This window comes from Leucopleurus acutus (assembly GCF_964270905.1).
Source record: "Leucopleurus acutus genome assembly, chromosome: 9".
Taxonomy (NCBI): Eukaryota; Metazoa; Chordata; class Mammalia; order Artiodactyla; family Delphinidae; genus Leucopleurus; species Leucopleurus acutus.
Genome location: NC_139144.1, coordinates 6,996,676 through 7,068,764, shown reverse-complemented (window position 1 = coordinate 7,068,764; position 72,089 = coordinate 6,996,676).

The window sequence follows — 72,089 nt, the reverse complement described above, 5'->3', positions numbered from 1 at the left end:
CACACACAGTTACATTTTTTTTCTTGTGATGAGAACTTTTAAGATCTACTTTCTTAGCCACTTAAATAGACAATACAGTATTGTTAGCTATAGTCACCAAAGTGTACATTACTACCCATCACTTTTTATCTCATAACTGGAAGTTTGTACCTTCAGACCACTTTCACTCATTTTGCCCAATCCCCAATCCCTGCCTCTGGCAGCCAAGAATCTGTTGTCTGTATCAACAAGCTCAAGCTCCTGGGGTTTTGTTTTGTGTTTTAGATTCCACATGCAAGTGAGATCATACAGTACTTGTTTTTCTCTGTCTGACTTATTTTACTTAGCATAATGCCCTCAAGGTCCATTCTTGCTGTCTGTAAATGGCAGGATCTTCTTCTATGTCTGCATAGTATTCCATTATTCCATGGAGATAAAAAAATCTAGACCAAATTAGCTCTTGAATTCATTTAGTCAGATATATATTAGATAGATGGATAAATACATAGATAGATAGACAGATAGATAGATAGATGCTAGATAGGTAGATAGATATCACATTTTATTTATCATTTTATCCATTGATGAATACTTAGGTACTTAGGTTGTTTCCACATCTTGGCTACTGTAAGTAATGCTGCAATGAGCATGGGGGCGCAGATATCTTTCTGAGACAGTGAGTTAATTTCCTCTGGTTAAATACCCAGGAGTGGAATTGCTCAATCATATGGTAGTTCTATTTTTAATTTTTTGAGGAATGTCCATACTGTTTTTCACAGTGGCTGCACCAGTCTTACATTCCCACCAATGGTGCACAAGGGTTCACTTTTCATCAAGTCCTCACCAGTACTTATTATTTCTTGTCTTTTCTACAATAGCATTTTAACAGATGTGAGGTGATATCTCATTGTGGCTTTGATTTGAATTTCCCTGATGATTAGTGATGGCTGGCACCTTCCCATGTACCTGTTGGCCATCCATATGTCTTCTTCAGAAAAATTTCTGTTCAATTCCTCTGTCTATTTTTAAAATCAGATTGTCATTGCCATTGTTTTTTTTCTATTAAGTTGTATGAGTATTTATACATTTTGCATATTAGCCCCTTATCTGATATAAAATTTCCAAGTATTTTCTTCCATTCCATATATTGCTTTTTCATTCTGTTCATGATTTGATGATTTCCTTTACTGTAAAGAAGGTTTTTTGTTTGTTCATTTGTTTTAGTTCAATGTAATTCCACTCATTTGTAGCTTTTTCTTATGTTGCCAGATCTAAAAATTCATCACCAAGATCCATGTGAAGGTTCTAACCATCTATGTTTTCTTTTATGAAATGAGAATGTTTGGGATAGCCTATTTTCAACAATGAACAAGACACATAATCAAATGGAACATGGCTACCTGCCATACAGACCATAACAGCTTGAGCAAACGAGCTCTTGAATTCATCTAGTTAGTTGGCATTGGTCTAGACATGCCTAGAAATCAAAACCCAACACTTGGCTGTTAGAAACCCAGAGAACCTGTGACCATGTCTGGCTTCTCACCAGGGTCTTATCTAAAACAGTCCAAGGAAAGCCAAAACAACCACTTGAGATGCATATATAACAATTATGACAAATGTTTTTAAGTATTTACTCTGTGCCAGGGTTTATTTTACGTACTTTGTTGCTCTTCTGTTTCCATGCCAATGATAAGACATTTATTTCTTAGGCTACCTTCTTAGCATCTTGGTATAGATGGATGTTCTCAAGATGGATTTCAACTTCTTTAGTAATAACTAGTACTGTTCTGTTCATAGCACTTGCTAAATGCCATTTGTATGTTTGAATAGTATGCCAGAAAAATTGGTAAACAAATAGAGACTTTTTTTTTCATGAAAGTTAACTCCATAATGCAACATAATGACCTTTTTTTTTCCTTACCCAGAATCTTATGTTTTACTTTTTCACATTTCCAGAATCCTTGAGTAATGAGTTACAGAAAATTTCTTTTTTTAATTAGAAGCATCATAAGCCATCCTGTGATAAGCATTATCACATACCATTAAACTCATTTCTAGAGCATCTTCCTGGGTAAAGCAGACTTTACAAATTGGAATATACTCTATGGCTTCACTGATAAAAAATTTGTTCAAAGAAAAGAAAATGTTAGGAAATATACCTAAATATATAAAACATATCTCTGTCAATAAAAGAAAGCAATTTATATAAAATTTCCCATTATTTGAGGCAGTTTCTAAAATAGGTTCAAGAAAGCATAAACATCCATCTTGCAAAAGTCCAATGTCTTTGAGTCACTTCTGATGGAAGCGTCACCGACTTGAAATGTTTTAGATAAAGACTGTTGCTCCCTGGTGGAATTCTAGTCACCAAATCAGGATGAGGTGTCTTTAGGAGAGATGCCTTACCCTCTAATATGCTCCAAGTTACCCTACACTTTAACTGGTGTGCTTTGCTTCAGTGTGGTGCCAAGCCTCCATATTCCCTCAACGACCTTTGCCTACAGGGATCGTAAAGGCCTCACTACTTATTAATTCCAACTGCTGTAGTTCAACTCATATACTAGAGGCTACTTCATTTAAAAGACTTGAGCTTATTAATTGTGGAATGTAGGTACTGAGTATTATGTCAAGTTTTTCTTGATTCTTGAACTTTGGACATTCAAGAATGGCAATTTAAAAATCAATATGGGTTTAGGGATATTAACCAAATTAACGCACTTCTGTTCACACCCTGCCTTTAATGAGTCTTTTTTTATTTTCAACAAGACTGAGCATTATAGTTATTTATGCCTCAATTAGTCAGATAAAGCCAATTGCTTTTGTTCTATTAGACTGTGTGTTCGATTCAAATTGCATGTCTAATATATCATGCACCTGGAGTTGAGTTACAGAATAAAAGGCAGCCACATTTCCTATTCTACAGTTTCCTGAAATCCTATTTACTTTTAAACTTTACTGTTTTTCTCAAGATATACTCCTAACATCAATATTCTGTGGAAAGCCACAGATTTTGTTTTATTTCAGAGTCTTTTGCTACTTCCTGAAGTGATTGTGATAAACAGTAAAGCATGTGAAATGTCTGCTAAGTGGTTAGTATAAGCACACAACTGCTACCTCTCCACTGCAGTGGGACAACGTAAGGTTCAAGGAGATTTTGCTCCTGACTTTCAAATGTTTATAATATTTAAAGACCCTATTTTTTCAATATAGGGTTAAAGGTGTAACTATTTAATTTCATCCAGAATTTATAAAGAGCCAAGGATTTAATCAATTGAGATTGATTTGATCTCCAACACCATGCAGTAATAACTTCTATGAAATGTTAATTAAAAATAAGAAAATGTAACATTTATTATTTACAGTTCAAATATTCTTTAGACAGCTGATTGGAAAAAAGTCCTTATTTCTATATTTTTCATCTTGAAGTAAAACAAATGCAAAATTTTCAAGACATTGTCTTAATGTGTCGGTCATGTTACAGTTCTGACAAAGACACAAGACAGACAGCTTAGGGGAAATTGGACCCTACTTGATTTAAGTCATCACTTTACTAATTGAGTCAAGGGTCTAATATACAGGACAATACTGTACAGTTAATCTTCCCTCTTTACTCAATTATTAATCAGAAATAGATTTCCCTTTCCTGATATTAAACCTCTAAGAGCAAAAGTGTTGTACTGGATAAAATTGAAACACTATTTTGACACATTTTAAATGTGGTAAATCTCACATCATGATGCCTAGTCTTTTTTTTTTTTTTGCGGTACGCGGGCCTCTCACTATTGTGGCCTTTCCAGTTGCGGAGCACAGACTCCGGACGCACAGGCTTAGTGGCCATGGCTCACGGGCCCAGCTGCTCCACAGCATGTAGGATCTTCCCGGACCGGGGCACGAACCCGTGTCCCCTGCATCGGCAGGCAGACTTTCAACAACTGCGCCACCAGAGAAGCCCCTAGTCTTATTCTTAGCTAATTTTTAAGTGGCTTTTATCGTGATCATATGAACACATGCAAGCACACACACATGCACACATATGTGCTCTTACACACACAGACACTCACATAAAAAGTCTGCAACCATAGATTTCAGCCCTTGCTATTTCTGGATGCAGTATTCCCTTTTGCAGGAAACTTCTTTATTTTTATTTAACCCATCTGGGTTTTTCTGTTATTATCACTAGAGGAGTTTGACAACAGAGTTAAGCACCTGAGAATTTTTTCTCTTCTTTTGGTTTGAAAATAGGTATTATCCTCTGAAGTTGTAACAAAATTGAATGAGAGGGCTGAAATTCAGTTTTACAACTCATCCATATATTAGAATTATGCAGGGGAGCTTTTAAACCATCCTAATTGGGAGGTACTTTGAGAGATGTTGATTGCATAGGTGTGGGGTGGTATGTTGTCTGATATTTCCAGAGAAACACATAGAGAAAGAGACTTATTCTAAGAAAGTGGATTGCACAATAATGAAGGCTGGCAAGTTCAAAACCAGTGGTGTGGGCGGCAGGCTGGGGATCCAGGAAAGACGAGATGCGGCTGAAGTCTGAAGGCTGTCTTCTTCAGAATTTCTTCTTGGTTTGGTAGGCTGTTTTTTATTCTACTCAGACCTTCAGCTGATTGTATGAGGCACACACACATTATGGAATCTGTTTATTCAAAATTCACCAATTTAAATGTCAATCTCCTCCAAAAACACTCTCCAAACTGACACATAAAATGAACAATCACAAGTCCACCCCTTTTCAACTTGTCATCTCTATGAATCTCCTTAAACAATACTTAATTTCCAAATGGAGATGATAAAAAGATCATGACACAACTATTCAGCATATAAGCAAAAACACAATAAACTTTTCCCCAGGAAAGGATTCATTTAGTCTTCTTGACCTTCATAACCTAAATACTAAGATGTAAGTTAATATTACTTAAATGCTATGACATTATGATACAGAGTCAATATGTCTTATGTTACAAAGAAGATAAGAGGGGGAAGGAAACAAAGACTATAAATATGTGTGTGTATATGTATATATAAAGGAGTGAATACTCATGACAATTATAGTCCTTGTCTTTATAACTGGTCTTATGATTGTAGCTAGTATTCATAACTACCTTCTCAAATACCCCTTCCGAATTTCCTTTGCCTTTACCTCAGCAAGCACCTCAGCCAGTTGTGCTTTTTGTGCCTGGTGAGTTACCCTAACTTAATTCCTGTAGAGTCTGGGCCATTAGTAGTCCTGCTTGGCTTGGTTTGTTATAGATTTCCATTGACTTTAATCACAGGGCATGGTGATACAGAGATACTCTTAAGAAATCTCCTGTATTCCAGACATACTGTTCTTGACCTCCACTGGGCTGGAGTAGCAGCCCAGTTTCCCCTTGGGAGTCAGGATCAGCCATTCCTGTCAGCCCAGTAACTCCTCCTTTGCCTGTTGATGTAGAGACATGAGACATTCAAAATGACCAGATGGCCGTCTTAACTTTCAGCTCAATAGACTCATTGTGTCTCCTGGTGGAAACATTCCTCCCTTTGGAATTAAATCTAGGACATCAGAGTGTAATATGACAGGTATAGAAAACAAAAATGTTGCTAGTAAGTCATTAGAGGTAATAATGAATGGTACCACTCCCTCTTACACCCCTTGATCTTGGACCAGTGAATTCTGGCTATGGAAGAAACAGCACCATACATATTGGACAATGGTTCAGAACATGCACAATCTCCTGGAGAATCTGCCTTAGCCCTGCAAGTTATTGTCATCTAGATAGCACTGTAACTGAGTCTCCAAGAACTTATTCCACTATTCCATCAAGCCAGCTGCTTCAGGATGGCAGAGAATATGATAAGACCAGTGAATTCCATGAGAATGAGTCCCTTGTTATGTCATGGGCTTCTTAATCAGAATAAATACTGTATGGAATGTCATGATGGTGAATAAGGCATTCTGTGAGTGTCTGGATGTACTGCTTGGAGGGTAGTCTTGGAAGAAGCATTTTGTGCAGAAAAGGCAAATTTGTATCCAGAGTAATTGTCTATTTGAGTAAAAACAAAATGTTGCTGTTCCATGGTGGGAGTAGTCCAGTGTAATCAATCTGCCACCAAGTGGCTGGTGGATCACCTTGAGGAATGGTGCCTGTGTTAGGGGAAAAAAAAAAAAAAAACTAATGTGTCCCTACTGTGTTTCTCTTTATTCTCTCACTATACCACACTCACAACAATTCTGAGACTTCTTGTCACCAAATGAGTGGGATTCTTTTCCCCCACACCAAGCCATTCTCTCTATGACACCATCTGGGTGTCTCAGAATTGGACTCAGTTCTGATACTATGTACCTGGAGAAAGCATCAGACCCCACAGTTTAAGGGCTCAAGTCCCACAAGCCCAACTTCAGATGCCAGTCACAAGTAGTAGGTCCCAGGCTCTACAACTCTGTCCGACTTGGCTACAAACTGGAGGTTCCCATGACCTTTTTCTCCATGGATTCAATTATTTGCTAGAGTGGCTCACAGAACTCTGGTAAATACTTACAGTTACTAGTTTATGAAAGGCTATGATAAAGGATACAGATGAACAGCCAGATGAAGAGACACATAGGGTGAGATCTGAGAGGGTCTTCGATCACCAGGAGCTTCTGTCCCTGTGGAGCTGGCTTCTATCACCCTTCTGGAGTGAACATAGAAAGTCTCTGAACTCCACACTATCAGGGTTTTGATGGAGGTTCCCTCACGTGGGCATGATCAACTGTTAACTCCCATTCCAGCCTCTCTCCCCTCTCTAGAGAAGTGTGTATGTGGTGCTTCTAATTATGGCTTCTAATTATGGCTTAATCTTTCTGGTGACCAGCCCCCATCCAGAAGCCATCCAGGAACACACCCAGAGTCACCTCATTAGAGCACAAGATTCTCCCAGTACTCTTATCACTTAGGAATTTAAAAGGGGTTTAGGAGCTCTGTGCCAGGAACCAAGGGTAGAGACTAACATATATTAATATATTATCTATTATCTCATGGTGCCGTATAGGAGACCCAGTCTTGGTCTCAGCTGCCGGCTGATTGGCTGTTCACCAGTGGCCATAACGAGATCAGCCTGGGTGAGTAGAAGTCCATGTGGCTGAGCCCATCTAACTTCCATCCCTGCCACCATGGCCACTGGGTTCATGTCCTTGGGTAATGGCAGGGTGACCGGGGAAAGAGGCTTACTGGTAATAGGTTATCCTAACCACTCATGCTCCACTCATTACTAAAATCCTCCTTTGCTGAGGCCACCCTTTGGTGAGCATCGACATGGGACACAAATGTCTTCACATTTTCCCCATTCAGAGAGGTCTGTCCATATACCTCTTTCCCAAATTTTCATGTCACCAATCTTCCAATCACATTCCTTCTACATTTCTGACTCTTCAGCCAAACCATTGCCCACCACCCTTGAAATGGTATATAATCACAAATCTGGTAATTTGTCCTTCCAAGCAAAATAAATAGCCAGGTGCAGTCCTTGATGTTCTGTCCACTGAGAGGAATTCCACTCACCACTGTCCTTCAGGGATGTCCCAGAGAGGGGCTGAGTGCTGCAGTTGTCCATCTGTGAACTAAGTCCCAGTCTTCTGTTCCTCTGCCAGCTCATCATAAGGAACTCCCCATGGGGCCAGAGATGCAGAATGGAAGAGAAGGCAGTGTAGCAGGGAGTGGTGACCATGTGCATTTGGGCCACTTCCGCATGTGCCTTACCTGTGCTTTCAGAGTCTGCTCGTGTCTGATCTCATTTATATACCACTTCCATTTGGTGATGGATGGCTGCTGTGGGCACCCAATATTATGGCTTGGTGGGTCAGATAACACCCAGTTTATGATCGGTAGCTCAGGTCACATGGTAATGCAGTGGCCCATGAGTGAGCATCAGTCTTTACTAAGGCCCAGTAGTAGGTCCAGATCTGTGTCTCAAAAGGTCATTTATCTCCAGAGGATGCAACACTTTGCTTCAAAATTCTAAGGGCCTTCACTGTGATTTACCTGTACTGTAAGTCCCCTACATACAAACCCTCAAGTTGGGAACTTCCAAAGATGTGAACGTATTTACATGTCCAATCACCTAAGTTAGTTCAAGTGTATGGTGTACATTGTCACGTGTGTGCATCCTCTACAAGTGGTTGTGCTTTTGTGCACTTTACTCTACAGGACTGTGTAGAGTATAGTAGTATAGTATCTTTATTTCAAGCCCAGGACCTCTGGAAGCAAGTGTAAAAGCAGCAGTGGTAGCTGGTACTACTGTACTTTTCAAGGTACTGTACTATAAGATTAAAAATGTTTTATTTTTTGTGTTTGCTTGTTTTAATGTATTATTTGTATGAAAAGTATTATAAACCTATAAAATAATAGCACTATATAGTCAATTGTGTTAGTTGGGTACCTAGGCTAACTTTGTTGAACTTACAAACAAATTGGCCTTATGAACATGCTCTTGGAACGGAAATTGTTCATATGTAGAGGATTTTCTGTAGGGGCTGCCAAAGGATTCAAGCATGTCCCCCTCTCTAGGTGACACTTCAAGCACCATTGGATCTGCTGGATCAAATGGCACAAGTAGAAGAGCAACTTGCACAGTAATCAGGACCTGTTGCAGAGCCTGATGTTCTGTTGCTCTGAGCCCCACTCAGCTAGCAGCTTTCCAGGTCACTCAGTAAATGGAGTAACACACAAAAATGAGGAATCTGTTGCCTCCAAAATCCAAACTAGCATGCTATATTGATATCCTCACATCACTGGACCCCTAGAAATTTTACTGAGGTAAAAGCACCCTGAATTTTATTCAGATTTACTTTACATCCTCTGACATGCAAATATCTTTCCAGTAAGTCTGGAGTAGTTGTTACTCCTTGCTCCCCACATTCAATCTGCATAATGACATCAGTGTAATGAACCAGTGTGATGTCTCATAAAAGGGAAATGTGATCAAGATCCCTGTGAACTGAATTATAACATAGGGCTAGAGCATTAATGTACCTCTGAGGTAGAACAGTGAGGATGTGTTGCTGGCCTTGCCACTGAAGGCAAATGGCTTCTGGTGGTCTTCATTAGCAGGGATGGAGGAAAAAAACATTTCCCAGATCAATAGCTGAGATCCAGGTACCAGAGGATGTGTTAATTGCTCAAGCAAAAGAACCATACCTGGTATTAAGGATGCAATTGTAGTTACCACTCAATTAAGTTTATGATAATCGATTGTCATTCTCCAAGATTGACTTGTCCTCTGCATAAACCAAAAAGAGTTGAATGCAGGTGTGGTAGAAATCACCACCCATGCATTTTTCCAGTCCTTGAGGGTGGAACTAACCTCTGCAATCCCTCAAGTAATGCAGTATTGCTTTTCGTTTACCATTTTCCTAGGTAGAAACAGTCCTAGTAGTTTCAAATGGACCTTTCCCACAGAAACAACCCTTGCTGTACATGTCAGGGAAACAATGTGAGATTTCTGCCAGCTGCTGAGTATTTCTATTCCAATTATTCATCTGTAACTAGAGAAATATCCACAGGATGAGTATGGGGAGCCAGCGGGTCCACTGTAAGATAGCCCTACACCAAAACTAGATTGATTACCTGACACCCATAAGTCCCACAGTGACATCTTGGGTTTTCTGAAATTAGTGTCCATTCAAAGCTGGTGTCCAGTAGTTCTCCAAAGTTCTGATTACTTCCTTTTTCTCAATTCACAGTTACCCTGGTAAAAGGCCATAGGTCCCTTTGCGGAAGGCTGGGAGAATGACCAACAGTATAAACTTTTGGCAGCATATGAGGGTTCTTCCTTGAGGAGACCCATTCTCTCATCATTAAAAGGTTCTGGGTCTGTAAACTGGTTCAAGTTTGGGAAATGATTGAGGGATTGTAACTCTTTGGCAGGTTAGGCTTTTGCTCACTTGACCTAGAACTTTTCTGCTTACACCGATGAAGTAAGAATTTAGTAGGCTTCCCATATATTTCACTTCTAGGAACACTATGCTCAATTAGCCAACTCCCTAGGTCTGTGGGAGTCAAACTATCCTGATTGCTGCTTGACTCCACTGTCCGTGGCAGTAACCATGTCCACCTTGTCTTTGGTGGTCAAGGACCACCACCACCACTTGAACCCTGGGATCCAATCACTCCCACTGCGTTTAGGGTTCCCAATTCAGTGTCCAAAGTTCCCACTGTGAGATCTGGACCACAGAGAACAGCAATCACAGAGTAGTAAATTAAGTCGTTCCTCCTCATGGATCGTATTTTGTACCTCACTTTTAGAGTCCTGCTGAAAATTTAGTGAAAATATAAGTCTAGAAGCAAAGAGAAGTGGTGGGCATGGATTCTGAGAAGAAGCAACATTACCTTGCAAGGCAATTGCTACACTGTAGCTTCCATTATAGTTTCCTCTAGCAGTGGAGGGTGAATTTCCTCAGACAAGCGTGGAGACTCTGCTTCTATTGGCAAAGGAGACCTATCAGGCCTTAGCGCCCACTTCCTCAGGGTCTCCCCTGGCGCCCCCGTTCCAAATTCAGGATCACATTACTTCACAGTCAATGCTGTAACTTTAATAGTAGACACTCTGACATGGTAGGAATTCAATATGCCTTGTAAGTCCTCCACTCAGGATGAGATGCTGGATTTTGTTGTCAACAGTCTCAGCCCTAAGGCTACAGAAGACAAAGGTCTCTTTCAGGGCAGACATGGACAATTTTGGATCATCTGTGGAGTGCTTGAGATGGGAATTTGAACCACTGAGATCATCTTTTTCTTTCCCTCCTTTCTCCAGTATCACGAGGTACAACCAGCCAATCTTTCTTTCTTTTTTTTTAGGATGTAGAGCAAATTAACTCGCATTTAATGCTAGAGTAAATTGAATGTAAATTGGAACAAACTTTTTTTAACATCTTTATTGGAGTATAATTGCTTTACAGTAGTGTGTCAGTTTCTGATTATAACAAAGTGAATCAGCTATAGGTACACATATATCCCCATTTTTTTAGATTCCATATATATGTATTAGCATATGGTATATGCTTTTTCTCTTTCTGACTTACTTCACTCTGTATGAGACTCTAGGTCCATCCACCTCACTACAAATAACTCAATTTCATTACTTTTTACAGCTGAGTAATATTCCATTTTATATATGTGCCACATCATCTTTATTCATTCATCTGTCGATGGACACATAGGTTGCTTCCATGTCCCGGCTATTGCTGCAATGAACATTGTGGTACATAACTACTTTTGAATTATGGTTTTCTTAGGATATATGTGCATTACTGGGATTGCTGGGTCATATGGAAATTCTATTTTCAATTTCTTAAGGAACCTCCATACTGTTCTCCAAAGTGGCTGTATCAATTTACATTCCCACCAACAGTGTAAGAGTGTTCCCTTTTCTCCACACTTGCTCCAGCATTTATTGTTTGTAGATTTTTTGATGATGGTCATTCTGAATGGTTTGAGGTGATACCTCATTGTAGTTTTGATTTGGATTTCTCTAATGATTAGTGATGTTGAGCAGCTTTTCATGTGTTTGTTGGCAATCTGTACCTCTTCTTTGGAAAGATGTCTATTTAGAACTTCTACCCATTTTTGGATTGGGTTTTTTTTATTTTTTATACTGAGCTGCATGTAAATTTTGGAGATTAATCCTTTGTCAGTTGCTTCCTTTGCAAATATTTCTCCCATTCTGAGTGTTGTCTTTTCATCTTTTTATGGTTTCCTTTGCTCTGCAAAAGCTTTGAAGTTTCATTAAGTTCTATTTTTTTATTTTTGTTTTTATTTCCACTTCCCCAGGTAGTGGATCAAAAAGGATCTTGCTGTAGTTTATGTCATGGAGTGTACACCCTATGTTTTCTTTGAAGAGTTTTCTAGTATCTGGCCTTACATTTAGATCTTTAATCATTTTGAGTTTATTTTTGTGTATTGTGTTAAGCAGTGTTCTAATTTCATTGTTTTATATGTAGCTGTCCAGTTTTCCCAGCACCACTTATTGAAGAGGCTGTCTTTTCTCCATTGTATATTCTTGCCTCCTTTATCAAAGATGAGGTGACCATATGTCCGTGGGTTTATCTCTGGGATTTCTATCCTGTTCCATTGATCTATCTTTCTGTTTTTGTGCCAGTACCATACTGTTTTGATTACTGTAGCTTTGTAGTATAGTCTGAAGTCAAGGAGCCTGATTCCTCCAGCTCCATTTTTCTTTCTCAAGATTGCTTTAGCTATTCAGGGTCTTTTGTGTTTCCATACAAATTGTGAAATATTTTGTTCTAGTTCTGTGAAAAATGCCATTGGTAGTTTGATAGGGATTGAATTGAATCTGTAGTTTGCTTTAGGCAGTATAGTCATTTTGACATGTTGATTCTTCCAGTCCAAGAACATGGTATATCTCTCCATCTTTTTGTATCATCTTTAATTTATTTCATCAGTGTCTTATAATTTTCTGTATACGGGTCTTTTGTCTCCTTATGTAGGTTTATTCCTAGATACTTATTCTTTTTCTTGCAATGGTAAATGGGAATGTTTTCTTAATTTCAGTTTCAGATTTTTCATCATTAGTGTATAGGAATGCAAGAGATTTATGTGCATTAATTTTGTATCCTACTACTTTACCCAATTCATTGATTAGCTCTGGTAGTTTTCTGGTAGCATCTTTAGGATTCTCCATGTATAGTGTCATGTCATCTGCAAACAGTGCCTAGAGAAGTTCCTTTAGCATTTGTTGTAAAGCTGGTTTGGTAGTGCTTAATTCTCTTAGCTTTTGCTTGTCTGTAAAGGTTTTAATTTCTCCATCAAATCTGAATGAGATCCTTGCTGAATAGAGTAATCTTGGTTGTAGGTTTTTCCCTTTCATCACTTTAAATGTGTCCTGCCACTCCCTTCTGGCTTTCAGAGTTTCTGCTGAAAGATCAGCTGTTAACCTTATGGGGATTCCCTTGTGTGTTGTTTTTCCCTTGCTGCTTTTCATATTTTTTCATTGTATTTAATTTTTGATAGTTTGATTAATATGTGTCTTGGCATGTTTCTCCTTGGATTTATCCTGTACGGGACTCTCTGTGCTTCTGGGACTTGATAGACTGTATTCTTTCCCATATTAGGGAAGTTTTCAACTATAATCTCTTCAAACATTTTTCTCAGTCCCTTTCTTTTTCTCTTCTTCTTCTGGGACCCCTATCATTCGAATGTTCATGTGTTTAATGTTGTCCCAGAGTTCTCTCAGACTGTTCTCAATTCTTTTCATTCTTTTTCCTTTATTCTGCTCTGAAGTAATTATTTACACTGTTTTATCTTCGAGATCACTTATCCATTCTTCTGCTTCAGTTTTTCTGCTATTGATTCCTCCTAGATAATTTTTAATTTCATTTATTGTTGTTCATCATTGTTTGTTTGCTCTTTAATTCTTCTAGGTCCTTGATAAATGTTTCTTATATTTTCTCCATTCTATTTCCAAGATTTTGGATCATCTTTACTATCATTACTCTGAATTATTTTTCAGGTAGACTGCCTATTTCTCCTTCATTTGTTTGGTCTGGTTGGTTTTTACCTTTGTTCTTCATCTGCTGTGTGTTTCTCTGTCTTATTTTGCTTAACTTACTGTGTTTAGGGTCTCCTTCTTTCAGCCTGCAGGTTCGTAGTTCCCGTTGTTTTTGGTGTCTGTCCCCAATGGCTAAGGTTGGTTCAGTGAGTTGTATAGGATTCCTGGTGGAGAGGACTGGTGCCTGTGTTCTAGTGGATGAGGCTGGATCTTGTCTTTCTGTTGGGCAGGACCACGTCCGGTGGCGTGTTTTCTGTTGACTGGACCTTATTATGATTTTAACCGGTCTCTCTGCTAATGGGTGGGGTTTTGTTCCTGTCTTGCTAGTTGTTTGACATAACGTGTCCAGCACTGCAGCTTGCTGGTTGTCGAGTGGAGCTGGGTCTTAACATTGAGATGGAGATCTCTGGGAGAGCTTTTGCCATTTGATATTACATGGACCTGGGAAGTCTCTGGTGGACCAACGTCCTGAACTCGGCTCTCCCACCTCAGATGCACAGACCTGACACCCAGCCAGAACACCTAGACCCTGTCAGCCACATGGCTCAGAAGAAAAGGGAGAAGAAAAGAAATAAAGGAAGAAAGAAAGAAAAAATAAAAGAAAATTATTATAACAAAAATTACAAATATTATTAAAATTTTAAAAAATTAAAATGTTTGTAAAAATAAATAAAGAAATAAGAGATCAACCAAACAAATCCACCAATGATAACAAGCACTAAAAACTATACTAAAAAAATAAATAAATAATTAAAAACGGAAAGGCAGAACCCTGGGACAAATGGTAAAAGCAAAGCTATACACACAAAATCACACAAAGTCCACCGCCTCAATTTTTGGATGATTTGTTGTCTGTTCAGGTATTCCAGAGATGCAGGGTACATCAAGTTGATTGTGGAGATTTAATCCGCTACTCCTGAGGCTGCAGGGAGAGATTTCCCTTTCTCTTCTTTGTTCGCGCAGCTTCCGGGGCTCAGCTTTGGATTTGGCCCCGCCTCTGCGTGTATGTCGCTGGAGAGCATCTGGTCTTTGCTCAGACAGAACGGGGTTAAAGCAGCAGCTGATTCAAGGGCTCTGGCTCACTCAGGCTGGGGTGAGGGAGGGGTAAGGATGTGGGACAAGCCTGCGGTGGCTGTGGCCAGCACAGGTGTTGCACCAGCCTGAGGTGTGCCAGGCATTCTCCCAGGGAATTTGTCCCTGGATTACAGGACCCTGGCAGTGGCGGGCCACACAGGCTCCTGGGAGGGGAGGTGTGGATAGTGACCTGTGCTCACACACAGGTTTCTTGGTGGCTGTAGAAGCAGCCTTAGCATTTCATGCCAGTCTCTGGTGTCTGTGCTGATAGCTGTGGCTTGCGCCCATCTCTGTAGCCCTTTTAGGCAGTGCTCTGAATCCCCTCTCCTTGGGCACCCCAGAATAATGGTCTCTTGCCTCTTAGGCAGGTCTAGAATTTTTCCTGGACTCCCTCCCAGCTAGCTGTGGTGCACTAGCCCCCTTCAGGCTGTGTTCACACAGCCAACCTCAGTCCTCTCCCTGGGATCTGAACTCTGAAGCCAGAGCCTCAGCTTCCCGCCCCCACCTGTCCCACTGGGTGAGCAGACAATCCTCTCGGGCTGGTGAGTGCTGGTCAGCACCCATCCTCTGTGTGGGAATCTCTCTGCTTTGTCCTCTGCACTTCTGTTGCTGCACTCTCCTCCATGGCTCCAATGCTTCCCCCGCCCACCAGCTGCCCTCTCCCCAGCCAATCTTATTGTACTCATTGATTTGACAAAATTGTTTGAAAACATCATATACATCATCACACAGATCCTTGCCTTCTATTAGTGTTTGATCAGGAGTATCCATTGGTGATAATTTGTGTATCTCTATTTTCAGATGATATCACGGACTATCAGCCTTCTCTTTACTGTTGCAAATAGAGTCATTAGGGTCTTTAAATCTAATTAATTTTTTTAATCTAATCAATTTTGAGAGCTAATTGCTGGAACTTCAAAACCTATTCAGAAAATTCACCCTTATGAATCTTTTGCTCCAGAACTACTCTTGGTACCAAAATCTGTATCACTCAGGGTTCTCCAGAGAGGCAAAGCAGTAGGATGTATATACACATATAGACAGAGTTTTATTATAAGGAATTTTCTTACATGGTTATGGAAGATAGCAAGTCCATATCTGTAGTGTGGGCCCTGGCAGCTTGCAGAGCAAAGCAGAGCCAGTGGTGCAGCTGGAATCCCAGGAGAGCTTATCTTGTGGAACTGAAGTCTAAAGGCATTTGGGTGACTTATAAAGAGTATAAATTTATTTCTAACTGTTTTGGAGGCTGGAGGTTCAAGATCAGGTTTTCAGCATGATTGGGTGAAGGCCCTATTTCAAGTCACAGACTGCCTACATCTCACTGTCCTCAAATACAGAAGGGGCCAGCTCTCAGGGTTTCTTTTACAAGGGCACTAATCCCATTCATGAAAGCTCTTCCCTCAACACCTAATCACTTGCAGAGCCACCACCTCCCAATAATATCACCTGGGGGGTTACGATTTCAACATATGAATTTGGGAGGGACACAGATATTCAGACCATAACATTTTGTTATGATAACTAGAACAAAGCTAAACTTTAAAAAACCTCTATATTAATATTTAGAGAAAAAAACAAAAAGAACCCTCCCAAAATAATTAAATTCTGACAGATAAATGAATGCATATTTGAAAAGATTGAAAGGGAAGAGGACACAATCAACACAACCAAAGCAACCAAACCACACTTGCTTGTTTTCCTTTAAAAGGATGCTGGATGTGCATAGAAAGTATTGGATATAAGTAGAAACCTCATCACTGTACTGTTACCTAAATATGAACTTGTTTTCCTCTCTGTGTAGCTCACGACCAGGAGGGAGGCGCTAGGATCTGCATTCCTATTACTACTACCCTAATTGAGCTCCATTCAGAGCTCCCTGAATCATAACAGCATTTCCTCCTCCTGGACTTCCCTCCTTATCCTTGTTCATGAAGACTGGGGTCAGTGACTTCCTCTCCAGCACCCATTCTAAGCCTCCTCTCTCTTTATGGAAACATGAACTTGGAAGACAGAGGGAAGCATGAGAGGTGGAAAGGTACTGATTCCAAGAGGAGACAAATTCCTCAACCAAGAATCTCCTGAGGAATGCAGGTGTACATATGAATGAAGATATGTATAGGAGCCTGACAGGGTGTGGGGGTGGGAGGCATGAGTCCTTGGCTGCAATTCCTTCCAGAAATGCATCAGCAGTGACCAAGTCTGGTGTGGGGTAGGCAGCTTCCCTAAGAGGTCTGCTGGGCTAGCCTTGTAAATTGCCGGTGGTCAGACCTGGAAGATAACAGGTAGCCTTTTCCTGGAGCCAACTCCGCAGTCACCAAGGTGCTGTCCAAGAACCCTGGGCCTCATCCTTCTCTCCCTTTCTTCCCCCTTCATCCTCTCCCCCTAACTGACCATTACAAATGATCAGTGTTTCCCTCCTAAATATGTCCTGACTCCGCCCGGGTCTGGGCTGCTATCACTCACCTGGATTCCTGTGGGAGCCATCAGTGGCTCTGGCTGCGAGGCTCCCTGAGGTCTGTCCTTCACTTCCAAACAGCGGTGTCTCCTGCTGGGACTGGCCCTGAGCTCTCACTCCCCTCAGGATCAAGTCAAAAACTCTCCTCCTGGTTTTAAGGAACTCCTTCTGTACCTCCCCTTTCTCTAACTTACTTTCCAAGCAGCCCTGAACACCCCTCACCTGCATGGTAGCCACGCATCTTGAAAGAAACACATTTACTCTCATTTCTGGGACTTCAGAACACAGCTCTCTCTGCCTGGAAACACCCATCTCTCCTTCTTCAGCCAGCCCACCCTCCAAGGTTCACACCCACTCTGTCCCACTCACTCAGTACCATCCACTTCAAAGGTCATTCTAGATGTATTTCCTTTGAAGTTTTAGAACAGTGCTACCTAACCATGCCAGGGTTTGATGTTCTTTAAGGAGTGTGTTGCCATCTCTTAATTGTCTATTCATTTGTCTATAGTTCTCACTGTCATGATGCTCTGGGGGTGTGTGTTGTGTGTGTGCTGTCTCGCTCTGTCACCCCCAGCACAGTGTCTGGATGTGGTTGTGTTTAAGAAATAGTTATTGAATGGATGAAATTAACAATTGCTAATTGAGCTTTAGCTTTCAAAAATTCATGTAAGTATGAACTGGAAAGGAAATGTAGTTAATAAAATAAAAATACAATGTATAGCATGTCAAGGTATAGTGCTTATGAAAAAGAAAGTTTGTGAATTGTAGTTCCCATGTAATTCAAAGTGTTTACCAAGAGTGTAGATGAATGCTTGAATTCCTTAGATAAAAATGCAAGTCGTTGTGTTGAAGTTTGAAGAATTTTAGAAAGTAACTCAAGTAAAAAATAGAGTTTATTATTTTTCTTCCCCCACTCTCTTGAACAGAATTGAAAATTGATGTGTCCCTCAGAGATAAAAAGAAAGGTTGCTATCAGGCTCAATACCTCCCAGGGAACAGAGATACCTTTATTTCAGAAAAAGAAAATCTTAAAACTTGCCTTTTCTAGTCACTAGGCAGTGCACTAAAAATGTTTAGTTATCAGAATGTGAGAAAGCAGAATATATGTATATAGATTGGAACTTTCAAGTGACAGGAGAGCAGAGAGACATGCCACCGAGAAGGATCTATAGGTTTCCAAGGCACAATCAGTGAAAATAAATGGAAAACAGACCCAGCAGCCACAGCCCAAATCAAGCAGCAACCGTACATTTTACCTGCAGGGAAACTCTGGAGGGCAGGGTTAAGCTCAGGAAAGAGTGATGTGATACTTTTCCAGCAACAAATCTCACAGAGAGCTCTATAATTTTCCTAATCCCAAATAACATAAAACTTTCTACCAATAGTAAGTTAAAATATTTTACAATTTAGTGCATTAACCAGATTCATAGTTTCCTTTCACAGGGCTGCTTCACAAGCTGGTAAATAAATATACTGTTTCCAGATCCAGGAATCTGTCATAGACTTGGGAAATTATTAGTGAGAAGAAGTTGAAGAAATGCTGTAGCAGGGTGGCTTAATGGCTGTGGAGCCTTAGGTACGCGAAGTGTTCAAATCTTCCGGACCCCTCATTCCTCACAATTGAAATTTTGGTTTTTGGGAAAGAAAAGACTTCTAAAGTGGCTTCTGGGATTCTTAATGCCTAACGGCACTACCATTGAAATTATATTTAAAGGGGTTTGGAAATCACACTTTTCGAGACTTTTGTTTATATTTTCACAAGACCTCAGAGTTGGAAGTGTCAGTGAAGGTCATCTGGTCCAAACGCCCACCCTACGTTTGAATTCAACCAACATCATCTCTGACAATTGCCGGCGGGGCAGAAAATTTGTGCTTACCGTCACCCCCCTTGCAAAGAAGCTATGATTTCTCAGGGAGGCAGTTCTCAACCTCTTGTACCCATCAAAGTATCTGTGCAGCATAGTCAACGTACAGAGACCCTGATTCCACCCCAAACCTGATGAATACCCAGAGCATACCTGAGAGAGCAGCCCAGTCTATTTCTTCAGATTGCACATCAAAGGTTGTGAACCACTGTGCATCATAACAGGAATATTCCAGTAAACTAGCCAGTACACAAGTGTGGTTGTACTTTTGTCTGTTTTAAGAAGGCTAAAGCTACTTCCACAACATAAGGTCTTAGACACTTAGCTATCACTAATGGTCCTAGAAGGACCCAGATCTGCACTTCTGACACTTCTGGTCTTTCCAGTCCTGTTCTCACCCACAGGCAGGAATTAAAAGGGTTTCATTCACTATGAAAATTTGAAATGTTGAATTATTTTTCAGTAAAGACTTCAGGAATAAGGCAGGTTTTGGACTTGAAATAAGCTTATCGGTTCACAGTCAATTCTTTTCTTTTCTTTTTTTTTAAAGAACAAAAATTGTTTTACTTAAATTTCAGGATGCACTGACATTAATCAATCAGATTACGATGAGTTGATTGTTTTCTCCGATGACCACAGGGAACCATACTGGTACTTCTTGGCTATAATCCAGAAGTCACCTTTACTCTCAGCTCTTTCAAATCTTTCAAAAGGTAAGAGCGTGATTCTTACCTGTTTTCCAGGACAACCAGTATATTCCACAATGTTTCCAGACAAGTGATCAGCTAAAGAGCAGAGTCAATTCTTAATGAGGGTCAAGAATGTGTCCAGCAATGTGTAAGTTACTGTGGACACAGAAGGAACAAGAATGGGAGCCTCCCTGCCTCCATGGGGGCTACATCCTGGTGAGGACAGGCAGTCAATGTGCAGTTAAACACATAAACAAGTACAGTACGTTTAGTAGTGACAACCGCTATAAGGAGATGAACTGGTGTGGTGTGATAGAGAGTAAAAAGAGTAAGGTCATAGGACTTTATTAGCTGGAGTGCTCAGAAAGGTCTCTGAGTCATAGATAATAAGAAGGACTCAATGTTTTGTGGGAAGACTGTACAGAAGGAGCAGGAAACAGAAAGAACGGAGTAGTTGAGAAGAGCATGAAAGAGGGAGAGTGCAGGGGATGAGGTCAGGGTGGGGCACAGCCCAGGTCCAGTGCCTATAGGCCATTCTAAGGGCAAAGGGGATTCCCTGACAGCTCAGTGTATATAACTCAGTTCCTGGGTGGGGAGGGAATTGCAGTAGGGGAAACAGTAGAAGTAGAAAAACCACTTAAGTGACTGTTCAGTAGTTCACATGGGAAGTAAAGATGGTTTAGGTCGGTCTCTGTGGAAGTAGAAACAGAAATAACCACAGGTCTTATTGATGAAGACAGTGAAGCAGAAGTTGTTACACAAACTTCAAAGCCCAGTTGCCTTGAGGTCACTAGTATCTGGTGCATGTTTCCTGTACTTACCCATTTGTCATTTCACTGCCCCATGTGTTTATAAACTATTAAAATTAAATTTCTGACATGTATGCTTTATCACATGTTTGTTATACCCTATTCTTATTTACCTAACTCAACATGTATATTGAGCACTATTAGATTTAATAAATTATAATTCTATAAATAATAACTAAATGTAATTAAATTTATGAAATTTACACAATCTTAAGAAAATTCCCTCATTTATGTCATTATTGAGTAAATGGAGTAATTTATTAATATCGTTTAGAGCTTAGGAATAGAAAACACTTACGTGTGCATCAAAGTGGTAACAGTAAACTGTTATTTAACATAAATTTGCTTTGAAATCCAAATTAGCTACTCAACTGAATTATAAATGTAAAATTAATTAGAGAAGTTTCAAAGTTGGACCAGGTGGTTCTAATGGGGCACTTCAATCATCCAGACTTAGATTATCAAAACACTTCACTGTGACATGAAGTGGAGACAACCTTTTTTGCCCTGTGCAAATAACTGTGTCTACGAAAATGAAATTTTGATCACTACGGGAAAAGCAAGGGGAGCGATTAGGAGAAGCAAGTGTGTGGTCATCTACATGTAACAGTGACCTTACCAGAGTGCCAATATTATGTTTACCTCATTATGCTTTTCACTACACACTTAATTCAATCTTACTATAAAACATGTAAAAGCTCTAAAAATGAAAGAAAAATATATTATCCATATTCTTACCACTAAAAGAAAATATCTTTAAATATTTTGACATACTGCTTTCCAAAATTTTATTTTGCCTGGATTATTTTTCTTTCTTCTTTTTCTTAGTAATGGTGGGGGGAGGTTACACCATTTTATCATATTATGTATGAAGTTATATCTGGTTTGTTTTTACTGTCCTTTGTTTTGCTTAGCTATGATAATATAAGAATTTTCATGGTATTAAATGTCTTTGAAAGTTTTATTTGTATATATTCTGAAATATTCTAGCTTACATAAGTATAATAAATTACTTAACAAGAATATTTCTAATGTTGGAAGTCTGTGCTGTTTATACAAACACACACACACATACAGACACACACATACACATACATATTCATGCACTTATAAATACATATGTATATGTGAGGGTTTTTTTTGTTTTGGATTATTTATTTAATTCATTAAAAAGAAGAATAAACATTCATTCAATGTCATAAATAATTCTGATGACAATTTTTATATGGCATTCCAAAAGTAAGTTCAACACTAGAGAAAGTGAAAAACATTCAGGTAATTCTCACTTCTCAGAATATAATATGACATAGATAAAATTTGATGTAATAAAGTCAATGGCCTTCAGGAGTCCTGTAGATCTTTTACAGTTCACACATATACTTCTCAGAAAATATAATATGATGGTAGGAGAAAGACCTAAGTTATGTTTTTCAAAAAAGAAAATCATAAATATACATCTCCTCTCCCCATCAAATGGAACTATTATCTAATCAAGGAAAATATGGGAGCATACAAAAAATGAAAGATCATATGTGAATTACATTTATCATTTGAGTCAAAACAATTAGTTGAGAAAATCCTTGTGAATTGTCAGGGCCCTCTCTGCACATGACTTACCACTGTATAACTAAGTCGCTTTTTCCTAATGTTCAATGTCATCTCAGGGCATCTTTCCAGGATCAGCCTTCTAAAGTTCTTGGATTATTTAGTTCCCTGTATTAGGTCCTTTCCTTCTGGATTCTCCATGGTGTGCATTCTATCTTGCTTCAGTCTCACTCTCACTTGTTTGAAACTTTCCTCTATCCTGTAGCTCTCCTTTTGGGTGAGGTCTCCACACTCTTACCCCAACCCAGATCAACATCTTATGCCTCACTAATCTTGAAGGGGAGTTTTGGGGAGGAGGACAGATATAATGTACTCATTAAATATAAAAATTTCTAAAGAGTTTCACTTCCAGCATGGCAACATGAGGAGTTTCAAAGACCTGGTCCCCAGAGAAACTGTTGAAAATTATAGGAAAAACATCTCTGGAAATGATTCTAATGGTATATAGCAAAAGAAGAAAAAAATTTTTTCAAGAAAATATACTAGAAATCAGTAAAAACACTCTGTGGTATTTGTTCTCTCTCTCCTCCCAGCTCAGTGTGATAAAACTCCACTCTGGATGGATACAACACAAAACAATCCATGTTGGAAAGTTACAGTATCTTCCCAGCAGGGACAGCATGCCAGAATCCTCCTACGGCTCCCAGGTACCTGTTGCAGCATTTAAGTTCTGGGTGAGAAGCTGGGGCTGAGTGAGATGAAGCATCCTTCTTCTCCATAGCCCTGACTCATATGATGGGGATACTATTAGAGTACTCTGCCCTGAGGGTACTGGGGACATGATTATTCATATCCCAGCTCATAAAGTAGGGGTTGAATGTTGGGAGGCAAGCCAGAAAGACCTGAGGCTACTGCCCTGCCTGCTCCTCTAATCACAGAGATTCCCAAGCAGGGGTGTCACATAAAAACATCCACTGTCCCCACCCCCAGCCTCAGCTGGGCTTATATTTTGTACAGGGGGAGAAACAAGCTATGAAGTAGAAAGATCCAAAGTTCTTGCCAAAGGAATTAACCTCATCTGCAGCAAAATGTGAGGAAATTCAAGCTTAAGGACACACTCAAGATCAATGGAGGCTAAGATGAGGATAAATTAAGAGGAGACTGGTAGATTTGTTAGAGAGGTAAACTAAATCATAGGCCACAAGTTTACCAGAAAAGACCTCGGAAACAGACAACTAATAACCTTCTGGGATCTTAACAAATCTCAAACACTGATGGAAAAATTCATCCCTGTAAGGAAATCTATTTTAATAGGATCAGTCTGAGGAACAATTTATGCCACAAGACATTGTTAAGAACAATAAAGCAATCAAACATTAATTAATGAAGAGTGTTCAGGGAAAAAGACAGTTAGTGAGAGGCTGCCCAAACTGCATCCCAGGTTGACTGTGCCCATGGCCGAAGCTGTACCCATGAGTAAAAGCATCAGAAGATTCACACAGTGGGGGCGGGGGGAAGAACAGACATCAACAAAATAATTCAGCTACTTGCTAAACAAATAAACAACAAATAATAATAACAAGCCCTGAAGGGGGATAGTATCCAGAGTTGCTATAATGTATTACCTAAAATGTCCAGTTTCCAACAAAAACTTATGGGACATGCAAAGAAATAGAAAAGCCTGACTTATCCACAGATGAAAAAGCAGGCAACAGAAACTGCCTGTGAGAGCAACCAGATGGCAGGTTTAACAGAAAAATACTTCAAAATAACCATTAGAGATATGTTGTCCAACCCAAGTTCATGTGCCCAATGCACAGTGAGGCCAAATAAACTGAATTATTGGAGTTTGGAGCAGAGGAAGGTTTATCGCAAAGCCAAGCAAGAAGAATGGGAAGTTTATGCTCAAAAGACCCAAACTGCCCAGTGATTTTCAGGGAAGAGTTTTTAAAGGCAAAATTTGGTGTGAGGCCTGCAGGGTGTGTGACTTTCTTCTGATTGGAAGGTGGTGAGGTAACAGGAAGGAGTTTCAGGAATCTTGTGCTCAGCCTGAAGTTACCATCCTCCTCCTGGGTGAGGGCTGTAGTTCTTATAAAAGAACTCAAAGATATTGTTATGTATATCCCTTGAGGGGGAACTTGGACTCTGATTTATTGTTGCACTATTGTTTCTTGACTGTTTTTCTTTTGTTTCTGCATTCCCTCACTTCCCTGATTAGTAACTGCTTGAGTCTGCCCTTTGGAACTCAGGGAAGGTCTAGGAGGCTGAAACCTTTTCTCTACAAACAACAAATGGGGGACATGAAAATGCTTTTGTACTCAAGAGTTCTCCACAAGGTTCTGCTCAGTTTCAGATATATTCAAAGAACTAAAGAAAACCATGCTTAAGAAAGTGAATAAAGTTATGATGAGGACTGTGTTTCATAAAGTATGAGTATCAGTAAAGAGATAAAAAGTATAAACAAGAAACAAATAGAAATTATGGATTGAAAATTATAATTATTAAATGAAAAATTCACTAGAGAGGTTCAGTAGCATATTTGAATTGGCAGAAGAAAGAATTAGTGAACTTAGAGGTTATGCAATCTAAAGAATGAAGAAAAAATATTAATGAACAGAACCTCAAAGAAAATAGGATGCCTTGAGTGCACCACCATATGCATAATGTGCCTGTCAGAAGAGAGGAGAGAGAGAAAGTAGCAGAAAAATATTAGAACATATAAGAGCTTAAAAACTTTCCAAATTTGGTGAAAAACATGAAACTACATATGCCAGTTCAATAGACTCTAAGTGAGATAAATTCAAAGAGATGCACTTACAGACACATCATATATAAATGCTAAAAGCCAACAACAAAGAGAAAATCTTGAAAGACATAAAAGAAAAATAACTCATCACTTACAAAGGATCCCCAGTAAGATTAACAACCATACTCATCATCAGAAACAACAAAGATCAAAAGGCAGTGGGGTAATATATTTAAATTTTTAAAGAACAAAAAAATGCCAACTCAGAATCCCAGAGCCATCAGAGCTATCTTTTAAATATAAAATCAAAGTAAGCCTGCTCCCAGATAAGAAAAGTTGAGACACTTCTAGTGAGCGACACACCTTACAAGATGTACTAAGTGGAGTTCTTCAGGATCAAAGTAAAAGACTCTTGACAGCAATATGAATCCACATAAAAAGCAAAGAAGAGCAGTAAAGTTAATTATGGAATTATACAAGACAGCAGAAATGCATATTTCTTCTCTGTTCTTCCCTTATGTGATTATAGAAGCAATTATATAAAACAACATGAATATAATTTTATTTTTCAGCCTATAACATTTAAAACATAACATATTTGCCAATAACAGCATAAAGGAGTCGGGTGGGAGCAAAGCTTTTTGGACAATGTATTCCAGATGGTAACTGGAATCCACAGAAACAAGTGAGGAGAACCAGAAAGGTTGAATGAGAATAATATTCCAAAACTATAAATACATAAGTGTTCTCTCTTCTTTTCTCAGCTTCTTTAAAAGACATATAATTATATAAAGTAATAATTATAACAGGTATATTTGGGTTAGTAACATATATGATAGTGACAAAAAGGAGAAAAGGTGAGTAGAGTTATATAAGAATAATGTCTACATTTCACTGGAAATAAGACAGTATAAATTTGAAGAAGATTTGGATATATTAAGTTGTATGTGGTAAATCCTAAAGGAACTACTAAGGAAATAACTGAAAAATCTGTATATAGTAGGAAATATCATTAAATAAATTCAAATGTTACACTAGAAAATATTCACTTAATGCAAAATCATGCAGTAAATAAAGAATAGAGAAACAAAAAAGGCATGAGACATATAGAAAACAAAAAGTAAAATGGTAGATATATGTCCAATTACCAATTATATCAATACAAAAATTAAATGTGAATGAATTAACCCAAATAAAAGGCAGAGTCTGTCAGATGTGATACAAAAACTAACAAACAAATAATCCAAATATATGTTCTTTACAGAGATTCCTTCTTGTTCCAAAGATATAAAGAGATTGAAAGTAAAAGGATGGAAAAAATATATTATGCAAACAGCAGCCATAAGAAAGTTGGAGTATCTTAAAATATCAGGACATGATAGACAATAAAACAAAAAAGAAAAAGAGATTGACAAGTCAACAAAAATAGTTGGAGATTTTGATACCTCGCTTTCATTCCCAATAGTGTATCTACAGCTGAGCAGAACTTCAACAAGGTTACACTATAAACCAAGAAGATTTGACCTCTCTACTGAACACTCTACCCAACAACTGCAGAATATATTGTCTAATCAAATGTTCATGATATTTTTTTTCTCTTTCTGAATTACTTATGTATGGAATCTAATAAATAAATAAATAAATAAATAAATAAATAATGGTTCTGAAGAACCTAGGGCAGGACAGGAATAAAGACACAGACATAGAGAATGGACTTTAGGACAGCGGGAGGGATAAGCTGGGACAAAGAGAGAGTGTGGCATGGACATATATACACTATCAAATGTAAAATGGATAGCTAGTAGGAAGCAGCCACATAGCACAGGGAGATCAGCTTGGTGCTTTGTGACCACCTAGAGGTGTGATATAGGGAGGGTGGGAGGGAGACGTAAAAGGGAGGAGATATGGGGATATATGTATATGTATAGCTAATTCACTTTGTTATAAAGCAGAAACTAACACACCATTGTAAAGCAATTATACTCCTATAAAGATGTTTAAAAAATGTTCATGACAGACTATTTCTAGGGCATTAAACAAGCAAACAAATAAATGCAAAAGAATTGTAATAATACAAATATGTTCTCTGATCACAAATAAAATTAGCAATCATTAATAGAAAGAAATTTGGGAAACTCACAAAAAAAATGGAAGATAAAGAGCACAGTTCTAAATAACCAAGGGACTAAAGAAGAAATCACAGGGAAATTAGAAACATTAAAATGTGTGAAAATGAAGATACAATGCACCAGAACCTCTGGAATGGAAGTAGCTAAAGCAGTACTTAGAGGGATATGTATAGCTGCAAAAATCCTACAGTGAAAAAGAAGCAAGATTTTAAGCAGTAACCTAACCTTGTACCTTAAGACTCTGGAGAAAGACAAGTAAACTAAACATATAGCAAGCTGAAGGAGAAAATAGCAAAGATTAGAGTGGGAAGTAATAAAATAGAAAACAGAAAAATATTAGAGAAATTCAACAAAACGAAAAACTGGTTCTTTGAAAAGATCAATTAACTGACAACTCTTTAGTCTGATTAAAGATTTAAATTGCCAGAGAAAGAGAGAGAAAGAAAAAGGAGAGAAAGAGAAGACAACATACTAGCAGTGGAAATGGAAGTGAGAACATAACTGCTGACCTTACAGAAATAAAAATGATTACAAAGGAATACTATGAATAATTGCTAATCTGTTATATGACTTAGATGAAATGAGAAAATTCCTAGAAAGGTACAAATTACAAAACTAACTCAATAATAAATAGAAAATGTGAACAGGCCTAGAACAAAAAATGTAGTTAGATTAGGAACCAAAAAACTATAAAGAAAAGTGTTTCTACAGTTATCATATGTTACCATTGTAATTGTAAAAGTAGAATACTTATATTTCCTGATGATTTATATATTTTATGTTATCAGAACAGTTTATAAAACATAGCAAATGTGGATATCTAATGTATAAACTAAAAAAATTACTACATTTAATGTCAAAAAATAAAGAAAAGAAAATAATAGAAAAGGCCAGGTTTAAATGGCTTCACTAGTAAATCCTACCCCACATTTTAAGAGGGATAAATACCAATTCTTCACAAACACTTCCAATAAATGGAAGAAAAGGGAACTCCCAATTCATTCTATGAAATCAATATTACCCTGATACTAAAATCAAACAAAGATATTGCAAGAAAATAACCCTACCTACCGATATCTCTTATGAATACAGATACAAAAACCCTTGACAAATTTTAACCAAAAAAACTCTATAATATATTAAAAGGATTGTAGACCATGGTCATGTGAGACATGCAAGTTTGTTTTAAAATCCAAAATCAATTAATTTAATATCCCATATCAAAAGAATAAAAACCCAAAACCACATGATCTGAAACTCTCTATTTTTAATGTGGTTGGTTTTAAAATGTAGAGTGGGCCCATCCCTTTGAGATGAATAATCAAATGTTAAGAGGTTAGTAGGAGCACAATATCTGGGCTTGAATACTAATGCTAGTATATACAGCTGTGGACCTACCAATCTCCCTCCAAATGAGAGGCAAAGTGGTCTGGCAGTTTTCTGGAAAACAGTGCATCTCTATTATTTGAGTGACTTCTCTTTATTTTGTATTACCTTTATATTTTAAAATTTATTTTTTCTCTTAAAATATGAAAGCTGCCCCCCTCACCTAATGAATCACGAGTATCACCTTTGTTAAATGTTGACATGTTTTGGGCTAATTAATGTTCCTTGTATTTATCAATTCCAGACAACCTTTCAAAGCTCATGACATAAGTTCACAATTTATATTGCAGATTTCATCCAATGAGTATATTGCTCATTTATAAAATACAGATTTTACTTTTTGCAAAATCATTTAGCATGATGCCTTTTTCTCTGAACAAGGCTTTAGCATGTCTTATATGCAATATGTACAAGCAAATGTTTTCACACCAACTACTAGTTAAATATATATATATTTTTTAGGTATATGTTCTTTCTCTTTCTTATTTTCTGAACTAGAGCTTCAAGAAATATGACATAGTAGTTGGGGGTTTTTACACGTGGGTTAGAAGCAGGTTATGGGTCATTACAGGTGGATGCCATTGTCATGTCCATGTTTCCTGGATGGTTTTAGACTTGCAGAATTGTCCACTTAAATTGTGTTAAATGAGCTGTAGTGTCATGCTCAGGTATAGAACCTTATGGGACTTTCTGGGACTTTTTCTGAAACATTTGGGGGATGAGATGAAGGTCATGTGGGCAATAGTAACAGATAAATTGACTTGACTGTAACCCTGATTTTATAGGGATAGAGAGCATATCAATAACCAGTGACCAGTGGGCCTTAAACAGAGTTAGAATCCGGAGTGGATTATTATAGATAGGGGTTTAAACAGGAAAGAACAAGTAGGAGACCAGAACACAGGGCTACATTTGAAGTTTAGATAGCAAAAATTTATGAAGCTTATACACCAAAAATGGAAGAATCAGCCTGTCAGAGTTTTTGTTGCCTGGACTTTAGAGCCACACTTCCTGGGCTGGTACCTTGGTCCTGCCACCTGCAACAACATGCTTTGAATGAGTTGTCTGACCTCTCCCTGACTTAGTCTTCTCATACCTTAAATCTGAGTAATGACTGTACATAATTTAAAGGGCCACTACAAGTGAATTCATATAAAGCTCTTTAGAGGAAGTCTGAAAAATGGCGAGGACTCAATTAAATGTACTCATTTTTATTTTTATAGTTTTTAATGTTGACCATTGCACACTAAAAAAGGAGAAAAAGCTTCAGAAACTGTTACAGACTTTCAGGTTAATGGTCAGATACGCACAAATATTGGGTTGGCCAAAAAGTTGGTTTGGTGTTTTCCGTAAGATGGACCTAGTAGCCCTTAATTGTCTTTAACTTCATTTGAAACAATTTTGTTAGATTACATTATGACAGCTGTCATATCATCATGCACTTAAAAAAAACTTATCAAAATTGGTGAATTTTTGTGTAGCCATTTAAATATTGAAGATGGAAGAAAAAAGCAACATTTTTGACATATTATGCTTTATTATTTCAAGAAAGGTAAAAGCACAACTGAAATGCAAAAAAGATTTGTGCAGTGTATGGAGAAGGTGCTGTGACTGATCAAACGTGACAAAAGTGGTTTGCAAAGTTTTGTGCTGGAGATTTCTTGCTGGACAATGCTCCACAGTGGCATAGACTAGTTGAAGTTGATAGCGATCAAATTGAGATATTACTTGAGAACAATCAATGTTATACCACACAGGAGATAGCCGACATACTCAAAATATCCAAATCAAGCGTTGAAAATCATTTTCACCAGCTTGGTTATGTGAATCAATTTGATGTTTGAGCTCCACATAAGTTAAGCGAAAAAAATATTCTTGACCATATTTCCAAGTGCGATTCTCTACTTAAACGTAATGAAAACGTTCAATTTTTAAAACAAATTGTGATGGGCTATGAAAAGTGGATGCTGTACAATAATGTGGAATGGAAGTTTGTAGGGCACACAAAATGAACCACCACCAACCACACCAAAGGCTGGTCATCATACAAAGAAGGTGATACTGTGTAGATGGTGGGATTGGAAGGGAGTCCTCTATTATGAGCTACTTCTGGAAAACCAAACAATTAATTCCAACAAGTGCTGCTCCCAATTAGACCAACGGAAAGCAGCACTTGAAGAAAAGCATCCGGAATTAATCAACAGAAAACGCATAATCTCCCAACAGGATAACACAAGACCTCATGTTTCTTTGATGGCTAGGCAAAACTGTTACAGTTTGGCTGGGAAGTTCTGATTCATCCACTGTAATTCACCAGACATTGCACCTTTGGATTTGCATTTACTGTGGTCTTTACAAAATTCTCTTAATGGAAAAAATTTCAATTCCCTGGAAGACTGTAAAAGGTGCCTGGAAAAGTTCTTTGCTCAAAATGATAAAAAGTTTTGGGAAGATGGAATTATGAAGTTGCCTGAAAAATGGCAGAAGGTAGTGGAACAAAATGGTGAATACATTGTTCAATAAAGTTATTGGTCAAAGTGAAATATGTGTCTTTTATTTTTACTTAAAAACTGAAGTCACTTTTTGGCCAACACAATACAAAACTTCCCAATACTCATTAAAAGATAAAAATTGGTAGTAGTGCTGGATATAAAAGGAGGAGGACAACAGGGCACATCAGAGTTTAGAGAGAGATTTTCAAATAAGCATCCATATCAATAAGGGGGGTGGGGTTCAGAAGAGCCTGTCAGGACTGCAAGCCGCTGGCTGTAAAATCTCAATACTCAGGGTATATGAAGCCTTCATGTAGATGGAAACAGATGCTGACACCCATTTGCTTCCCACAACAGGATGGAAGGGATACAGTCACCAGAAATACTCCAAGTCTGTATAAAGGAGGACCAGGGAACACAAGCAGAGTTGAGAGAGTGCAATAAAAATGAAAGCATGGATGGAATACAAGGTTGAAGGAATGAAAGGAAGTTAAAAATCAATAATGGGCATAAAATAAAAGTAAACTCAGCACTTCTGAAATTTGGAAGACAAACTAAAGACACCTTCCAAAGATGAAGAAAGAAGGAGCAAAGCTGTTACGACAATAAAATAGAAGATGGAAATTCTGAAAAAGAGAATTACAGACAACAGTGAGACAACTAATAATGGATAAAAACAACACCCAAAGGGATGCTAGAAGAATAGAACTCAGAGGAGGTACTTATTCCTGGAGATTACAAATAAATGCTCTTGCCTAAAATTCCGAAGGCTAATTAAGCTAACTTATTGGAAATAATATAAATATTAATACGGTAATTTAGTATGGGTGTGAAAGTAAAACAGATAAACAGAAATAAATCAATAATTAATCTTCCCCCCGAGGTTGAAACACTTCTGTTACCATGAAAGGAAATTCTTACCAGCAAGACACAAATAAGATTCTTTCATTTTTTTCACAGGTCACCACATCTGTCTCACTCTGTCTCAGTTCAAATTGTTTTCTGTGGTGCTCTGTTTGTTGATTTGCTTTTGGCATTCTATCATACTATTGACACATATGGAATATGCATGCACATGATGCCTTTTCTTTGTAATTTGTCTGCCTCATTTTTTATAACTGATTATTAGACCCAAATGCAATATTCTTTGCCATCAATATTATTTACCTTGATACATTTTTATAGACTGCCTTAGTCAAATTCTCTGATCCATCTAGATGTCACAGAGCTCAATAAAATTCAGCCAAACTACAGAAATACAAAAAGGACACCTGAAATAGTTATGGTGACTTTATACATGGCTAAAGAGAATTGCGTGGAACTGGGTATTAAATGTTTCACAGTTGTTTAGTTATATATGTAAAAGATTAAGGCAAAGATGTTGTACAAAACACATAAAACAGTGGTCCAGAAATCCATGAGGAGCCTGTGATTTTATTCTTTAGAATGTAGTTAACACTGAAACTAAAGCATTAATATGTAATTGCTCAAGACAAATGTATTTAACACAAACACACACATGCAAACACACTAATATCACACAAAGTAATATAAAAATTAAAATAATTGAGCTGTGTTTACTGTGCTTATCATCATTGAAATGGTATAGTATAATAAAGGGCTTTTCCCCTAATTTCCTTTAGCACAGGGCTGTCATGTGCCATGGATGCCAAAATCCATACAAGTCCATCTTCTTTAATAGAGAGAATAGTCTTAGATTCCCATTCTATTAAAGTAATACATTTATTTCCAAGGTTATTAACCAGAATTGTACCTCATAGACAAAAGCTGTTCTATTTCTCTTTCAGAGGGGTACTTAGTAGGGCTCTCTGAAAAGGAACCAGACTCATCATCTGGTTTGAAATTGCTTAGGCTTAAAGAAAGCTATCTTTGATCACTTTAATCACATAATTTATGCTTAACATTTTAGTAGTTGCTATGGAGACTTCAGAATTGGTTTCATACATTAAATATAGTGTTCTTTTACTTGTATCTCATTTTCATCTTAAAAACCTACCATCTATCACTTCCCCACAAGTACCTTGAGTGATGATAGCTTTCAGGTGACTTACCTGACATCTTTTAAATACAGTCCACAGTTTGGGCCTACCAAAACTGATTTCACATAAAATATGTTTTCTAAATTACTATTGTAAGGGTTTATATTTTTATTTCATTGTTAAATTAGTAGGTTATTTACAACATTCTCCAAAGTGAAGCATTATTATTGATCACATATCCAATGATTTACTATGCAAATTGATAAAGGAGAAAGATCACCATGCTTAGAGAAAGATGACTTATCTTGTGACTTCTTTCCACTAATTACAAGTAGATGTGCTTTTTGCTATCTCTGAACAACATATTATTACTGATAACATGAGAGTAACACTCATTGCTTCAAACTCACAAGCATTCTGAGCATCACAAACTCAGTTCAGGAAAGCACTCGCTTAAACGGAAATAAATATGTAAATGTTTCTATTACATGCTTTCCCTAGATGGAGTTAAACAGAAGATTGTGTGAATATTTATTTAAAAAGAAAAAGAAAAAAAAAAACCACAAGCTCAGTGAGAACGCTCTGGGACTCCTGCACTGTGAGCTCTCTGCAGCCTGGTTCACACTGACCTGTGATGTCAACTCACAGGATCAGAACTTCTTCTTCTGCATAAGATGATTTTATTTTATCCCAGCATGCTTTTAACTTTAAGCACTAACACATGGATATCTCTTGCTGAGTTTTAAAATGCTTTATATTTATGCTGAACAAAAATGCACAGTAAGAGGTTTTCATATGGAGCATATACCCTCTAAATTAAAAAAAAAAAGAAAAAAAAAAAGGTGGCACAGACATTTGAAAACCAAAAAGATTTGACATTAATGCTGAAGAAAAGTAGTAGCATACTTCACAAACTAATTTTAATTATGATTTTACTTTCTTCTTAGAATTAAACTGGTCATCTTATTTGTAGTTTAAAAGACGTGAGTTATGTCTTTTTGAGTAAGATTTTTCTGAAGAAATGATTATTTGTCTTGATTATACTCCCTGTTCTTTCCAGATACATTGTTCCCAATTTTAAAAAGTGGAAATTTGTCTTAAATAACTCAAACATTGTAAGCCTTGCTTGATAAGTCATAGACATGCATTATATTGCGTAGAGTTTGTAGTTAACTATACGGTATTGTAAACTTTAAATTTTTCTAAGAGTATAGGTCTTATGTTAAATGTTCTTATCACAAAAAAATTAATAATAACAAAGAGGTCATGAGAAGACATTTGGAGGTGATGAATATGTTTATGGCATAGATTGTGGTGATGGTTTTCCCAATGTATAATTATCTCCAAACTCATCACGTTGTATATATTAAATATGTACAAATATGTTTATGTCAATTATACATCAAAAACATGTTTTGTTTTGTTTTTTACATCTATATTGGAGTATAATTGCTTTACAATGGTGTGTTAGTTTCTGCTTTATAACAAAGTGAATCAGCTATACATTATATATGTTCCCATATCTCCTTTCTCTTGCATCTCCCTCCTTCCCACCCATCCAGGAGGTCACAAATCACCGAGCTGATCTCCGTGGGCTATGCAGCTGCTTCCCACTAGCTATCTATGTTACGTTTGGTAGAGTATATATGTCCATGCCACTCTCTCACTTTGTCACATCTTACCCTTCCCCCTCCCATATCCTCAAGTCCATTCTCTAGTAGGTCTGTGTCTTTATTCCCATCTTACCCCTAGGTTCTTCATGACATTTTTTTTCTTAGATTCCATATATATGTGTTAGCATACGGTATTTGTCTTTCTCTTTCTGACTTACTTCACTCTGTATGACAGACTCTAGGTCCATCCACCTCACTACAAATAACTCAATTTCGTTTCTTTTTATGGTTGAGTAATATTCCATTGTATATATGTGCCACATCTTCTTTATCCATTCATCCGATGATGGACACTTAGGTTATTTCCATCTCCTGGCTATTGTAAATAGAGCTGTAATGAATATTTTGGGAAATGACTCTTTTTGAATTATGGTTTTCTCAGGGTATATGCACAGTAGTGGGATTGCTGGGTCATATGGTACTTCTAGGTAGTTTTTTAAGGAACCGCCATACTGTTCTCCATAGTGGCTGTACCAATTCACATTCCCACCAGCAGTGCAAGAGTGTTCCTTTTTCTCCACACCCTCTCCAGCATTTATTGTTTCTAGATTCTTTGATGATGGCCATTCTGACCAATGTGAGATGATATCTCATTGTAGTTTTGATTTGCATTTCTCTAATCATTAAAGATGTTGAGCATTCTTTCATGTGTTTGTTGGCAATCTGTATATCATCTTTGGAGAAATGTCTATTTAGGTCTTCTGAACATGTTTGGATTCGGTTGTTTGTTTTTTTGATATTGAGCTGCATGAGCTGCTTGTAAATTTTGGAGATTAATCCTTTGTCAGTTACTTCATTAGCAAATATTTTCTCCCATTCTGAGGGTTGTCTTTTGGTCTTGTTTATGGTTTCTTTTGCTGTTCAAAAGCTTTTAAGTTTCATTACATCCCATCTGTTTATTTTTGTTTTTATTTCCATTTCTCTAGGAGGTGGGTCAAAAAGGATCTTGCTGTGATTTATGTCATAGAGTGTTCTGTCTATGTTTTCCTCTAAGAGTTTGATAGTTTCTGGCCTTACATTTAGGTCTTTAATCCATTTTGAGTTTATTTTTGTGTATGGTGTTAGGGAGTGTTCTAATTTCCTACTTCTACATGTACCTGTCCAGTTTTCCCAGCAACACTTATTGAAGAGGCTATCTTTTCTCCACTGTATGTTCTTGCCTCCTTTATCAAAGATAAGGTGACCATATGTGTGTTGATTTATCTCTGGGTTTTCTATCCTGTTCCATTGATCTATATTTCTGTTTTTGTGCCAGTACCATACTGTCTTGATTACTGTAGCTTTGTAGTATTGTCTAAAGTCAGGGAGCCTTATTCCTCCAGCTCCATATTTCCTTCTCAAGATTGCTTTGGGTATTTAGGGTCTTTCATGTTTCCATACCAATTGTGAAATTTTTTGTCCTAGTTCTATGAAAAATGCCAGTGGTAGTTTGATAGGGATTGCATTGAATCTGTAGATTGCTTTGGGTAGTAGAGTCACTTTCACAATGTTGATGTCTCCAATCCAAGAACATGGTATATCTCTCTATCTATTTGTATCATCTTTAATTTCTTTCATCAGTGTCTTATAATTTTCTGCATAAAAGTCTTTTGTCTCCTTAGGTAGGTTTATTCCTAGATATTTTATTCTTTTTGTTGCAATGGTAAATGGGAGTGTTTTCTTAATTTTACTTTCAGATTTTTATCATTACTGTAGAGCAATGCCAGAGATTTCTGTGCATTAATTTTGTATCCTGCTACTTTACCAAATTCATTGATTAGCTCTAGTAGTTTTCTGGTAGCATCCTTAGGATTCTCTATGTATAGTTACATGTCATCTGTAAACAGTGACAGCTTTACTTCTTCTTTTCCAATTTGGATTTTTTTCATTTCTTTTTCTTCTCTGATTGTTCTGGCTAAAACTTCCAAAACTATGTTGAATAATAGTTGTGAGAGTGGGCAACCTTGTCTTGTTTCTCATCTTAGTGGAAATAGTTTCAGTTTTTCACCATTGAGGATGATGTTGGCTGTGGGTTTGTCATATATGGCCTTTATTATTTTGAGGAAATTTCCCTCTATGCCTACTTTCTGCAGGCTTTTTATCCTAAATGGGTGTTGAATTTTGTCGAAAGTCTTATCTGCATCGTTTGAGATGATCATATAGTTTTTCTCCTTCAATTGGCTAATATGGTGTATCACATTGATTGATTTGTGTATATTGAAGTATCCTTGCATTCCTGGAATAAACCCCCCTTGATCATGGTGTATGATCCTTCTGGTGTGCTGTTGGATTCGGCTTGCTAGTATTTTGTTGAGGATTTTTGCATCTGTGTTCATCAGTGATATTGGCCTGTAGTTTTCTTTCTTTGTGACATCTTTGTCTGGTTTTGTTATCAGGGTGATGGTGGCCTCATAGAATGAATTTGGGAGTGTTCCTCCCTCTACTATATTTTGGAAAAGTATGAGAAGGATAGGTGTTAGTTCTTCTCTAAATGTTTGATAGAATTTGCCTGTGAAGCCATCTGGTCCTGGGCTTTTGTTTGCTGGAAGATTTTTAATCACAGTTTCAATTTCAGTGCTTGTGATTGCTCTGTTCATACTTTCTATTTCTTCCTGATTCAGTCTCGGCAGATTGTGCATTTCTAAGAGTTTGTCCATTTTCTCCAGGTTGTCCATTTTATTGGCATAGAGTTGCTTGTAGTAATCTCACATGATCCTTTGTATTTCTGTGGTGTCAGTTGTTACTTCTCCTTTTTCATTTCTAATTCTATTGAGTTGAGTTCTCTCCTTTTTTTCCTTGATGAATCTGGCTAATGGTTTATCTATCTTGTTTACTTTCTCAAAGAACAATCTTTTAGTTTTATTGATATTTGCTATCATCTCCTTCATTTTTTTTCATATTTTTCTCATCTGATCTTTATGATTTCTTTCCTTCTGCTAACATTGGTTTTTTTTTTTTTTTTGTCTTCTTCTTTCTCTAATTGCTTTAGGTGCAACATTAGGTTGTTTATTTGAGATGTTTTCTGTTTCTTAAGGTAGGATTGCATTGCTATATACTTCCCTCTTAGAACTGCTTTTGCTGCATCCCATAAGTTTTGGGTCATCGTGTTTTCATTGTCATTTGTTTCTATGTGTTTTTGATTTCCTGTTTCATTTCTTCATTTCATTTCATTTCTTTTTTCTTTATGCCGCTCTCCAGTAGTTATTTCCACTATTTTAACTTCCTGGTCAGTTATCCATTCTTCTGCCTCAGTTATTCTGCTATTGATATTGGTATTAAGTAATGTATTGTTTAGCCTCCATATGTTTGTATTTTTTACAGATATTTTCCTGTAATTGATATCTAGTCTCATAGCATTGTGGTCAGAAAGATACTTGATATGATTTTAATTTTCTTAAATTTACCAAGGCTTGATTTGTGACCCTAGATATGATCTATCCTTGAGGATGTTCCATCAGCACCTGAGAAGAATATGTATTCTATTGTTTTTGGATGGAATGCCCTATAAATATCAGATAAGTCCATCTTGTTTAATGTATCATTTAAAGCTTGTGTTTCCTTACTTGCTTTCATTTTGGATGATCTGTCCATTGGAGAAAGTGGGATGTTAAAGCCCGCTACTATGATTGTGTTACTGTCAATTTCCCCTTTAATGGCAAATTCCCCTTTATTTGCCTTATGTATTGAGGTCCTCCTATGTTGGGTCCATAAATATTTACAATTATTATATCTTCTTCTTGGATCAATCCCTTGATCTTTATGTAGTGTCCTTGTTTGTCTCTTGTAATAGTCTTTATTTTAAAGTCTATTTTGTCTGATATGAGAATTGCTACTCCAGCTTTCTTTTGATTTCCATTTGCATGGAATATCTTTTTCCATCCCCTCACTTTCAGTCTGTATGTGTCCCTAGGTTGAAGTGGGTCTCTTGTAGACAGCATATATACGGGTCTTGTTTTTTTTTTTTTTTTTTTTTTTTGTGGTACACGGGCCTCTCACTGTTGTGGCCTCTCCCATTGCAGAGCACAGGCTCCGGATGTGCAGGCTCAGCAGCCATGGCTCATGGGCCCAGCTGCTCCGCGGCATGTGGGATCTTCCCAGACTGGGGAACGAACCCGTATCCCCTGAATTGGCAGGTGGACTCTCAACCACTGTGCCACCAGGGAAGCCCCAGATCTTGTTTTTGTATCCATTCAGTGAGTTTGTGTCTTTTGGTGGGAACATTTAATCCATTTACATTTAAGGTAATTATCAATATGTATGTTCCTATTCCCATTTTCTTAATTGTTTTGGGTTTGTTATTTTAGGTCTTTTCTTTATCTTGTGTTTCCTGCCTAGAGAAGTTCCTTTAGCATTTGTTGTAAAGCTGGTTTGGTGGTGCTGAACTCTCTTAGCTTTTGTTTGTCTGTATGGTTTTTAATTTCTTTATCAAATCAGAATGAGATCCTTGCTGGGTAGAGTAATCTTGGTTGTAGATTTTTCTCCTTCATCACTTTAAGTATGTCCTGCCAGTCCCTTTTGGCTTGAAGAGTTTCTGCTGAAAGATCAGCTGTTAACCTTATGGGGATTCCCTTGTGTGTTATTTGTTGCTTTTCCCTTGCTGCTTTTAATATGTTTTCTTTGTATTTAATTTTTGATAGTTTGATTAATATGTCTCTTGTCATGTTTCTCCTTGGATTTATACTGTATGGTACTCTGTGCTTCCTGAACTTGATTAACTATTTCTTTTCCCATATTAGGGAATTTTATAACTTTTATCACTTCAAATATTTTCTCAGTCCCTTTCTTTTTCTCTTCTTTTTCTGGGAACTCTATAATTCGAATGTTGGTATGTTTAATGTTGTCCCAGACGTCTCTGAGACTGTCCTCAGTTCTTTTCATTCTTTTTTCTTTATGCCGCTCTCCAGTAGTTATTTCCACTATTTTAACTTCCTGGTCAGTTATCCATTCTTCTGCCTCAGTTATTCTGCTATTGATCCCTTCTAGAGAATTTTTAATTTCATTTATTATGTTTTTCATCATTTTTTGTTTGCTCTTTAGTTCTTCTCAGTCCTTGTTAAACATTTCTTGTATTTTCTCTATTCTATTTCCAAGATTTTGGATCATCTTTACTATCATTATTCTGAATTCTTTTTCAGGTAGCTTGCCTATTTCCTCTCCATTTATTAGGTCCGGTGGGATTTTACCTTGCTGCTTCATCTCCTGTGTGTTTTTCTGTCTTCTCATTTTGCTTATCTTACTGTGTTTGGGATCTCCTATTTGCAGGCTGCTGTTTCATAGTTCCCGTTGTTTTTGGTGTCTGTCCCCAGTGGCTAAGTTTGGTACAGTGGGTTGTGTAGGCTTCTTGGTGGAGGGGACTAGTGCCTGTGTTCTTGTGGATGAGGCTGGATCTTGTTTTTCTGGTGGGCAGGTCCACGTCTGGTGGTGTGTTTTGGGGTGTCTGTGGCCTTATTATGATTTTAGGCAGCCTCTCTGCTAATGGCTGGGATTGTGTTCCTGTCTTGCTCGTTGTTTGACATAGGGTGTCCAGCACTGTAGCTTGCTGGTCCTTGAGTGAAGCTGGGTCTTGGCATTGAGATGGAGACCTCTGGGAAATTTTCGCTGTTTGATATTACATGGAGTTGGGAGGTCTCTTGTGGACCAGTGTCCTGAAGTTGGCTGTCCCAACTCAGAGGCACAGCACTGACTCCTGTCTGGATCACCAGGAACCCTTCATCCAGACAGCTCAGAATAAAAGGGAGAAAAAATAGAAAAAAGAAAGAAAGTAAGAAAGAAGATAAAATAAAATAAAATAAAATAATTAAAATGAAAAATAAATAATAATTATTATGAAAAAAGTTTTGAAACGTGAAAAAAAAGGATGCACAGAACACTAGGACAAATGGTGAAAGCAAAGCTATACAGACAAAGTCAGACACAGAAGCATTCACATACACACTCATAAAAAGAGAAAAAAGGTAAAAAACAAATCTTTCTCTCAAAGTCCACCTCCTCAATTTGGGATGATTCGTTGTCTATTCAGGTATTCCACAGATGCAGGTACATCAAGTTGATTGTGGAGATTTAATCCGCTGCTCCTGAAGCTGCTGGAAGAGATTTCCCTTTCTCTTCTTTGTTCGCACAGCTCCCAGGGCTCAGCTTTGGATTTGGCCCCGCCTCTGCATATAGGTCGCAGGAGGGCGTCTGTTCTTTGCTCAGACAGGATGGGGTTAAAGGAGCCGCTGATTCAGTAGCTCTGGCTCACTCAGACCAGGGGGAGGGAGGGGTGCAGGTGTGGGCAAGCCTGTGGGGCAAAAGCCAGCGTGATTTTGCACCAGCCTGAGGCGCACCGTGTGTTCTCCCGGGGAAGTTGTACCTGAATCACAGGACCCTGGCAGTGGCACGCTGCACGGGCTCCTGGGAGGGGAGGTGTGGATAGTGACCTGTGCTTGCACACAGGCATCCTGGTAGCTGCAGCAGCAGCCTTAGCATCCCATGCCCCTCTCTGTGGTCCACGCTGATAGCCACAGCTCATGCCCATCTCTGGAGCTCCTTTAAGTAGTGCTCTGAATACCCTCTCCTCGCCCACCCTGAAACCAAGAGGGAAGAAAAAGTCTCTTGCCTCTTCGGCAGGTCCTGGACTCCCTCCCGGATAGCCGTGGTGCACTCACCCCTTCAGGTTGTGTTCATGCAGCCAAGCTTAGTCCTCTCCCTGTGCTCCGACTGAAGCCTGAGCCTCAGCTCCCAGCCCTGCCCACCCCGGTGGGTGAGCAGACAAGCCTCTCAGGCTGGTGAGTGCTGGTCGGTCCCGATCCTCTGTACGGGGATCTCTCCCCTTTACCCTCTGTATCCCTATGGCTGTGCTCTCCTCCGCAGCTCTGAAGCTTCCTCCCTCCACCACCCGCAGTCTCCGCCCATGAAGGGGCTTCCTAGCGTGTGGAAACCTTTCCTCCTTCACGGCTACTCCCACTGGTACAGGTCCCGTCCCTATTCTTTTGTCTCTGCTTTTTCTTTTTTATTTTGTCCTCCCCAGGTACGTGGGGAGTTACTTGTCTTTGGGGAGGTCTGAGTTCTTCTTCCAGTGTTCAGTAGGTGTTCTGTAGGAGCTGTTCCACGTGTAGATGTATTTCTGATGTATTTGTGAGGAGGAAGGTGATCTCTGCGTCTTACTCTTCTGCCATCTTGAAGCTCCTGTCCCGTTTCTTTTTGAAGCATGTTTATTTGAAGGGAAATTTGGGATAAGTAGGAATGTTTGCCCAGAGGAAATAATCTGGATTACTGAGAAAAGTTAGGGCTAGAATAATATATTTAAGAGACTCAGTATGTAGGCAATAGCTAAAGCCCTAGATTATTAACTGCCTAGAAATGGTGCTTATGTTAAAATGTAAGATATCCAAGGAAGACACTTGGTAAAATACCAACATTCATGAAAGAGAGAACAGGAGACTCATGGCTGTGCAACTTTGCTAAGAGTTAGAGTTGGGAGTACTAGGTGGGTGAGATAGTTGTTGAAATCTAACTCAAGCTTCATTTTTACTGAATGAGGCCATCAACAAAAAAATACAAAAGGAAAAATTTTGAAGGAGAATAAATAAATATGATATAACTAATAATATGATGGTGAAGAATTTTTTATCTGAGAGAATATCATTTTTTTCTTCTGACAGAAACGCTCTCATGGGTGTTTTCTCTGATGCTCAGGACAACAGTAGCAAGTCTCCCTCAGGCCAGTGTTGTCATGAAGTTTTGAACAGTCTCCAAGGAGACCCGGCTTTGAACAAACATCATATAGCTCTTCATTAAAACATCAAGAAGCATGAGATAACATAATCAAATTTCAAACAATGGCAATAACACCATAACCGTTCTGTATTATTTGTTAATATATTAGCATAGGGACTTCCCTCATGATCCAGTGGTTAAGACTTTGCCTTCCAATGCAGGGGATGAGGGTTTAATCCCTGGTCAGGGAGCTGAGATCCCACATGCCTCAAAGCCAAAAAACCAAAACATAAAACAGAAGCAATATTGTAGCAAATTCAATAAAGACTTAAAATATGGTCCACATCAAAAAAAAAAAAACCTTAAAAATATATATATTAGCATAAAATGTTGGAGGTTCAGTTCAATGTCTCTCAAAGAATGCAAGGCCTAAACAGAATGCAAGGGCCTGATATTGTTGGATTCAAAAGTAAATAGAAAGTTGATTAAGGAAAAAGACCAGAATTTGAACTACCACCTAAATGACTATCAGTTTGCCATTTTTTTTCTTTTCTGGCAGCCCCAGAACTAATCTCAAATAGCTAAACATTAGAAGTCGAGCTTCCAAAGAAGCCTGTAGTTCTGTCTCAGAGAAAAAAATGAGATGTTCTAGTGTCCAGAGATAGAGGGAAAATACCCTGTTGTGTTTGTCTTTTACTCTTCTCTTTCAGACTCTGTCCCTGAACATTTCTATGGCAGCAGCAGCAGTGTAAACACACAGACCTCAAAATTCTCATGGAGCTGAACTTTCCTCTCAAATCAGAAAAGCTATGGTCCCAAAATGATGGGAAAACCCCATTGCTACTTTTTCTCTCTCTGTGTCCTTTATCCACTTGTTTCTAGTTGCAGAAACAGTAACAACAATACTCATCAGACAGTAATTAAAGCACCAGCTTTCTGGACAGAGACTTGAAAAGTGGAAGCATATGGAACTATAAAGCACTGAGGAGATGACCCAGGAGGAGCTCAGGAAAACAACCACATAAAGTCACCTGTGAGCTCCTGGGCTGACCCACAAGATACTCGTGTGTATATATGATCCTATTCAGAAGAATTTGAGACCCAAAATAAAAGACAGCACCCAAGGTGCAGACTGGACATAGAATGGCAAGACAGATCAAAATAACACAAAGAGTTTGAAAACTGAAATGACATTGGGACAGCAGATCACAGAATGCAGTTTGGAACTTACAACCTGAACCTAGATAAGTTGACAACCTGCTGAAAAAAAAAAACAATATTCTCCATAGGACTTAAGCAATATATATATATATAATATAGTATTGAAATATCCAAGATGCAATCCAAAATTATTCCATATATGAAGAAAAAGGATTATGTCTACTTACAGAGGAAAATGCATTCAAGATATGTCAATGATAAGATGACAGATATGAAAATTGCCTGACAAAGCAGCTCTTGTAGAAATGTTCAAACAAGTAATTGCAAATCATTCTGAAACAAATGGAAAAAAAGGATGGTTTCAGCAAAACAAATAAAATATAGAGAGATGAACCAAATAGAAAATTTAGAACTGAAAACATAATAATGAAGAAGGAGAAGGAGGAGGAGAAGAAGGAGGAGTAAAAAGAAGAAACGGGTGAATTACTGACTGAATGGGCCTGACTGCAGAATAGAGATGAGAAGAAAAAGTCAGTGAAACTGAAGATAGATAAATAGAAATGAAACAATATGAAAAACACAGAGAAAAAAACTTTAAAAGATGAATAGTACTTTAAAGAATTGTGGGTCAATAACAAAATTTCTAGCTTACATCTCAGGAGTGGTGGGTCTAAAGCTGTGACTAGCACACTCTTCTCATGCTGAGCTGCTGCACTTGTCTATTTACCATGAAAGCTAGGCAAAACAGGACAAAGAAATACCAAGTGGGTGCTAGATATATCCTCCACTACCCCCAGTGTCTAGCAAAGTCAGAAAAATATTAATTCACAAAGAATAGGTTTAGTTTGCAGGCTTACTTTTCAAATATGTCAGCTTGGCAATGCAATAGTTAGGAGATTATTTTAGAGCAGGTCTCATTATGTAAAATTTTCCCTGAATAGAGTAAGGCTATAAAATGTTTTATTGCCTGCAATGAAACCATCAAATGACTATTGTCTTTTCATAATGGCCATCTTTTCCTTTCCCTAAAACTGCATGGGTAAATACACAAGAGAACTAAACTGTGCTGCAAATTTAAGAGTGAAAATGAAAAAGAATAAAGCCTGAAGGCAGAAAACAATTAGAGGCAGAGTGAGGATGGGGTGGTGAGAGAGAAGACCTTCATGAACATTACAAGGGAGCAGTGTGAACATGGTGAGTGTCCAATGGGGATTTTTTTCCTCTATGTTCTTTCGTGTTTTAAAAAATTCTATACAATGTCCCACACACATAAAACCTCATCTCAGACTTCCATGAAATTTCCTATGGGTAGATTTATTCAGATAGTGTTATAGAGACTTTGTCCTACTTGATATAACACAGAGTGAAGACAGAAACTGCTCTATAGCCCAGAAAGACACCTGTGAGTCCTGAGACCCTTTCATTCCATTCTCAAAGTCAAAGATATTTCCATAATAATAATAAGATGCCATTTGCTTTTTCACACCCATTCTTTCATGAGAATATAGTAGAGATTTCCAGAGGCTCTATGACATGCTATATCACAGCTGATTCAATTCATAAGCAGATATCAGACTTCAGCTAATTGAATATAAGCTGGACACTAAAGAGATTCACAAAACTGTTAAGCAACACCACTCTTTTCACTAATTTCTCTGTTTTGGAAACTATAGTAATGTTTTCACAAAAATGTTATTTTTGTTAATGTGAAATGGATTACTAATGTTATTTATACAGAAATTGTTAAGTAAGACATTATAAAATATCTCAGTACTGATTTCTAATTTACCATTTGAAATTTCAAATATACCATTTGAAATGATACAACTCACGTCAACACACTTTGGGGTCCACAATAATTTTAAGACTGTAAAAACATCCTGAGACAGAGAAATTTGAGAATCACTGAAATTCAGGAAGAAACCTCATTGCCAGCTTTGCAGTGGAGACAGATATGTGGATTGACACCATCTTAACTAAAGCCGGTAACCACTGAGGAAGAGCAGATTTGAGAGAAGGGGAAGGGTTTTGTGGTACTTGTTTTTTCATGAGCCTGAGTTCAGGAAACCACCTGAGCTGGTGAAATGGGTTTAGGGCACATCAACAAAGAGCAGACAATTAAAGCTAAGGTGACCCATACACAGGGTGAAGGGCAGACACCATAGGATACCAAGAACTAAACTTCCCCAACATCATCATGTCTTGGAGGTGAGAGGAGAGAGCAATTTGTGAAGATGTGGCCAGAAATTCCATAATAAGGCATTTATTTATTAATAATCATCTTACATTATTCAGTTCTACTTCACTTCATACCAAATAATATTCAGTCACTAATATTACCTATAGATGTTCTTTACATTGATACAGCAACAATTTCTCACCACGTTACATTAAACATTGTGTCTGTGTGTGTACAACTTAAATTTGGCAAATGTTTTCTACATTTTAATGCATTGTTTCTCTTCACTTTTCTTTCACAAGTTTCAGAACCACACAACTTCAAGGTTGGCATATTAAATGGATCAACATTTCAATTTTTTAATATTTATTTTTATTTATTTGTTTATGTGGTTGTGCTGGGTCTTTGTTGCAGCCAGTGGATTCCTTAGTTGCAGCTTATGGTCTCCTTAGTTGTGGCATGCGAACTCCTATTTGCAGCATGGATGTGGGATCTAGTTCCCTGACCACTGATCGAACCTGGGCCCCCTGCTTTAGGAGCTCAGAGTCTTAACCACTGTGCAACCAGGGAAGTCCCAACATTTCTATTTTGAATGAAATGATTCCCTGTATTATTGATTTCAGAATTTATGAAAATAGAGTGTCAGCAGGCAGCTCTCAAAATTGCATCAGTTAAATTGCAATTGTGTGTCCCCAAACAACTAACACAGGAACCTTAACCTCCACCAATAGAACAGAAACAACAGAGATATTCGGGGAAAAGAAAAAAATGAAGTTTTTTTTAAGAACACTTGCACTGAATTCTCAAGGGTCCCTTGCCTCATGTGCCCTCCTGTACAATATCTAGGTGTTTATTTGCATTCCTCCTTGATTCCTCCTCTGTACACTGCCTGATATGTTAAGTTAATTAAGTGAAAATTATTGACCAGTACTTACAGTCTGTATATAAGAATGGAGGAATAGAAATGTGTTAATGTAAAGCGTTTGTGTTTGTTTTGCTTCTATTAAATAGAAAGTTGAAAAATTGCATATGGAAACAACCTGACAAAAACAGGAGAACTTCCAGTTTAAAGAACCTTTTGTTCATTAGTTTCCCTTCATGCTTTGTGTTCATCACTCAAGATGCTTTCCTCTGGGTGTGTTTACGAAGTGGCAAGATTACTCTTCTTTATGTACTTAAGAGGAGATTTCTTATATCACGACATGTAACTTTTTCCCTGTAGATGGATTATAAAAAGCTACTAAATAGTGTTTCATGATGATAAATCTCCTCAGCTGGAGGAAGTCTTCATCACAAAAGGAATATCCAAGAAATGTGATGCCCTCTAGTACTTTACAAGGCAAAATGCATGACAGGTAATGCCTCAGTGGAGGGTTATTCTAGACTTTGGAGTAATGGTGTGGTTTCCTTTCTGAGTTAATACGTGACCTAGGGCAAAATAAGGACATAAAAGGAAATAGTGGATAGAAAAATTCAGTGACTTGATCTTCTCCCAGAAATACTGACAAACGCATCACACACATTTTATTTTTTAGTTGAACGAATCAACAGATGGCTAGAGTGCCAAAAATACAAGATATTCATAATGAATTATTTCCATGTATGCACTTCTAAGCTAGTGTATGACAAATTCAGCTACTCAATAATAGCCTTGACATTGGTGTACACATTAAAGTATGGATTATAATACTTTTGTCTTTTTTAAAGACAGAATAAAGTAAATAAATAGTGTTCTCACATCTAGAGTGTAAAGAGACATAGTAATATTTGTGGGACCTACATGATAATCTAGTTTAAATTTGGTACTGGGCTTTCTGATTCATTAATATTGAGGAACACATCTTCACAAATGACTCTAATTTGAGAGAGAGAATAGAAAAGGACAATGCTCTGTAGAACTTTACAGAGAACAACTACTCTTTTCTGGGAATGCCTTCACAGTACTGAATAACTAGTATATGAGAGTCACTAGGTAGAAGCTGTGCAATAGCATTTTAATTACTTTACATATTTGTGATTTTTATATTCTGTTTTATTTAAGACTTGGTTCTGAACATACTCTGAGAGCCTTACATTTATTTTTAAATATTACTTTAATGACTGTAGAATATCAATTATATAGATATATCTAAATGTGGTTTCCCACCCATTTGGAACATTTAGCCTAATGAAAATGAAACAAGTCATGTTCTAAAAGAATCATTTCTTTATCAATATTTGTCTTCATCTCTTATTATGTTCTTAGCAAAAAGAATTAAGTAAAAGGATAAAAATATATTAAAGATCTTGAAATATTTGTTCAGGTTGCTTTCCAGAAGGTTTGTACCAGATTAACCCTTTTACCTGATTTAAGGCACAGCATGTGGTCAATTTCAGTACCATTACAAGCGCATTTGAAACAATATTCTGAAGTTTTGGAAGTTCTAGCTAAGATCAGTTAGGTCAATTATTTATCTTGCTCAAATTTTCTATATTAGTATTGATTGTATTTTAGGTCATTCTATCAGTTATTGATAAAGGTATTAAAATATCCCACAATAATTGTGAATATGTATTTTCCCTATTTATTCTGTTAATTTTTGCTTCATTTAAGGCTGTTTTATTATACACCTAAAGATTTATAATTGTAACCAATTTCTGGTTATATTGACCATATAATCATTTTGAAAATTCCTGTTTAAAGCTAGAAATGCTCTTTGCTTTAAGGTTGCCTGGGGTATGGCTCTACAAGTCTGTTCTGTTTAGTGTTTGCATGTTTTCCTTTTTCAACTTTTAAATTCCAACCTTTCTGTTTTCTTGTATTTAAGGTGTTTCTCCTATTAGAAGTATATATTTTTATTTGATCCAGTGAAACAACCTGTCTTTTAATTAGAATGTTTAAGCCATTAATATTTAATGCAATTACTGATGAACATAAGTCTATGATATTATTTTTAAATATTTTTAAACTTTTTCTATTTTTTATCCCCTTTTAATTTGTTTTTTTTTTTTTTTTTTTGTAAGTGGGGGACGTTTGAATAGGCTACATTAGCTACACTAATAAGCACAATCACCTTAATTCAACTATAGGTGGAGAAGACTTGAAGCTGGCATTCAGTCCCCATAAAGGTCAGTCTACTTTCCATTCACTTTTCTACTTAGAATATAAGCCTGGGTATTTACTGAGGTTCTGTTCCTTGATAGGATCTGAACCTCAGTTTTTGTGCTCCCTGTTAACTGAATCTTATAAAACTCTACTAAGTTTCTGAGCTTCAGACAATATCTTCAGTGTAGGCAGTTGCTTCAAAGAGAAAAAGAGACTCCAAATGTTGGTTTCAACTATGTCTTCTAATCTTTCCCAGATTTGAGCCTTTAATTCTTCACTTGTCTTAGAAACTCCAAACAAATGTTTTCTTGGAAATCAGTTTATCCAACTTTGCTAGTTGTTTTCAGGAGGAGGGCCTGTACAAAACAATCCATTCTGCTATTGCCAAAAGCAGAGCTCTGATTTGAATCAACTCTCAACTTATAGATATGTGTTGAGCAATGGTGTTCATTCAATGTCTAGTTTATTATTGGGCTGAGTTCCAAACTTTCACTTTTCACAATTAGTTTGTTTTTCTCTAATAAATAAAGTAATAAATATTGATTAGTTACAGGCCAAGGCATAAAGTACTTTTAATTTATAGCATTCTTGAGACACAGTATCAGTAATGTTCTCATTAATCATTTAAATCCACCTCTTTTTCTTACGTGGAATTACAGCATACTTTTTTGTGATAATGAAAGCTTTTAGTCACTTTGGAAATGTTTGTAGATCCTGATTTCCTTTCTCTTACCTAGCTTCTCCTAAGGATGGTGTGTTGGTTGTTCAACATGGCTTCCATTACCTTGTGTCAGCTGGAAGGAAGGAGTCCTCAGGTCTATACTACCCAGTGTTCCACAGTGTTCTTGTGTCCTTCTTGGTATTGGCTGCAGCATCAATATCATCCCTACTGGGTGATCACTGAGATGTCAGTTTGTGACTCCACTCAAGGGAATGTGTTGTCACCCATCATGGGATCTGAGATTTCTGTCATCTGCCCTAGTTCCAAAGCTTCTGTTTCCTGGTTCCAGATTTCACTCAGTCCATCTGTGCTTGCAATACCACTGTGGCATTTCAGACAGGTTCTCAAAGGAGAACCCAAGACTCTGGATTTCTTGAAGAGAAATACAAAGACTTTTAATCCACCTCCCCACTATCTAGCTCAACTATGAACCTCTTCTCTTTTCCAGTGCTACTCTTCCTTACCTCTGAGACAGTAGCACCCTACCAATGCCTATCTCTTCCAGGGGTTCAGATTGGGAGCTGGGCAAATCCTCTCCTTGGTCTTCCCCTTCAGCCTAATTAACACATTGCCCCATTACAAGACTTGGACCCAAAGAAGGGAGTTCAGGACATTTTACTTGACCACATGATTCCCTTGAGTTCTTGCTACTCCAAGTGTGTTCCATGGACTAGAGCCCCTGCAACATAGGTATATTAGTGAGAAATGCAGAATCTAGAATCTCAATTCAGAGCTACTGAATCAGAAACTGAATTTTAAAAAGATTCTAGGTGAACCTACATATCTGAAAATTGAGAAGGACTGTGTCAGTTATATCCTAAAAACTCTCCAAACTTGGATATTGTAACTATAGTGGCCAATGTGTCAGGTCTGTTTTTATACCTTAAAATAAGCTTTCTGAGTTTATTATTTTGTTACAGATTTAACAATCCTATTCATGTATCAGAACCTAAGGAGTGACGCCCCTCTCTTCATTTGCTGTGAGATTTGTATCAGGCATAATCCAATCAGAGAAACAGAAGCAGGAGGAAATATTCACTGAGAGATTTATCACAAAGAACTGGCTAGGCAAATGTAAAATCTGTAAGACAGGTTGTCAGGAAGAAGAGGCTGGAACACACAGGCCAACAATGCTGTCCCAAGGCAGAATTTCTTCTCCCAGAGAAGCATTAGTCCTGCTTTTAAGGCCTTTCAACAGGTTAAATCAGGCTCATCCAGATTATCTAGGGTAATCTCCCTTACTTAATGTCAACTGATTATGGACTATAATATTCAATCACATCTACAAAATACTTCACAGCAAATTCTGGATTAGCGATTGGTTGAATTATTCGTAACTATAGCCTATTCACATTCACGTGTCAAAAGACCATCAGAGGATGTTATGTCTCTGAGGCAAATGGATGCCTCTGGAAGAATGTGAGTGGGGACAGAGGCCGGCAATAGGAAATATAAAGATGATAATACCTTAACACTGAAATCAATGCATTGCCCTTGAGAAAAGTATCAAGATAGAAAAAAAGAATTCCATGTAAGAGAGTAGACAGAAAGGTTAACAAAGATCAAAGACAGGATCTATTCACTTAAATATTCAAGGTTCTCTGCTGAATAACCAAAGTTGTTAAGTTCAGACTGTGAAGGATGATGTAAATTCTCCTTTTCTGGTTCATGGAGGTTGTTTCTCTGTTGAAGATTGTCTGCTTTCTCTGAACTTTCATGTTGCCAGGAAGTGATGCCTGGTGATTATGTCCATGTGCCTGTCATCACACACCTCGTAGGTAATCTGACATCATTCCTTATATATTCAGAGAGTGGTGTGTGTGTGTGTGTGTGTGTGTGTGTGTGTGTGTGTGTGTGTAAGATGGGGGTGGAAATAAGGGAGACTAGCTGTGTTTAAGAACCTGAAGAACTGAAGTTTGCATCCACCAGTCTTTAGGCATCAAGTACCCAGTAAATATTTGTGATGGCTTTTATGTGGGTGTTACCGATGTTTAGTTCACTGCTTTAATCAGTTTCATCCCTCTTTCATAATCAAAATTTTCTTCTATGCACACTCACATATATCCAAGTTCATAAGCATCAATTTCCCCAGAACATTTTAATAAGTTAATATTAATATTTAATGATACTCTTTCAATGTCTTATAATCAGTAATAAAACCTGTATAATAGAAGATAGTAGTGCTAATCCCACTGAAAATAGGGGGCATATACCCATGAAAAAAGCCAAAACAACATGTATGTAAAAATATAATATGATAAAAATGTACATATACAACATACACATTTAAATACACAAATTATATGGCATATATACATAAAATTAAAGCAATATACATGTAAAAGTGTAGTATAAGAAAAAATTAAATACACAACATGGGGAACATTTCTCAGGGTTGGCAAATATTATACTTAGGGATATTTACAGAGCTTTCTGTTATTTCTGAGGGTTGGCAAATTTTATAGGTTAGGGATATTTAGGGATGCCTACCTGAATGTATGAAAGAGTACCCACATTTATGGGGTTGCTTCCAAGTACAATATCTCATATTATGGCCTTATAGCACACTTCAATTTAATTGAATTTAGCAGGAACTAAGCTTCAGTGAGATGGAGAGATTTAACCAACTGTAAGTGAAGGAGAAGACCAGATTCCAACCCAGGTCCACGGCTGCTGGTTCTCAGAATCCTACCTATTCCCATTATCGACCATTTCTCCTTTCTCCCCAGTAGCTTTGCTGCCAGAGAGTAAATATCATGAGGATGGATCAAACCAGCTACGTAGAAATAGCAAATGACCTCTTAAACTTCTTGAACATTCTTTGAAATGTATGAATTTTTCACTGTCCTCCATTATACTTTCATGATATAATAAGATATAAGATTTTAATCGGCATCAAAAATCCATAAGGCTCTGCATGACACCAGAACACCACCTCCCAGCCTGATTACTATACTGCAGTCTGACTTGTAGGGGCTCATCCTCTATTGCTTTCCCTGGAAAGAGAGAGAAAAAGATAGTGTAGTTAAGAACAACATAACTGAAGAGCTGGACGCACAGGAGGCAGAATATCTGTTGGCCAGGATTTCAGCTTCTTCCCTCCCTCCTTTCAGGCCAGGATGAATTCAATCAGGAATCATGTAAGAATGAGTGTGAACTTAGCCCCAGATCCAAAAAGCACCTGCAGGAGGATGTAATGGAATATTAGCTATGGGCAGTGAGATTGTTTTAAGGACAGTCCATCAGGATCTGGGCTTACATATATAAAAAATTAAAATTATCCTGAATCCTTAAAATGAGAAATAAAGATGTAAAATGTTAAGAACATCTTTCTGGCACTGTGTTTCAGAGTCTGAACGTTGAGAGTCTGGGCATAAGAGATCCGTGGAGAAACGTGTTGTGATATTAGGTGAGGAGGGAGGGCAGTGTGGACTCCCTAAGAGGAGATGGTTCCCTTCCATCAGGACCCATCTCTTCTTTATCCTCACCACAGAAACACGCCAGGGCATTTCCAAGACTCTCTTGCTGGAAGCAGTTGCATCTTTAGGAACAAAGATAAATCCCCCTTCCATGCCGGCACCTTCTCTTCTTTTGTTCTGTTTCCCTTTTGACCCCTCTAGGATGCATTTGTTAAACACTTTGGATGCTTTGGCTTTGAGTTCCTGAGTAGTTCCACCTGTTTGGAGAAGCACACCCACAATACCTCCTACCCCTGCCCCAACCTACTTTGATAGTTACCTGAGAGATAAATAAGCATGTATTCCGTTGGAGCCACTGTATCCTGTGGTCTGTTTTGTTTCCGCAAAGTAGCCTCCCCAGGTAATACAAAGAAGAATCCCAAAGGAGAGGAAAGTTTTAAAAAGTAGAGAGAAAATAATACACAGGATTAAAAGTAGTAACACAATTGCTATTTATTGAGCACCTCATGAGACCCAGGAAAGTTTACACATACAACCCTGTATCCCCAAATCAAGAGCTGCCAGAAGTAGCTTCTATTTTGCCCATTTTATCAATAAGAACACTGAGACTGAAAATTAACTTGCTTTATGAGATAAGGAAATTTGCTGGATGTGATTCAACTTCAAGTATGACTTCAAAAATGCATGTTTTTCCCATGTTCCATTCCCAGATCTTCCATAAATACTTGTGCAATTAGGAAGACAAAGTTTCACTCAGCTTTTTCCCCCAAAGAGAATCTACACTTTGTTTGTTCTGAAAAATAGGTCATTCAGAAAGAAACTTAACAGAGGTTAAAGAGGATATATCATGCTCAAGAAAGTGACTCTTATCTCTTTGATGGTTTTAATTGTTTAATAGTGTTATTTTTTCTGGTTTATATTATAGAAATACCAAAGTCTCTTTTCATCTGAGAGAAAAACACAGGTCTTAAAGCAAAGCTTTAGAGGCATGTACTAGCTCACTAGGTTTTTATTAGAGCACTTTATTTGCAAATGTAAGAGCTTTGTGCTTGCAACAGATCTTTATGGACAGTAAATAGGTTTTCTCTTGAAGATCACAGCACCATATCATTTCAGAGGTCATGTGACCCAGCCCCTCTATTTCAGATAGTGACAGAAAGACCCAGAAGGGGAAAGGAACTTACCCGATGGCTTGAACATCCACTTTCCTCGTGTTCCTTAAAAACTTCTTCCTTTGCTGCACCTGACTCTCGGATGGGCTTCCAATGTCATGGTCTTCAGAAAACAGGAGACAGGCCAAATTGAGCTTCACAGCATAAATGGCTTTTCTAATAGAAATGTATTTTCTAAAACAAATTTTTATTTTAATTCTTTTGGTTGAAAAGCAAACAATCCTCACCTTCCTAGAAAGACTTTTTAAATTCTCCCCCTAAGTGAGGCTGTTCAAATTTATCATCACTTTTCTCAGGAAACTGGAAGGTATCTTTTGATGTCAGTGACAGAGACAGAAAGAAACAGAGAGACAGAGAGAGAGAGACAGAAAGGCAGACAGACAGAGAAAGATGGGTAGACAGAGAATGAATGTCCTACTCTTAAATTTACAGACCATCTTAGGGCTTAACACACGGAGACACAATCTGGGCTATTTGGTTAAATGATTGCAAAAAGCCTCATTTATTTGTGTTGGTTTAATGTCCTGCTTAAGACCTCCATGGCAAAGTTGAATAGACATGATGATACCTATAACTGTAGTTTTATTGCCTATCCCAGAGAGAAAACTTTTAATATGTCATCATTTAGTTTATGTGCACGGCCTTTTTTGGAAGATGTGTCATAGAGTTTAAGAAAATTTCTGTCTGTTTCTGTTTTATTTTAATTATAAATAAGTTTTAAATTTTATAAAAAATTTTCTACATCTGTTGAGATTATCATACATTTATTTTTCTTTTTAATTCAGTTAATGTGTAAAATTAATACTCTGGTTTCTCTTCAGAACGCATAAATCTTTCGCCTTTTAATGTGTAAAATTAAATCAATTGTTTTTTTAAACATTTCATCGAGCTTACAATCCTGGGCAGGGAGAGAAACAAATATGGTAGTGATAAATTCTTTAATGTTCTTTATATTACTATAATAAATTTGTTCATATTTTCTGAAGGACACAATTGCATGCAATTTTAGCCTAACAGTTATTTCCTTTTAGTGTGTGAAGACATAATTCTTTTATCTCCTGGTTACCACAAATTCTGTTTTGAAGTCAACTTCCAATGTTATTGTTGCATCCTCTTTTTCCCTGGCAGCCATTATAATTCTACCTTTGATTTATTACTAATTCTATATTTTCTTTTCTGGACACCAGTTGTATTCATGTTAGAAGATCTTACTTTATTCTGCATGCATTATACACTACTTTGTGTATCTTAGTCTTATTTTTTTCTTTCTCTGTTTTAGTCTGAACACCTCCTGCTAAACTATTCTTCAGGTCATAAAATCTTTTTCTTTGATGGCTTCTCTTAAACTCATCAACTGAGTTGATTATTTATTTAGTATTTGTTTTGTTTTGTTGGTTTAAAATTTCAATTTTTTTCTTTATTAATACTAATTCTCTGGCATTTTTTATTATATCACATTTTTTATCACTTTAATCATAGTTATCTTAAAGTTTCTGATGGCTTCAACATTTGGATTTCTTGAGGCCTGTTCCTCTTTTTCTCTTTTTTACCTCTTGGTATGCCTCATAGGTTTTTCTTGAGTGATAAAAGCTCTGGGTGATGATTACCTTCCTCTTATAAGACTGTTTTTGCTTCTTGCAAGTAATTGCTACATAACAAGATCTCATGAATCCAGTCAGGTGACCAAATATAATGATGGACTCTTTTGTTACAAGGGTTAATCTTCATTTAGTTTTTACCTATTCCTATTGTAAGGTGCATCAGGGGTAAAAATATATAATTGGAGAATTGGTTTTTACTAGGTCTCTCTTCCCTGCTCATTCCTAGATTTCAATTTTTTATTTCCCAAGAGATGAGTGAATTCCTTCCGAGTGTCTGTCCCTCTTAGACACTGCTTTCTGACAGCCTCTCAGCCTTGTTACCTCTGTTAAACCATCTGTTGATACCTTGGGGGGGAGGTGTGTGGCTTACCCCAGTGAATGTCTTTTCTCTCCTGGTTCTTGACCTACTCAAATGCTAGTTGCATTGGTAGAACTCAAATGCCTTCAAACAGATTTCTCATGTATTTTGCCCCCATTTTTGTGATAGCTTTCAGAGGGAAATTTGGACTAACAAAAGTTATTGCTTTAGGTCTGGAAGCAGATGTCACACAAGTTTAAGTAATATCCTCATTACCAGAAGACAGTGGAAGGACATGAATTGTACTATATTTTATGACTATCTATCTTGTGAGTAGTATGATTATATTGCACTGAATTTGTGAGTATGTTAAAAAACTGACATTATTTGGCTAAATGTAAAGTGTAAATGAATGCCAAAGAACTTTCACTTCTGGAAAGTGGGAAAGTCACACAAAAGCACTACTCATTTCCACAACAATGAAAACAAGTGACATGTTCTACAAAATTATAACGTTCTGAACCTAGGAGAGAGCTGAGGTTTTAAAGTTTTCAAAGAACTCAGAACCAAATTGTTCCAAGGAAAGATGGTACTCAAAATAATTGAAGCCAGCCGTAGATGTGGGTAAGAAGACTCGAGGTATACTTTTTTTTTTTGCGGTATGCGGGCCTCTCACTGCTGTGGCCTCTCCCGTTGCGGAGCACAGGCTCCGCACGCGCAGGCTCAACGGCCAAGGCTCACGGGCCCAGCCGCTCCGCGGCATGTGGGATCCTCCCAGACCGGGGCACGAACCCGCGTCCCCTGCATCGGCAGGCGGACTCTCAACCACTGCGCCACTGGGGAAGCCCTTGAGGTATACTTTTAACACATCTTTAAAGGTTGAATGTAGCTTGGCTTGAGAGTTCAAGATCCCTGGATGTCTGTTTCTTGAATCTCCATTTGATTCTTTCTTCTACTTTTCATTTTTCTGCTGAAACAACTTACTTGATCTCACATGTTGCTGACATTTTCCATAAGAGCCTTTGACATGTTAATCATAGTTATCTAAATTCTGTCTAATAGTTTCAACAACCCCCATCTCAGTCTGATCCTGATGATAATTGTGTCTCTTCAGATGATTCTATTTCTTCCCTGTTTGTGTGTTTTGTAATATTTTGTTGAAAGCCAGAAACATCATATGGTTCTCAGGTAAGTAATCATGCTTCAAGATAAGCACACATTTCCTTCTGCTGGGGCTTTGCTGTGTGGATTTGTGTTAATCTACTTAGGAGGTGGGCTGGGGTGAAAGCGTGCTGTTGCTATGGTTACCCTCAGGGCACCAGAGGCTTCCAGTCCCTCTAGAAATGGGTCCTCATGGTCTGGGCCAACCACAGAGGGGTTCTCACAGTGTCTACTCTGGGCTTGGCCTTGGGTCTTCCCCAGAGAAAATCCATCTCTTGCTGCTCCTCTGATGTATTCCACTTAAAGCTTGTTAAGTATGGGTGTGGGGCAGGGAGGAGAACATTCTGTGATGTTCTGATGAACCCTCAGAACTAGAAAGACATTGTCAACCGGAATTTCTTCTGCTTCTTTTCTGTATTTAATGTTGGACCTAATACCTATTCCTGCCCCTAAGCTGGGGCAGAGATTTTCTTTCCCTTCCTCCCCTCTCCTAATTAAAGTGAGTTCTTGCTGTGTCCTCAGCAGTGTTCTCACTAGTTTTTATTGTCTTTCCTCCTTTAGTTTAAGGCTTTGGCTCCATATGATGAAATATGGGGGATGCTTCTGGGCAGAATTGTCCCAGAGGCTGTTGTTGTGCTCTCCTAGTTCTACACGGAAAGCTTTCCCAGGATCCTCCCCAGTCTTCCCTGTGAGCACCTGGTGTGTGCAAACCCACCTTGATGAAAAGACTGCAAGAGGGTGCAAATCCCTCCACATCTGTGGAAAACAGCAGCTGCACACACAGGCTGGCCCACACTAAACCTTCAGCAGTTGGTTAGAAGTGTCGGGCTGAACCTTCCCCTGGGTTGATATCGTTCTGATGATGTCTTCCCAGGTAAGTAAATGCCCAGGTCCTACTTCTCTCTCCAGACTTATCTTTCTAGATTTCAAGTGAGCTGTTTGCTCTGTGACATCAGTTTTCTGATAAGCATTTATAATTTGCTGTTTGTCCAGCTTTTTGCTTGTTGCTTGGATGAAATTGGCAAAGGCTCTCTCCTTGACCAGACTCTAGCTGGGGTCCTCTGAGCTCTCTTCTCGACTAGTCCTCCCCCCGGCCCCTGAAGACTTGGACAGACACTAACATTGTTTCTAAAAGCTCAAAGCTGCATCTCTAGAGTGGCCCCAGCACCCCCTAAAGCACCTGCCTGAGAAAACTTAAGGCTGGCAGAGAATTTAATGTTTGTTCCAGCCAACACCTAAGATGGGGTCTCTGTCCCCCAGCCTCTGCATGAGAGGAGGAGACTAAGGTCCAGAAGTGCCAGGTAGCAAACCCAGGTGGGTGTCACAGGTCCAAACACCCCTTCCCACTTTCTGTAACTTTCCATTTCCCTGATTCTGTTGAACCCCTGGTCACCCAATTCCCTGCTCCCTCATTCTCCTTAAAATGCCCATCACCTCTGTAGAAATTGCAGTTGAGTTCAGTTCATTGAACCTTTTCCCTGTTGCAGGAGTTATTACTGTTAAGATGCGTCCTGATCACTTTACCTCACATCCGGCTTTGTTGATCTTTACAGGAGCAGCACTCTTTCCAGCTCTCTGTATCTCCAAGCTGAACCTGAAAGTCTGCATTATAACATGGGTTTATATGCACTTACATACAAATGCTTTTCTTATTTGTGAGCTCCTCCTATATTCCATACAGATGTCCTTGACTATCCACTCAACAGCCCGAGCAGAGGACTTCACTGTGTTGAATGCATTAAAGTACAGCCACGAGACATAAGAGTCTGATTTCTGAGAGGGTCTAACTGACCCACCAGATAACACATGAGTGTAAATGAGACAGAAACTTTGAATTACTCAATCTCAGTCTATAGAGTCAGTCTTCCTGCTAATTCCCCATCGAGGAAGCTGGAAGTCATCCTTGTACTTATCTAATATCTTTTCATTTTCGAACTAATACAGAAAGGTGAACTTTTATACTTCTCAAACATAAAAGAAATGACTTTTCTTTTATTCCCAAGACCTGTCAAATTCAGCTTTCCAATTAAATGCAGAAGAGTTATAGCTCTCTGCATATTTACTGAGAGACTTAGACTTGTGTTTCTCATACTTGAGTGGCCCTCAAAAGCACAGTGGTTGATGAAGTAGAAGGCCACATTCAGTGACTTGCAAATCAAAATCAAAATGCTTTCTGGAAAGTCAACTGAAATGCTTTCATTACAGATGTGATCACTCTTCTGTTGGAAATATAAACTTAACAAGAGCAAAGTGGAGGGTAGTCTGCCATGCCCTTTGTTTTATTTTATCCAAGGGGAGCCTAGCTTTTGCAGTTACAGTAAAGTATGGTGCTGTTTCCATTATAAATTCCAATTTACATGAGTTTATAACATAGCTCTGAGAGTTCAAGATGGACTCCAATTTCCAAAGCAATGTCAGCCCAGGAGCAAGATTTGAAATGGCTTGTCTCTTATAAAATTCAAAGGAAGGGAAATATGACACAGGAGATTTCTTGACTGCATGCCTTTTTTTATGATAAAATACATACTTATAACTGAAAATATGTGCGGGCATATTGAATGCAGTATAACAAGTAATTTCTGCTTATTGTGTGCTGCAGCGTCCTTGAATATGATGTTAAAATAATAGCTTGCATAGTAATAGAACTTTGAATAGCCTGAAAAACTGTCAATACCAAAAATCTTATTTTCTTCTAAATTCAATAACATACTAGCTGAAGAAAAATTAGGATAAGGTGGCATAATTACAAACAGTGTACTGTAATTTATTAAAACCTATCTATAACTACTAAAAACAAATAATAAGGACACATTCTTAGAGTAAAATACTAAGCCTGAATAAAGAATGTTTAATTCCAGGTACTAAAACACACCTATCTAAATGTGTGGTGCCCTCCTTAAAATTGAAATTGAACTGGTTTGAATAGGCTAAGACAACAAAACTCTGATCATTTAGATAATTAATCAGTACAATGCTCAAATATACAAAAATTAAAAAATACTGTCAACCAAATCTATTCCTTATGAGAAATCCAAATTATTTTAAAAGCAATGATAAAAATACTTATGGATGGGAGTGAAACTGATTAGGAATTTGAGTTAATAATTGCCCTTTCAGGGATGGATTTGGTATGTGAAATCACTTAAAATACTGTACATTTCTCTACTGTTTATTAATCTCATTTATTAGAGACCAACACTTACAGGTCTGCTTGTCAACCCCATGTCTGCCTTTCAAAAATATATGTTAAATGGGGCTTCCCTGGTGGCGCAGTGGTTGAGAGTCCGCCTGCCGATGCAGGGGACACAGGTTCATGCCCCGGTCCGGGAAGATCCCACATGCCACGGAGCGGCTGGGTCCGTGAGCCATGGCCGCTGAGCCTGCAGAGCCTGTGCTCCACAATGGGAGAGGCCACAGCAGTGAGAGGTCCGCGTACCACAAAAAATAAATAAATAAATAAATAAATAAATATATATATATATACATACATATACATATATATATATATGATAAATGGATGGCAAACCAGCATTCTTCAGTGGTTTTAGCTGTTGGATTGTTGGTATGACAAAGAATACCCTTAGTAGCTGTTATTTATTGTTATTTATCAGATACTCAGAGTACATGTTAGAAGAATCATGCTGATATTTTTAGCCCTGATTGAAAATTTTAATTTTTAATCCCAGCCAAAATCAGTTGCTTCATTTGGAAATCAGAAGCACTTACTGCACATGGATTAATTGTGTTTAACACTAGTAGAAAAAATAGAATTCAGAAACATAGAATCCTGAATCAAGGAGGCATTTTCCTAGAAAATAAATATACATAATTCAGTTATTAGAAAATAAAGAAAAGAAAGTAAAAATGAGTATCTTTTCAAGGACTTACAGAGCAAATTTAGCAGTCTTATACATTTATACTTGGGACCATCATTGCATATGGAAATAAATATACAAATAACCACTAATTCTGCATATGTAGGTAGCTGGATCATCATTGCTATTATGGTCAAGTAAAATTTAATTATGAATCTTATGTGTTAACATAATAGCTAACTATGCCTCTGTCACATTAGGAAAAGACAATTTTACCACTTGGAATTATTTCCTATTTCTAATATATATTTTGTTTTTAAAACATCAAGTCATGGTATCACTGCCAGGAGAGTAGTCATCTGCAATATTTTTAAATGTTTTGTAAAATGAGAGCAAGAACATTGCTTTTTCCTACGGCAAGACATCGAAAGGCACAAAATCCTAACGGGTGTTTGTAAAGCACTCACTCTGGCTGTTGTAATGAGTGTGACAAATTGTTCTCAGCACCACAGTGTACAGGAAAGCAGGCTCCTTGAGCTGCAGCAGGGCCATCAGGAGCCTCGGGCTGCTATTTCAATTCTCTGAAAAACACCATCTCTATTTCTAGAGCAGCGTTAGGGACCTCTGCTCCCTGAGGGTACTTATCCAACTTCCCTCCCTAACGGCCTGGGATATCAGGCCCCCTCCCACATGAGAAGCGTTCCTCTATTTAATTGAACACCCTCTCAGCCCTCACTATATGAGCTGGGAAGAGAAATTTGTATAGTCTTGGAGGCTCACTTTATCTCTGGTTGTGGTAGCTTAGTGAGAGCTGGCCCAGCAGATCCGAGGTAAAAGCAAAAGGCAGGCACCTCTTTCCAGTGAAGTCCCTTCGAGGTCCTGGACACTTCCCTGGTTACATAACCACTTAGCTGTCATTGCCCCTAACCACATAATTATGGAGAGCATGGATGGGGTGGGCCCATTCAGGGGGATGCTGGCCGGGGGCGCGGGGCACACGGACCACCTACACCTGACCTAAAATGCTGGCTGTGGAGACGTCAGAGCATGGTGGACCCTGTATCACTTCTTTACCTCTTGGGTTCCTTTATTTTTATCTGAACCCCATGGTGTGTGCTCTTGTCCCATTGACATGGCCCTGAACCCAGCAAATAAACCTAACTTCCATGTGTATATGTGTAAAATGTACTGAAGCTCATTTTTATCTACAAAGAGTTCTTTTTTGTTATTTCGTATTATGTCCTAAAGAACAGAACCTGACTGAGGAATTCTCTTTATATACACCTAGATGCCAGGTATTTAGGTAGCTGATTCACTAAGACTGACTTTACAAATACCATGATTTTTAGTCCCTGAGGCAGTGACCCACTTCTATCAAAACTCACTGCAGGGTTAGGAACAATGACTTTACCCTTTGAATCTTAGTTTCTTTATTTGAAAACAAGGTTAATGATTATTTCATGTTTTGCCTCCTTTGGGACAGCAATCAATCAATAAATTAATTAGTAGGTCCTTGTTGGTTATCTATTTTAAATATAGTAGTGTGTATGTGTCAATCCCAAACTCACAATTTATTCCTTTCCCCCACCTTTGGGAACTTTGCTCAATATTCTGTAATACTCTAAATGGGAAAAGAATTTGAAAAAGAATAGATACATGTATATGTATAACTGAATCATTTTGCTGTACACCTGAAGCTAACACAACATTGTTAATCAACTATACCCCAATATAAAATAAATATTAAAAAATAAATCAATTAATCAATAAATCTGTCTTTTAAACCAGTGGCTATGGGGCCTGGGACAGAGCAATGCCTTAACGAATATTAGTTCCATTCACCTCTTTTCTTTGTTATTTTCTGTTATTTAGTATGTGTTAATAACTGTCAAGGGATTTCCAGAGATTTGCACTTAAAGATGTTTTAAATGATTTCTGTCCTTAATGCAATATTACTTTTTGATATTTTTATCTACCTATAGCTAGGTGTCTCTTAACTGACATCAAAGGCACACAGTAAATCTGAGGTCTGGGAAGATTTTTCACAATTTAAATCCATTTAAAGAAAACGCTGGAGCCTCAGTTGGGGTCTCGTGTCATTTTTCACTGGGACCAAACATGCTGTTGTCGCTTCCATTAATCTTGGCAGATTTAGAAGCCCCAACCTTTGCCATGGCTTATGGTTCCATTTAGCTGGGATTACATTATATCAGTGTTTAGAGTTTTCATTTTTAATCACTCTGCCAGATGACTCAAGTGCTCTTAAGACTATATTTGCTAAATGTCAAAATGGACAGAGTCCTCAGCAGGTGTAATAATATCTACCAGCTATCAAAAGGAGCACTCTTGCTTTGGACCCAACTTTCCAACTCATGTGACCCAACTTTCACTCTCAGAATTATACCATGGATGCTTTTGTGCATGATGGTTCTTAAACATTGATTTCTGAAGATGAACATAAAGGGAGTTATTGTCATATCTGTGTAGTAGATTTCAGTATCAGAAAACATTGGAGAATGCTAGCTGTTCTGAAAACTTCTTGGGTAACTGCAAAACAGTAATTTATAATTGTGAAGCCTCAATTTCCTGATTTATGAAAAGGGATCAACAGCATCTTCTCGGAAGGATGGATGTATGACTGACATGTGACCAAGGAGATAAGGAACTTAGCATACTTCACTGGCAAGCATTCATTCTTTTTGACCCTCCTCTAGTTGCTTTACCTAGATTTCCTTTTTCCAAGAGCTTAAAGCCTGGCAGTGGGGGAGCCATACTCACTCCTGAGAAGTACTGGGCGTGATGCATGTTATAATGCCATTAAGATTCCTGTACTGAGGACTATGCTTCTTCTCCCGTTTGCTCTGGGTCCCAACATCCTGCTGCCTCTCACATTAGGTGATTATGCATTTACCTTTTCTACCTGGTCCTGTGAAGGTATGCATCTATTTTACATGTACTACCAGACAGGCTCAGTACCAGCACATGGAAACAGCTTTTTTTGTACTGGAGAAAGCTATTTTTTGTTCTTGCTTATTTCACATACTTATTCTGGTATTCAGCAGTTTCTTAGTATTTGGGAAAGGTGTTTTTATGCTGGGATTTCTGACAAAGGACTGCTTTACTCTTCTGAAAGACTTTATATTGAATTTGCCTATCTATCTATCTATCTATCTATCAACTAGCTATCTATTATCCATACACATAAAGAGAAAACTAGAGTAAGAGAGAGAAAGAGGGCAAGTGTACAAAACTAAGTTTTAGGTATTTATACTATTAATAGGTTCCACATTTCCAAAGATGTAAATAACTTTATGTATTTTAGTCATAATTTTGATGATGAATTTCAAGCATGTTTTTAATTTTTTATTTTACATTTAATAATTTATTGGAAGCTAGAGCAACTCATTCTAAATGTTTTCTGCATTTACCTTGTTGAATGTTTGACATCTTTGAAAATGTACACTACTTGTATAAAAACTACATTTCTTATCACAATATCAGTGCTTTAATTTTTCTATTTCAACATATTTATGTGAAAAACTTAAGGAAAATATGCCTACATAGTTAAATAATTTCTGAAGATAAAATTGTTCTTGAAACAAGCATGTTCTTTTACATCAGCATATCTAAGCAGTATTCTCCCCTGTTTGTCTATCTTGTGATGCTTGAAAATTCTGGTTGGATTTGCAAAGGCAGTTTATGAGGAGGGTGAGAGTCTGTCCCAGTGTGCCCAGGACAGCCCTGCTCTGTGCCAGTTGTTCCAACATAACCATGAACCATCTTCCTTTCCTTCTTCAAAGTCTGGACAATGCCTTACACCTTTTTGTATTTTATTGGTGTTGCTGTACCATGATAATTATTGTGCATTACTAAAGTACTAAACATAAACATGTTGAAATCTAGCTAGAAAGTGACTAAATTTAATGTAGGTTATATATATATATATATATATATATATATACACATACATATATATATTATATAATTTAAGTGACTATTTAAAAATGCATTTCCATATTTTGGTTATCAATTTCAAATATTCTCATTTTGATCCTGCCAACTCCTTACGAACATATAAAGGGGTGATCTATGAGAGAATGTACATGTTTCCTACAAGTGGGATTATTCAAAAGTTTAGATTAATCAAGCATGCATATATTGAACCATGCTATGCAAGACCCCATGTTCAACATTATGGGGCAAAATGAATGAGATACAATCATTACGAGTTAGAAAGAATTATCATCATTTTGGAGCACAATAAGAGAATACACACATTCATTCTTACCTCTACAAGACACTCAAGAATTTCTATGCTTTCCTATACTTTCATACTCGTAGAAGAACATTTCTGCTATGGGTCAAATGTGTACCTCGTAAAATGTTGTAGGAGATGACGAATTTGATGGTGAGTAATTGTGCTTTTACTTCTTCTCTGTTATAGTACTTTTAGATCACTTCTCACCTTTCACACTGCTACAGTAATAAGAGAATGTGTCAGTTCCCTTTTGCCAACACAGTTAACCAAAGTAGCGAAGACTTAGTATTTGGCGGCCAAAGACTCTGCTCATTATTAAGTGAACCGTTATGGGAGTCATCTGTGTTACATAGAATGATATCCTGCATCACTTGGGTGAATTGAAGTTATTCCTCCAGCTGGAACATGAAGAATGTACCATGAAGGTCTAGGATTTCATGACTTATGATCTAGTTCAAATCTCTCTCTATAAGGTGGCATTTCCAGAGGGAAACAAAATTTGCAAAAAATGTGAAGTTGGGAAAAATCCAGGTGCATTTTGGTGAACTCTAAGAAATATCACCTGACAGAGGTTTAAAAAGCCTATTAGGGGACACTCCTGGTGGCGCAGGGGTTAAGAATCCGCCTGTCAATGCAGGAGACACGGTTCGAGCGCTAGTCCGGGAAGATCCCACATGCTACAGAGCAACTAAGCCTGTGCGCCACAACTACTGAGCCTGCACTCTAGAGGCTGCGAGCCACAACTACTGAGCCTGCATGCCACAACTACTGAAGCCCACGTGCCTAGAGCCCATGCTGTGCAACAAGTGAAGCCACCACAATGAGAAGACCACACGCTGCAACCAAGAGTAGCCCCCGCTCGCCTCAACTAGAGAAAGCCTGCACACAGCCACAAAGACACAATGCAGCCAAAAATAAATAAATAAATAAATAAATTTATTTTAAAAAAAGATCCTACTGGGAGGAGTAGAATATGAACATGAAAAGATAATTTGAGGATACATTTAGAAATCTTAAATTCCAGGTTATGGTGGATATAACTTATTTTTGAACAGTAGAGTGATATCACCATATAATAACAGCTAAATATAATGAGCAGGACTGGAGCTGTAAATGTTTCAAATGCTTTTTTTCATTTAGTTCACAAATTAAAGTTATGTTTTTGTAGGTTGTAAAGGTAGTGAAGAATAATATACTAATAAAGAATTGCATAATTTAGACAGTGGAAAAGGAATACTTTGCTGCAAGGCTACCATATTGCAAAACTCAAAAGGATAACAATTCATGTTGTAATCTATATAGAGAAATAACTGTTTTATTGGAAGAACAAGAGATGCATCATAGACTGTGAGGTTGAACAATAAAATTGATCTAAAGCAGGGATTTGTTTGGGTCTCAGGAAGAACTAGAATCTGGACCTCTGATTCTCATTTGTGCTTTTCTTCATATGCTGGTTTTATTCTGGTTTCTTGAGGAAGAAGATTGCTTTACCCACATAGTTCAGAACATGGCAAGCAACTGTTCCTTTATTTTATCTTTGGCTTCAACCACTGGATAGAGAACAAATTTACTTTCTTGGTTCACTTCCAACACTCCCAAAGATGGGATCACATGATACTAGCCTGACATGGATGCTCTGATAACAATATGTGCATACAAAATGAGAGAGAGGAATAGTTATTAATTTTAAGACAAGAATGTTTACTGATAAATACATAGATATCTACTATAATCATGGGTGTATGATAATGTGCACGTGGTATTTGACTGATTTAACATATTTGTATTGGGTTTCTGTTATATGTCACACACAATGGCAGACAATGGAGTACTATGCTGGGTAAGACTGAGTTATTTCCCTCATAGAGAGCATAATATACATTGCGTTTTTAAAAACACAGTGTCGTAGGTCTATACTTAACTCCCAGGATGTGAGAAATTAGATAAGTTTACCTATGTAAGGCATTTAAAGCGCCTGGCATATAGTAAACTTTAATATCATGTGTATGTATTAATATCAAAATGATCAAACATTTAATACCATGAACCTGGAAAGATACTTACAGATCTTAAATGGCTTTGGGCACCACTACTGATGCCACCACATCTGGTCAAGATCCTTTTGCTTGCCAAGGAAGGAAATCTGATTCAAGCTATTTTTGTCAAAAAGGTGAAATTATACACTCATTTAACCAGCTGTGGGGATGTCAGTTGTATTGAGAGGAATCTTTGTTTACAATGAACATAAATTAACTTTAGAAAATTTAAGCAATATAGATACTTATTGGAAAGTTAGGGGTTTCCTTATAATCAAGGGAAGGCTGAAGAGTGATGCCTCAAAAAGACAGAACCCAGAGCAGAATGAGGAATATGGGAAGCTGGAACTAAAGGTCAGAGGTCAAATCAATGGGATTTAGTCATCTGTGACCCTCTTGGTCCTAGTGTCACTCAGCCCAAGTTGCAAACCTATGAAAGAGGACTCCTGATTCACCAGTAATGAGTCAGGTCCCTCCCTGTCGGCCAAGACCCCTAGATGGAAAATTTTACCAAGAATATGTTGAGTGGTGGGGGTAAAATTAGGAAATTTTGCACTTTCTAGATTAAGGGGAAATAATTTTGGAGCAGAAAACAAGAGATATCTAACATACTGTATGAGAACTTGATGTCTGGGAATTCTGCAGGTTCTGTGGTTTGAACACGAAAGAACACACTGTAAATTATTTAATATCTCTTTAAAACAAATTCTGAACAATACATTTTTTAAAATTCATAAAACCTTATTATTGCTGGTTAAATTTTTACTTTTCATTTTTAAGGGTTATCCTTTTAGGAAAGCAATAACAAAAAAAATCACTAAATTATAACCCAAATGTCCTCTCTCTGCTATCCAAGTCTCTAAGCACTCTACCTGAATGGCTCTCTGACAGAATAAAGATCTGAATTAATAATTTATATGTAGAATTAAAAGGAAAAACATTTTTCTCTCTGCAGTTTATCCTAAATTTGTGTCATTATTGATAAGACATAGCAATTGTCACAAGACATAGCAATTGTCACAACTCTGTATGTAAACAGGTTTTGGATTCCTTTTTATTATTTCTGTTAGCACCAGGATGCCATTTGCCAAACAAAAGCAAAAAAATGAAAACAGTAAAAAAAAAAAAAAAAAAAAAAGTTTATGCTCACTTGAAAATCTCAAATGTAGACCAGGTCCAAATGTTGGTTAAGTATGTTTTTCCTTTCTTTCACCTAGAATACAATCCCTCTTAATAACTAGCAACAGATGTTACTTATTATTCATAGTTATCAGTTCTTCTGAAAAAAAGGTGTTTTTCAGTGTTTTTGGTTTCACTAGAATTCCCATTTCATATTTGCAATATAATGTGTCCAGGTAGATGAGCCAATCAAGCAGCATTAAGCATCTATGCATTCAGGTAAGAAACTGAGTTTGCCTTTGGGTAGAGACGTAATGGACTCCCCAGCCTAGTGAGTGATGATCAAATCTCTATGAATCTCTCTAACACCAGGAATTTGGAAAGGAGATATTGACCCATAACTATTCCTACTCAAGTCACAAAAAAGGGTGGTCCCAAGATGTTATCTATATATCCAAATTCTGATTTTCTTTCTTGTATATTCAGTTGAATAACCCACACTCTGTGTCTCGTCACAAAAGCAAAACAATATCCAAAAAGGTACAGATTTCCTGGGCATGAGTTGAATTAGTCTGTAAGATTCAATAAAATAAATATTGATCCAGGCATTTAAAGCAACCCTGGGGCAAAAAGACTCAGAACAGGATTAAATGCAATGACCTGAATCCTGACCATTTCTCACTTGTCTGCCCACCTTTGCTCCATCAGAGTTTCATACCCCCTATTTCTACCCCAGTTTTTGGATCTAGAGGTGAAGTAAGAGAGGTCAGAACCACAAAGTGTATTTCAGGTGCTGTACAACAAACACAATAATTAATCTGTAAAATTTATTAAGAATCTACTCTGTCAGTCTGTGATAAAAAAAGAAAAAGGAGATTTGACCTTCTTAGAGTTAATGGGCTGATCAGAAAGACAAGCCAAAAATTGTGTAATGCAACAATAAACACTATAGACTGGTGTTTACACCACTTACCTCTAGGGTATGTGCAAGGACTACTCTGGTGCAACAGAGTTACCCCTTAGCTCAGTTGGAGGTGATGAGGGATTACGTCACAGAGGAGCTGAGTCATAATGATGGCCAAGAATTAACTGGATAAAATGGCTCAGCATAAGGGCTGTGGACAATGGGAAGAGCAAGCGTGAATTTACAAAGACAGAAAAAAAAAACAAAAAAACACATGAACCCTCAGAAGAAGAAAGAAAAAGAAAAGTTGGCCTAAATTGAATCTGTAGCAGAAGTCAAAGAAGCACCTAAGCAAAGAACACTGATGGAATCAGTGTGACCAGAAGTTTAGGAAGACAGAAAAAGAGGCCAGACTCAGGACAAGCAGAGACAAGGTAAGGCCCGGGTACCGTAAGTACCAGTGCGGGAAGATAGGTTTGAGGTCCTGAATTTTAGCAACAGTGTTTTTCACATGGGGTATTCCCATCAGGCAGAGGCATGGCTAAAAAGACACACCCTGACCTTTTTATGTCTTTCACTAGCTGCCTTATCTTTCTCCTTCCCTCTATATCCAAGCTCCTCAGAAAGAAAATCTTTAGCAACTGCATCAACGCTATCAGCCCCATGTATTCTTCATTTTATTTTGATCAGGTAAAAATACGCAAAGTGCAAACACATTGGAAAGAAAATGCAGGAGGTCGCTGGCCTCGTAGTTACTAAGTGGCTGGCTCCTCCCTGGTTTCTCTTCAGACCCACTCTCCTTTATCCGCTCAGCTCTGTACCTTGAGCTGGACCCTATGAACAGTGCCAACACAGTCCTTCACCCTGACTTCTGGTTGGGTTCAGCCAAAGGGGGCCACAAGCTTAAAGAAGGGAAAGAGTGAGGTTCTGGTTTCTATACTTTTATCTACATCCATTTTGGGGAACTTGGGTTGGGTTCTTTGACCAAAAGTCCAAATTTCTGTCAAAAGTTCTTTTAAACACCTTCCTCTCCTTCTCCCCCAACCCATCATTTCTCTCTCCTGGTAACCACTCCCTTTCCTATCCTTCCAGGCTTGTGGTGGTGAGGTTGCCCCCACTCTTATTAGTCCTGGGTATTGCAATCTTTTTTGGTTTCCCCACACCCTGATTACCACTTTATAAATACTTTCTGTACCTTCCTCCAAATCATCCAAATTGAGCATGCCATCTGTTATCCTGTCAGGACCCTGACTGATGTGGCAATCAGCCTCAGGAGTGGTCTGAGGACATAGACCCTTACAACACTCTGTGATTGGGCTGCTCCCATTGTGAGAAGTGCAGAGTGACTGCCTGGTGGGTGGGGACAAAACACAGATGATCATGACTGCAGTAGAATCATGCCTGCAGGTGTAGCACGAGGCTTTGGGTGATCACATGGCTGGGGCAATTAGTCACTCTGGGATCCAGGGTGGTTTTAAAGATGAAGCCTTGGCTGACTTCCTAAAAGTTCTAATACCCAAGGAACAAAATTTTTTCATTGTTGGGCACCCAGTTGATAATAACACACAGGAAACATCAGAAACATTCCATAACAGGTCTGAGGAGGGCACTATCCCTTGCAATCCCAGGGCAAGTACTGCTGAGCTCAAGGCCTTGGGGGAAGGGTTTTTACACTAGGAAAATGGGCACTGAATAAACCCTGAGATCAGGGATGGGAACATTAAAATAGACAAAGAAAAGTCAGAGATTCCCAAACCCCAGTCTCTGTGAGGGAGACATCACTCTGCATAAATGATTTCCAATTATATTTCCTGGAGCACTTGCTTACAGGAAGCTCCTAAAGACACAGAACAACCATCCTCCATTGCCCTGAGGCCACAGTGAGATTTAAGTCTCAGGATAACACAGAGAGAGACATGTACAAGAGCTTCTACAGGAAGGACTCACCCACACACTGAAGAATGCACTTTCACGATTCTGTGTAGATAGCAGTCTGTAAGGTACGTGTGACAGTGCATGGTTAACATAAGGCCAGATAGGGGCTGGGTTAATTAAAATGAGCCTAGGATTTAATGGGTTGACTCATGAGCCCTGTAGTGGCACTTATCTTCTGCTGTTTCTGTAGTTGGGACCGCAGTGCAATGCTTTCGTAAGCTAAGTAAGGTTGAGAAGTTGGGACATCTCCATTACACTGTTGAGGGAGACGAAGTTTCGGGGGTGGCACTGTTTGAAGGGACTGTGAAAACAAGACCCTCAGCTTCCAGAAGAGCCCCAAAGACACTTTCCTCACTGATGCAAAATAATTTTATGAGGAGTGCCCAGTGTCCATCCTTGACATTTTCCTGTCCTCTGTGGCTCTGAGAGGGGAACCAGTGGTGAGAAGGCTGCAGCAGAACAAGGTTCTCCAATCTCTGAGGAAGTAACCAGATCTGGCAATAAGGGTGATTGACCCGCAGGGATCTGTGGGGATTCCAGTTCCCAAAAAAGAAACAAATAGACAACATACTAATGTGGTGTTATAATGTTCCTAGGAATGATGGACATAAATGTAATTGCAGATACCACAGTGAAATGGCACAGTCTCTTCCTGGTTTCCAGACACAGCCAGCTCACAGATCCAGAGTAGCTCAGCTGAGGGGGAGACAACATCCATTTTGAAAATGACCGTAAAACAGGTCAAAGGTGTTTTCCCTGAGTCTTCCCTCAAGCTTTGTTTTAAGAGGCCTCTAACTATGTACCAATATGGCTATTATTAACTCCCTAAGTCCAAAGATGGTTAGGAACACCTGCAGTTAAAGTTCGGTTTACTATTTGCTGAAACAGGTGAGATCACCCATGATGAAGAGCCATGGGGTGTGTTAGGAAGAGGGTGTCAGGGGAAGACTGATGAATTAGTTGGAGTTCTTCAGAGAAACAGAACAAACAGGTTGTGTATGTATGTACATTACATACGTAGATATGTAGATAGAGAGAGAGAATTTTAAGGAGCTGGCTCACACACTTGTGGAGGTACAAGTCTAAAATCTGCAGAGTAGCCGCTGTCCAAGTCCAAAGGCAGTCAGTCTACTGGAAGAGTTCATTTTTCCTCTGGTGGGGGTCAGCCTG